This window comes from Tenrec ecaudatus, chromosome 1 (assembly GCF_050624435.1).
Source record: "Tenrec ecaudatus isolate mTenEca1 chromosome 1, mTenEca1.hap1, whole genome shotgun sequence".
NCBI classification, from domain to species: Eukaryota; Metazoa; Chordata; class Mammalia; order Afrosoricida; family Tenrecidae; genus Tenrec; species Tenrec ecaudatus.
In genome coordinates this window covers 15,366,586-15,438,031 of record NC_134530.1, presented here as the reverse complement: position 1 = coordinate 15,438,031, position 71,446 = coordinate 15,366,586, and the positions used below count along the sequence as shown (strand labels likewise).

General features: G+C 50.3%; 1 protein-coding gene and 1 pseudogene across 1 annotated transcript; both read right to left on the bottom strand.

Moving 5' to 3' along the window:
- Window positions 1-359: 359 nt before the first annotated feature.
- Window positions 360-6,675, bottom strand: LOC142445060 (calcium-independent mitochondrial carrier protein SCaMC-3L-like). The gene is made up of 7 exons (XM_075546600.1): window positions 6,562-6,675; window positions 5,106-5,261; window positions 4,642-4,794; window positions 4,372-4,476; window positions 1,991-2,158; window positions 1,746-1,893; window positions 360-532 (listed from the first exon to the last, which is right to left on the bottom strand). The coding sequence occupies exons 1-7, from the start codon at window positions 6,673-6,675 to the stop codon at window positions 360-362; spliced, it is 1,017 nt and encodes a 338-aa protein (XP_075402715.1).
- An 18,254-nt stretch (window positions 6,676-24,929) lies between these two features.
- On the bottom strand, window positions 24,930-52,968 carry LOC142444991 (mitochondrial carrier protein SCaMC-3L-like; annotated as a pseudogene).
- Between the last annotated feature and the right edge of the window lie 18,478 nt (window positions 52,969-71,446).

Below are 71,446 nucleotides of genomic sequence, written 5' to 3'. Positions count from 1 at the left end.
TGATATCTCTTTCAATTGACCTAATTACACAACCGCCACTTGGCACCCTTTCAACCAAAGTTCATATACTCCTGGGGAGATGGCAGTTCTCTCCAAAGCCCCTCACCTGCATGAAGTGGTTGGGTTGGTTCCTGGGCCCCTGCCAGTGCATGTCAGAGAACTGTCCACCAGTCTGCCAACAGCGGTTTCCACCACATGCTGGCCTTCTACTCCTGCTCCTGGAGTTTTCAGGCACCTCCATGGACACAATCATGTCCTCCCCATGAGAGCCTGTCAGGAGGAGCGGGTGTCACATCATGTACTGTTGAAGGGACTGTCCCCACCTAATCACCCCTATCTACCTGTGGTCTGGCTCTCACCTAAACTCCCAGGGTGCTTTTCATTGTTGTATAGACCGTGCAGCTGATGCCCACAGCCGGGATAACTTTTAATAGAGTGGGTGTTAGGCCTCGGAAGAGCCCCGGCCAGCCCTGCTCAGCCACGATGTCTCTGAAAATGGCCCACATGCTGGGCTTTGAGCCCTCCACAGTATCTATGAGGAATGAGGCCAAGTTATTACACATAGAATAAAGGAAGTGGGGGTGTTGGGGTACTGATAGGAAAATCCTGGAGTCTGGAATGTTAAAGAGGAAAGGAGCTAGTGTGGAGGCGGCAACAAAAGACTTCATTCAGGGTGTTTTCAGGCGCTCGTGTAGGGAAAGGGTTTCTGGACAATTCCCCTGAAAGAGGTGACTGTGGTGAGGATGCCTATGTTTGGCTAGGGCCTTGGGCATGTGTTCAGGGGGCTTGTGGAGAGAGGCTTTGTCAAGGTCAGGGAGTGAGCTCTGGTCTGTTTTGAGAGTTTCAGATGGGTTGGGGTGTGGTGATTAAGGTAGTTGGGGAATTAGATCTGAGGAGTTGTTTTGGGGACCCTGGTGAGGAGGAGCTGCTAAAGGTGAAGTGAGCCCAGGTGGCCCAGTGCGTTGAGTCTAGTCTACTCACCTCAAAGTCAGCAGTGTGTACCCACCAGTGCCTCTCTGGGAAAAAGACAAGGCTGTCTACTCCCATACTGGTTGAGGTACAGTCCCAGACACCCACAATGGCATTCCACCCCATCTTCTAGGGTTCCCGAGTCAGTGTCAAGTGATGAATGCTGAAGCTCTCTGCTCCCGTGAGGATGGACAACTTCAGAGACCTTAAGGAGTCATTCTGCTCTGTCCATTTGGGTCAATGTGAATCTCCGGATAGAATGTATGGTGCAGGTGTGTCATGAGTCTATTTGAGCAAGCTGGCCTCTTTGGGGGTGTGAGTCCTGTGTCCTGGGGTCCCTGCGTGGTCTATCCTTGGGACATTGGCTCAGCTTCTAATTGGAAGTTTGAAGTCCACCGATATATGCTAGGGAAGGAAGGCCTAGAGATGCCCTTCCGCAAACGGGGCCCTTGAAACACCCCCGGGTTTCCCAACTTCCCTCCGACACGGGAATGTGTAAGTTGGCCACCATCTCCTCAGCAAGTGTTGTGTCACAAGGTCAGGAGGAAAACATGCACGGGGTGGGGGCGGGGTCAAGGTGTGTGTCACCCAGGACTAGATCACCTTTGGGACTGAGGGAAAATGGCACAGGATGTTAAGATTTTTGGGGAAGTATGAGTTCTAGGCATTTTGATGGCAGCCTAAGAGTCAGGGCCAAGTAAGGAGAATGGGGGTGTGGGATGTGCTGAGGGCATTTGGTGGGGCCACAAAGTGGGTCTCATCAGGGGCAGGCAGACCTTTTGCTTGGAGCTTGGTCCTTAATAGCGCCAGGGGATAGCTAGCCATCTGGCCACACACTGTGGACACCGTTTGCATGTAGATATTGTAAGCCTGGCTTTGCTCTTCGTTATCCCCTCTGCTCTTTACCCGTATGTTGTTCATCATCTGCAAGGGGTAGGGGGCCAGAGAAGGCTCAGAATTGGCCCTATTCCTGGGCCACGTCAATGCCGCCTACAGCAACCTCACCCCCACCTCTGCCAACCTTATTGACAGCCAGGTCAGTGCAGGCATACGGGATGATGCCAAGCATGTTGGGCGCATAACCCCTATAGAACGCGGCCGGGCCTTCGCGGCGAAGAATCTGGCCGACGCAGTCACCTAGGCCATCGTACTGGCCTGTGCGTCCCAGCGTGAGGCGGGTCTTCAGCACCTGTGGAGGCAGGGAGGCCAGGGAGCTCCTGTCAGTAGTCTCATGGGGGACTCATGCCCTGTCCCTGTGCAAGGAGCCCTGTTGGCACAGCTCAACAACGGGGTGGGCCTCCAGGCCCTCAGAGGTCGGTAAGACTGTCCACGGTCGTTAAGTGGACACTGGTGAGGAGGGTCCTCAGAACCCCTATGGGCATCCCTGTTCTGGGGCCCGGAGAAGTGCAGTGAGTGGGACATATGGGGCTAAGTGCCCTGGAGCCAGCCCTGCCTCAAATCAAACACCCGCCCCAGGGAAACAGACACTCACTCTCCAGGTTTGTTAACCTCATCTGTCAGGTGCAATCCCCCAGGGTTTTATACACGAGTGTGGCAAGTAGATGGCCAGCCCTTGCTTCCTGGTTTATCCGGTACAAGAGTTGTGCCCAATTTTACTTTGTTTTCTACCCCCTTTCAGAACAAAATCATGACCCGCTGGCAATGCAACACTTTACTACTAAAGCCAATGTTACCACATAATGTGTAGGGATCTGTTTCTGCAGCCTCACTGGGTCTTCTCAGCACGCCTCCCTCCGTGCTCCCTACAGGCTCAAGCCCACCCACTCTGGGAAGCTTTGGTCTAGAAGCTCTGCTGAAACCATTCCCTTCCCGTGCCAGCCTTCCTGACTGAAGGGTGGTAACTGGGCCTCAGGTGTACTGTCTGGGATTGTATCCCCAGCCATATCTGGTCTCGTCAACTACACGCTGGACACCAGAAACACAAAACAATTGATGTTCACGCTCCCTGAACCACACCAGCTGTGTCCCCACATTCATATGAACACATGAGCAGAGGCAGGAAGACCGCAGGGTTTCAAACCAGGGAAGTTGTGCTTCAACATCGGATCCCCTCCTTGTCTTCAGGATTCCATCCTGTGTACAGACAGTGATCCCAGATGCTGGGCGATGCCAACAAGTACGTGGAATCAGGAGCCGAGCAAGGCCATTGAGCAGCCTGCCGGGTGCCAAGGACACAGCCTTGCTGGCTGGGAGGAAAGTTGACTGGAAGTACTTACCGATGAAGATCAAAGACTACAGCCGTCAGGATGGATGGCACCCCAACACAGAGGAAACCAACGACCTCAGAACTGGACCAAGAAACAACAGAGTGACGCAAAGAGCAAAGAGCAAAGCAGTCAAGGGTTTCCGTCTGCCTCAGATCTGCCACTAGCTCCCACTGGAGCCGCAATCAGGCACTCAAGGGACAGGCTGCCTTGGGCACTTGTGCAACACCCCTCTTGACAAGTGTCCAAGAGCCACAATGCCACAGGCAGGACTCAGCTGCAAGCCATGGTGACGTCATATGCACGTAACAGTTGGGCAATCAGTCTATGCCTAAGAAGGACGGTATTGGAAAGAACAGTATCTGGACGATGGGATCCCCGAAGGAGGAGCCCGGCTTAGGGCAATGCCAGCAGAGGCTTCTGAGATGTGAGGACAGCAAGACTTTGGCTGAGTGACCAGGAGACCCAGTGGTGATAAAAAAAGATGTCCTGGTTGCGAAAGGAGGAGGTCAGTAAAACACAAGGGCCAGCTTCCCAGAGATGGATTAACAGTATCCCCAAAGGGCACTGAGTGTCTCTGTCTGAGCAGTGTTCCCTGCTGTCATGCGAGTGCTTCCTGTGAGGTGCTGGGGACTCGGTTCTGACTCACAGGGACTCAGTGGAGCAGCAGGAACCAACCCAATCGTACATCATCTTAACTGTGCTTCTGATGTTTCTGCCGGGCTTGCAGCCACTGTATCCACCCATCTCCTTGTGGGTCCTGCTCACTGGACAGGAACATGGCCAAAGTCTGGGAGCCAAAGTCTCGCCATCCTTGCCTCTCAGAGCATTCTGGCAGATCTGGGAGTTCATTTGACATTCCGGGGACCCGACCACATCCCTCACCAGCACCATCGTTCAAGGGCATCGATGCTTCTTCAGTCTTTCTCAGTCAATGTCCAGCTGTCACGTGCATAGGAGGTGCCCAAGAATGCCATGGCCAGGTTACCTAGCATCACAGCCAATCTGACAGTAACCACCAACCAAATGGAGCCGGCAGATCATGTGGCGGGTCCTGGTGAGGGTCGAACACGGTGCTTTGTGCAGGATGCCTGGGGCACACGAGTCATTGCGCAGTAGGTAGGGGCTGCAGTCGCTTCATTGTGCGAGGCCGTCCACTGAGCAGGCTCTCACTTACCTCCAAGGGGTTGATGAGCGTCTGGGAAATGGCCACCGCCAGAGACCCCGCCAAGACATCCTCCTGGAAGATGGGGTTTGAGGACTCCCCAAAGTGAGCTTTACACTGCGGGCCCGAGCGAGGAGAGAGGAAGGTGAGCACAGCTCCGGGGCCTTCCAGCCTCAAGCCCACCTTGGAGAGGGCCTGAGGACTCGGACAGGAGACAGAGGGCTGGGAAGGCGGGCTCGGGTGATCCGGAGGGCGGGGCTGTAGACACCTATCACTTCCTACCTCTTCGAAGATGAGAAACTTGATCCCATACTCAGGGGCGATCTTGAGCACGTTTATACCATTGCCGCGCCACAGCGAGCGGAAGCCTCCCTCCTGGATCAGGCTCCGTAACCCCCCCAGCAGGTTCATAATGTGTTTTTTGGAAGAGTAAACCTGAGGGTGGAAAAGACCTGACCCTTGGACAAACCCCTCCCCGATGCCCTCTCCATTCTCAACCCAGCCCCACCTGCAGCTCCCAGCTCCTCGGATCTGGGTGCAACCAGCGCCATTGAAAAAATCAGGCTCCCCCCGTCACTCCAAGCTTCCCCCTCACCTCTGGGCTCCATTGCTCGCCATTGTCCCCATTCACCAAAACCACAATCTCCTTCCTGTATCCCCAACAATACCCAAGAGCCCCACCGTGAAACCGGGAAAGCCCAGTCCACTAATCCCCATTGGCTGCAGTGGAGGCCCCACGCCCACACCTGCATGTGCACTCGGGTCCGGTCCAGAGGGGCGGTGCTGGTGCGGGACACGGTTCCCGCGACGGCTCCAGAGAGCAGAATCTTCCACCAGGCCCCCTCCTTGTCCATCCTTGCGTCCCCCATGGGGACCATCAGGACTTCTCCAGTATCCAAAAGCTGTGGGCCAGATAGAGATCCCCACCCAATGTCATGGGCTCTCCTCTCCTTGCCCAGGTCGGAAGCTCATGCCAATCCATTCTGCTTGGTTCGGGACACTGGGCTCGCCTAGAGGGGCTTAGGAATTGAGGTATTCTACCCAAGAGATACTCGTGGCAACTCTTCACCAGCGTCTTAATTGCGGTAGGTAAGCAACCCACAGCTCACCCAATGGTCAGCAGTCCACATTAACCAGCAAGAGAAGACAGATGTGACAGACGCATTCTCCTGCGTGGAGTCTTTCAGGGCTGAGCAGACTGGAAGCCTACAGAGGACCAGGCCAAACCCAGCCAAACCCACTGTCATCGGGCCAACTCCGACCAACAGTCGCCCTACCCGCAGAGTAGAACTGCCCCGGCAAGTTCCCGAGAGGGTCGATCTTTTTTGAATGATAATTTAAAATTTTCTTGATTTGGGAGTTTTTTGAGATGGCCCACCTTTGTGTGATAGTCGGCCTTTTCTGTCTTGCCTCACATTCTCAACATGCTGTCAACCACCACACTTGTGAGAGGGGCCCTGATGGCCTCCCGGGGGTCATGCATTGGGTCTGCTAAGCAGGAAGTCAGCAGTGAGTAATCCCAGCCCTCCACACGCTCCACAGAAAGATGAGGCTTTCTACTCCCTTAAAGCGCTCCAGTCTCCGGACACCAAGGGGCACTTCTACCAAGTCCTGTGGGGTCACTGTGAGTCAGCAGGGATTTATGGCAGTGAGTTTCCGACATGAGTGCAGAGAGGTTTCTGAGCCCATCTCTTTTGAGCTCTAAGAGACCACATGAAGCATAAATGGATGAAAAAGGAGACAGGGAAAGAGAGAGAGAGAGAGAGAGAGAGAGAGAGACAGAGACAGAGAGAGAGAGAGAGAGAGAGAGAGAGAGAGAGAGAGAGAGAGAGAGAGAGAGAGAGAGACAGAGAGAGACAGAGAGAGAACTCTGAATTTGAACTCCTAACTGGGTTCCTTGGTGGTGTCACAGGTTATGTGTTGAACTGTTAACTGTAAGGTCAGTTGTTCCTCCTCACCAGCCCTTTTTTAAAGAGAAAGTTGAGGCTGCCTACTCTCTGAAAGCCCGCTAGCCTCAGAAACTCCCTCTGCCCCATAGGCTCATTCTGTGTTGGAGGAATGCCCTCGGCCTCCTAACTGTGAGAGAATAGGTCGGTGCCTGACTGGCAAAGCCCCCCTTTTGACACGGACCTAGGGAGCTAAAGGCAGGGCACAGGCTGCTTTCGCCCTCCCCCACAATGTGTGCTGAGTCCCCAGTCTTACCTGCTGGTAGGTGGCAGGCTTTTGCTTGTGGTCAGCCACCTGGCTGAACACAGGCCCGGGAAGGAGAGTTCTCCGGGGATTCCAGTCCTGCGAGGGTGATGGGGACAGGGGCATGATGCGAGGCGGTGGGGACGGACGCGGGGCTGGATGTTCGGGGAATAAAAATGTCGTGAATCTTTGCAATTGGGTGTTTGCCCAAGAGCAACGCTGTTGCTTCTTGTCAGGTAGAGTCGCCATTGTCGTCTCAAAGTAAGAGCCGTCTGCAGGGCCTTAAGTCCTCCCACAGCCAGTGAGGTCACAGAGGTCCTTGTGAGCCCCTGGTGTGTGGCAGGAAAGCCCACAGCCCCAGCTGAGAGCCACCCCACGGTGGCAAGTCCACCTGGCCCCAAGGGTGCTCACATCACTCTCCGGAAGGGCTGGTGGCTTGAAGCCTCACACTTTAGGTTCACAGCTGAATCCTTGCCCTCGTGCCCCATCGGGGCCCCTACCTGGCGCCCCAAACCTACTAATGTGTTACAGGGAAAACAAACCCATAAATAGGGTTGTCAGACTGGCCCGCTGCGCCCCCAGCGGTAGCGAGTAGAACTGTGCTTTAAAGGACTTTCTTGTAGGTCTCTGGGCAGAAGCAGATCTCCAGGCTTGTCTCCCTGCCCACTTTGGGGCTCGTCCCCCAACCTGGAGTCCGGCCCCACGCATGGCGTCCTCACTGGTTCCCGAGGAGGAAGTATGCCACAGGATTTTGTCCATGGGAACCGGTCAAAGCCTGGTTTATTCACTGAAAAGTGCCCGGTTTGAAAGTACAGAGAGGCGAGTTACAGAAGTGAAGGCTAGGCCACCCCGTTTCTGACAGCTTGAAGAGCTACATGGTGGTGAAGCGCACCTGCTGCTGATTTTTAGGCTAGCTGCTCCCCGCAGTTTTTCTGTCCGACAAGGACTGTCACAGCGACCTGACCGGGGGCAAGGTGGTTTGCAGATGGATGGAAGTGGCTGCTGGGATGGGGGGTTGGCGTAGTCACCAGCTCTTTCATCATCTTTCAGACATGGATCGCAAGGACTTTCTACCAAAGCCCCTCTTCCCGGTGGCTACAATGCCAGCGAGTTCACTGCTGGACCCGCCCAAGGATGTTGGCTCCTCCCTTTACTTCCTGTTTAGAGATGTAGAACAAGCAAATCAGTTCTGTGAGAAGCATACTCAGATTGTGAGGAGTTATCTCATTTATTTTGGACTTACTAACAAGAGGGACCAGTAGCTGGGAAAGGATGACATGTTAGGTGTAGGAAAGAAAGCAGTAAGAAAGTGACCCCAGCGAGAGGACTGGAAAATTGGATGCAAGAGTCAAGTGTCCCCAAACTGTGAGAATGCACAGGCCCGGCTCGGGCTTTCTTCTTTTGTACCCGAGTTTCCTATGGATTGGAACTCACTCCCAGAACTTGAAATCAACAAGCCATGGAAAACAAAAGCTGCTGCGTCCATGGCATAAAAGCTGACTGGGGAAGGCATCGTTTATATTTCGACTTATGCTTATTGTTTTTGTAAAATCTATGAGAAAAGCTCACAGAGCTGGGGATCACTTTCTTCCCAAGCATATTTTATTCCTTAACCCATTCGATGTGTTTCTAGTTGGCCTTAGGGAGATCATATAGCACTGTTGTGCAAAGATGAAGCCTATATACCCCACACTTGGAGGCCAGGATGGAAATATCCACAACGACCATGAGCTCCCTTGGGAGGAAGATGGCCCAGACACTAGAGAACACCGGCATGCTATCAGAAACTTGGCCTCACGGAAGGTTTCGGGCAGGTTTTTGGCCACGTACGCCAGGTATCCCAGGACACTGTAGAAGGGAAGGTGAGAATCCTGAGTGTGTGTCTATGTTTACAAAAGGACTTCACAAACAGAAGTGAGTTGAACTGAGCCCTCTGTACTGCTATGTGGACTGATTAGCTGTCATATCACATATATATAAATATTCAAAAGAATCCGTGTTTTGCTTCCCTATAGAACCCTCTCTAACACAATCAAGTCAAGGTTTGAGCCAGAACTGTGGAAACGGGCACAGTGAAGCCAACATCGAAGATGATTTGAATGAGGCTGTGTTGTGACAGTCAATGAGGTGTAAGTGGCAAAGGATGCAATGGAGGAGGGAGAGGAGCAGGACAAAACTGAGCCATCCAGGGACTCCTATAGCCAGATAAGAAGTGAGATTAGCTCAGTTTTGCTTTTTTTTTTTCTTCAGTTTATCTGCGTTTGATTACACAATTTCCTCACTGGGAACAAAATACAATCAAAGCAGCAAACATGCTTCCACTTCTGACAGATTCCTATGAATCCTGAGTAATAGCTTGTGCTACACACTGAGTGTGGCATCCATAAGAAGAGAGCGATTGATAATAGTTCACTTGGGTTGTAAGAATGAATCATATTACCTTAGACAGCACTACTATTGGATAACATGCATTGGATTCTGTTGAGAGATCCTGCCTCAAAAGGGCCCAAGTGATCCTAACTCATAATGACCCTAAACACCAAAGGAGAACAGCCCCAGATCTAGCAATTCAAAGAACTGCTTCTGGTGGAACCAGTGTAGGTTACTACGACGAACCATTAGGGGAGTAGGCAGAGCTTAACTGTTGCTTCACCAAAATTATAATGTATAGAAAGTACTTTTCAAATCCCCTGATGAATTTGATCATCATGGATGCACACAGACAGGTCTAAACAAAATGAAGATCTATCATTTTGATGAAAGTTAAATATAATACAATTTCTTTGCTGACATTAGGCCAAAGGAGCAAAGATGACTGAACCCTCTGCTGACTGACATATTGGATGGCCATAACTATTCTCCAGCTGTCTCATGTCACTACCCCATGGACAGCACACAAAGCCACTTTGGTAAGCATCCTGCCTCTGAGTAGGTCATTGCTTCATTTGTCTCTTTCCACCATCCAGGTAGATGGCATGGATAGACTACACTCCTCACCACCACGTGATCACCTCCAGCACCCATGACGCGAAAATCCCATTCCCTGTGACCTAGGCCATCCGAGATCTCATCCTTCATGGTCATTAACCTAATCATAAGACTATAGGTCTCTCAGGTGTATCAGACACCCCAATACTTCCCTTTACCTTAATCTCTACCCCAACCTGACATCATAAAAGACCACAAGGTAGTAAATAATATATGACTGGACACTGCCCCCAACTGCTCAAAACTTCTCTGCTCCTCAGAGTCCTGATTTCCGCCAAAGACAAGAGATCGATCCAGCCATCTTCTGTTGGCATGGCTGTTGCTCTGTGTTCTAACACTCCTATAACCTCTCCCTCTTTGTGCTGTGCACTATTCTTATAATAAATCTTTAATAAGACTTCTTAAACAACTGTGGGACAAGTAATGACGTGGGAGAAATATGATTATTTTCTCTCTTTGCTTTCCATTGACTTTCTGTGTCCTCTAGTTGCAACAACTCATCAATCCACAAGTTAATGTCCACATCAGAGTCAAAGCTGATGGACAAAGCTTAGAACACAAGCAGACATAAAATAACGACCCTGAGCTTCTTACTGTGCATTTTTTTTCCTGTTTGTATTTTGAATACTTTTTTCTCTGGTCCACAAGAGAGAAAAACAGGATAGGCAAAGAACTCCTTGAGAAGAAAAACGAAGCTGGTGGTCTTGCATTATCTCACCTCAAAATCTAGTATAAAGCCATTGTTGTCACCACAGCCAGGTATTCGTGCAGTGACAGGTACTTATTTGATAGGAAACTTGAATATAATGAATTAATGAGAATGGAGGAGGATATCTGGGGAAAGGTAGGTGAGAATGGTCACACTACTGGAGGGACATCATGCGTCAGCGACAATTGCTTGTACATGAAGTCGTTACTGGATAAATGAGTGTTTTGATGTGGATGTTCTCAACAAGGAAGAAGCATTTTTGAAAAGGACAAGAAAGATATATCTAGGCAACTTCTTCCACTGTTACCTGCAGTGATTTCACCAGGGAAGAGGGAGAGCAAGGCTCTGGAACGACCTTATGCTGGTCTGTATCCATCTATACTGAGGAGATAGAAGTTCTTCTAATGTGCTGAGGATGGTAGAATCAGAAAAGACAGTGTGGCAGTTAGTTAAAAATTTCCTTTGGGTTTTCTTGTAAATCCCCAAAAAGAGGATCCTGTGAGAGCCAAAAAGGTTGCTGACCATGCCCTAGATGATCCACAATAGCACTAAAGACCACTGACACCAAGCTCGCCCTCAACGTATGGCCCATGGTCTGTAGAATTGATCTTGTGACCAACACAGCAAATGGGAACCAATTATCCCATTTCCCATCAATTTTGCAAATGACAAAATTATCTAGAAAATTAAGGAACATAAAGAAGAACTAAGCAATACAATCAACTTGATCTCTTAGACACAAGAAGGACAACTTCACCCAACAAAACACATTATACCTTTTCTTTTTTTTAGTACACATGGAGACTACTCCAGATTCGGTCACATTTAATGCCATAAAGCATAGATAAGCATAGACTCAAAAATCAAAGGATGGGGAAAATATACCAAGCTATCAGTAATCACAAGTAAAATATAGTAGCACTATTAATCTCTGACAAAATAGACATCTAGATTAATGATATAATAAATGACAAATAGGGTCACTATTCAATTATGAAAGCCTTAACTGACCAAGAAACCATAACTTTCATGAACATAAAAGCACCAAATGAAAAAGCATAAAAACTTATCCATCAAATTCTTACAGAAATGAAGAGAAAAATAGATCAAATTATACCATCCTGGGAGACTTCAATACTTCACTTTCAACCAAAGACTGATCAACTCTAAAGAATACCAGCAAAAATACAGGGGAAACCGTCAATGTTGATCTCAGGTATATCGAGAAAAGCTCACCCACAGCAATTCCATTCACGATCTCTCTGGCATTTATTGTAGCTATTCCACAACAGGTCATATTTTAGGTCATGAAAGAAGCATCGGTAAATTAAAAATACATTGATGTACTACAAACCATCATGTCAATCGCAATGCCATAAATTTAGAAATCAACCAGAGAATGATTAACTCCAAACATTATAATACATGGAAATTGAAAATAAAATACAGGGAACTACTGAAAATGAATGATATATGCACATCAAACTATTTCATGCAAACAGTCAACAGAGGACCCCTAGATTGGGAAAAAGTACTGTGATAATACATTAGATAAAGGGATAATCCCCCAAATCTACTGAAAGCTACAACATCTTAAGTTAATGCCATTAATCACCGTCGACACAATTTGAAATATGAAGATACTACAAACAGTTTTCATCTTACAATGGTGTAAAGTCAGAATTATGTCAAGCACAATGGTACATTTGTTGCCATCGTCATTCTTAAAATATTTTCTTTCTACTTGAGCCCTTGGTATCTGCTCCTCGTTTGTTCCCCTCCCTAATGAACCCTTGATAATTTATAAATTGTTATTATTTTGCATGTCTGACACTGTCCGACGTCTCCATTCTGACACTTTTCTGTTGTCTGCCCCCCACGGAGGGGGTTACATGGAGATCCTTGTAGTCAGTTCTCCTCTCTATCCCACCTACCCTCCACCCTCCCAGTATCACCGCTCTCATCACTGATCCTGGGGGGGTCATCTGTCCTGAATTCCCTGTGTTTCCAGTTCCTATCTCTACCCGTGTGAATCCTCTGCTCCAGCCGGATTTTAAGGTAGAATCGGTATCATGGTACTGGGGAGGGGGGAAGCATTCAAAAACTAGAGGAAAGCTGTATGTTTCACCCTTGCCACACTGCACCCTGACTGGCTCATCTCCTTCCTGAATGGATGGATGGATGGATTATGATAAGAGTTGTTTGGCCCCCAATAAAAGATTAAAAATAATAGAAGACCATAAGACCTGCATAACTTATTGCCCTAGCACATGATAAATTTCCATTAAATAATTTTATTAATTATAAAAAATCAGATTAAGCATAGAATCATCACCTTCCAATAGTCCAATACATGGAAATAAGCCAAACGTTACTTAAAAACCACTGAGTGTTTGAGGAAATAAAGAGTAAAGTCAAAATATTCCTTGAAGCATATGAGAATGAAAATTGAGCATATAACAATATCTGAGACACTATTATGGGTTAAAAAAGCGACAGCCACTAAAATGTGTTGTAAAATTAAAGAGCCTTTATTTGGTTATAACCAGTCTGCCAGAATATCAAAGTGATTTTTTTTCAGTCCTGGGTATATATTTCAGTTCATCTTTAAATGCAAAAACCACTATATATCAATGAGTAATTGAATATTAGGAAACCCTCCCAGCTCACACTAGGTCAAATCCTTAAGTCTTCCATTAGCCCATATGTCTGATACCAGTCCCTACATTCCTCCTCAGCCTCATGCAGCACAGGCAATAGTGCAGAATACAAGAAGATCAGAGACAAGTGGATGGAAAGTCCTGTGGATCCAATGGTGCTGGATGCATCTCAAGGGCTCTGTCTGTCAAGTGTGGCTCCACGTGCCTTATCAACAGGAATGTGTAGCACAGAGAGTGTGGATCTGACCTCCAGTGAGCCACTTACCTCTGTGGCACCTCTTAATGAGGTCATCCAACTGTGACCTGATTGCCAGGCTAAATTGCACCCCTTATTTCTTACTAACCACCAGTTGACAGGAGATTATGTAACTACCACACCTATTGTCATGTCTAAAAAAGACTACAGAATATGCTTTGTGTTTCTTATTGAAAGATAAAAAATCTTGTTTTTATTTGATAGGTGTGTCTTCTAATGGGAAGCCATGGTAACCATCACATATCACCGATATTCTCCTGTGGTTTCAGATTATTAATAGTTTTACATATTTTCTTTCAAGGGAGTTCACACTGAGTGCTCTATTGGGGTGGGGACCTTTGGTTGAACTGCAGGCTGCTGCTGAGGTAGGTGATAATGCCCTCCTGTTCTTAAATGAAGGAGATTTCAGTGGAGCACCATGGGAGTCACAAGAAGCTTAGAGGGCTGGCTGACAAAAAAGAGGAGACAAGAAAAAAGCAGAGATTGCTGAAGGGTTAAAAGCCCAAAGGGCAGCGGTCCCCCACTCTGAGCCAACTCCAAAGAAAAGCATTGGACGCTCAGCCCCTGAAAGCTCTCTTCCTACTGCACTGGGGCCACAAGTGTCCTCCTTATGCCCACTGTGTCACTTTTGGTCACCAAACCCAAACTTGGGTGTACTGCTGTTGAGGGCAGTGGACCAGTAGTCTCCCGTCTTTACTGCAATCTAGAAATAAGCAGGATCACTGGGTTACCAACCCACTAGGCCGTGCTCTGGGGCTCAGCTCCAGGTCCCTGACAGCCGCCATCCCTTGTACACCAGAGCCCCAGAAGGAGGACAGGAACCAAGGCTTCCCCACTGTTTTGTCCTCAACCATGAGACGAGCAGAGTCCAGTGGTTGTGGCACATGCCCCAGGTGCAATGGTACGTGTTGGGCAGCTACCTGCTAGATGAGTGGCTCAAAACCACGCGTTGGGCCATGGGAGAAAGAGGAGGCTTTTTGTTCCCATACAAAATTGCAGTCTCAAAATCAGCAGGGCAATTCCACCCTGTCCTGCAGTGTTGCTGAGTCCTTGCTCCCTCACTACTGTGCAGACCTGAAGAACTTTTGACTCTCATGTAAGTAAGCCCCCTAGGGGCAGGAGAGAGACATCACAGAAAAGAGGGGTAAGCTCAACACTGATTGGGAGGAGAGACACTGCAGACATACCCAGTAGGACCTCTTGCTTCCAGGACAGGGGTTGAACTGTCCGAGGAGAGGGTCCCCTGATTGTCACGAATTTGATGACGGGACCCCGGACTCTCCCTTCCCTGTGCCGCGGGGTCACTCTGAGAGGATAATGCCTGATGCAACTCCTCCCACGCATGACCTAGGACCCACCCCCAAAGGCGACCCCTGGCTCGCGACCTTACTCCTGACTCCTCCCCTGCACGCCAAGCAGCAAGCGCCCCCCAGGAACCAAAGACTCCTCTCGTGGCGGTCACACAGCTAAGGTGTCCCCTCGGGTCCCTGGACACCCTCGCTGGGCGGCTGAGAAAAGCCTGGCCCACTGCACCCCAGCCTCCGCCACCGCGACCTCAGCGTCCTGGGCCCGCACTTTGGGGCCAGGCAGGGAGCTCCGGGGGCTCTAGACCCGCTTGCAGGCAGCCATGTCCGGGCAGCGTCCCCCCGGGCTGTATTCCCACGTGGCGCGGCAGGACCGGCCTGACGCTGAGGCAGAAGTCCAGCAGAAGGAGGGAATCCCGCGGGAGGAGGCCTGGCTCCACAAGGAAAGTCCAAGCTGAAGGGAGGCACCGCCCCCTCCCGCCGTCACCATAACGGACTGCGGAGCGCGACCAATGAGAGACGGCCCTCGCTCACGGCCACCAATCGCGAGCCTTCAAGGCCAACCGCCAATCAGAAAGCAGCGACGGTCAGAAGGCGGGAGCACGGGGGACCTGACATCTCTGAGAGCCAATGGGTTGCGAGCAGCCGTCGTTGGCGGGCAAACCGACCTGACCTGGGAGCATGGCGCCACATGAAGCGGGAGCTCTCGCTCTGGGACCAGAGCGAAGGGTCCGAGGGCTCACGGGTGCTGAGCCCAAGGCTATCGAAGGCCTCTGTGAACACACTTGGCGGGTGCTGGTGCGATCATCGCGACCCCCACCAATGGAGGGCGGCCTTGTGAAGGCCCGAGCTGGCTGTAACCAGTCCACGGAGAAGTCGTCTGAATGCGATTGGACTGAGACTGGATTGCCTTCCCCGTGACCAGAATCCTTTTCTAGACTTGACTTCTAAATGCAGCCAATGGCTGAGGTGAGCGCCTGCACCTGGATGCCTGACACCATTGGTAAGAAATGGCAATGGAAGTGATCCAGTGCTTGCTTTTGGTGGGAGCCAAGGAAAACCCGGCTACAGTGGGTGCGATCTCACAGAAGAGGGGGAACTGGATTGGTTGTAGGAGATGGGAAAGGGAGGCGACACGGTCCTTGGTTATGGGATATGGAAAATCAGGCTTGACTTTTTGGTTTACCACACTCGTGATCCAGCTAGGCAGGCCTGGCACTCGGTGGGCTTGAGGATCAGGTCTTTCCAGAATATGACGGTCACAGAGTAAAGGAAAACTAGAGCTGTCCTATGTCATCCTGGATTCCTCCCTCCGACATGCCTCCTTGGGTGAAAATACACTTCACCCGCTTTTCTCCCAAGTCGCATAGAATTCCATGCTGCGGTCTTCCCTGCCAAATTCAAAGACCGAGGGCTCAGGGAACTTCCAAGAAGTGTGGGATCCGAGTTTCTGATTCTTGTAAAGCCACCCGCCCCCCTTACTGTAAGGCCTGGAGGTCACAAATCTGATCCTAGCCTCCATCTTATCTGCGGAACCCTGGCAACGTCATGATGTTCTACTGCCTTCAAGATTCAGGGTACAGGTACCCTGGCATCCTTTCTAATCCTAGAGATTCCCCAGTACCTCATTCCTGTTTTGAAATTGGAAATCTCAGCTGCCAGCCTCGATTTGGGGATCCCTAGGGCATTCCTTTTAACATTTGGGGACCCAATTGCCCTACCACCAGCCCCCTCAAACCTAAGGATCCATGCTCCCCAATTAGACTCAGGAATCACAAGGACTCCTCCTTCTGGACCTGGGGATGCTTGTTCGTCTCTTAGAATCAGTGATTAAAATGTCCCCATTCTCTTTCCAGACTCCAGAATTCCAGGGCCCGGTTCCTTTTCTAAAAGCATGAAAACCAGGGTTTCCAGTAGATAGTAACTTACAAATGCCCTCTATGGGGTTACCCAGGCTATCCAACTTAATAGGAGCAGACAGCCTCCTCTTTCTCTCAAAGAGCATGTGAGGTGTGTGAACCAATGACTATGCTGTTAGGAGGCTAGCGTATACCTGACAGTGCCACTGGAAGTCACAGCTCCCCTCCCAGGCCCGGCATACCAGGCACACCCGGCCAAGCTCACCCTTTAGTTGCCAACTGATTCCCAATTCCCCATTTGCTCTTGAGTCCACAGCATGTCTTTTGATTCCTGGCAGGATCCAGACTGTAGTCCCGACCTGAACTCCAGCATTAGAGGCTCCAGCACCCTCCCGGCCTAGAGCTCCAGCACACTCTCTTTCCACAATTGTTCCACACAGATGAAACAGCAAGATTTGAGGACCAGGGGGACTCAGTCGACTCTGCCCTTTTGTCTCTTTCTGACCCTGTGCCTGTGGTTGAGCTCTGACTTAAACTCTGATGGTGGTCTTCCTTTGCTCTTATACCGAATAGCTGATTGCTCGTGCAGGAATGACCTTGAGTAAGGTGGGTTCAGGATTCTGTTTAGTCCATGCAACCTTGCTGTGTCAGGATTCACCAGATGAGTACTTTCATTGTGGAAACCGCCCTCGACAGTAATTAGGGGAACGAGGCCAAGTTATTGCCCACACCATTGTTGGAACGGAGGGGGATGTATTTTCGTGCCTGAAGTCAAAGCCACGGACCATGAAACTGGGCAGAAGTTCAGATTTGGGGGTATGTATGACTTGGAGGATGTCGGTGGAAAGCATACGAGGCCAAACTCAAGTATAGAGAATTGGGTGCAGTGGGCCGGCAATTGGATGATTTTAGTGGGTGTATAAGATGGGCAGCATAGAGGCCAGGCTGCCCTTCAGCTTGCATCTTCGTTCTTATTAAAGGGTGGCTGGCTGGCTGGCAATGGACTGTAGACAGTGTCACAATGCAGATGTTTGCCCCCAGGTTGCTGAGTTTGCGATGTTCGTCCTTGTGTTGCAGAAACTGTGCAGAATCAGTGAGAGGGGCAGGAGGAAGAGGAAGGTCAGAATGGGCTCAAGCCCTGGGCCACACCAGCCCTGCCAATCTTATGTATGGCCATGTCAGTGTATGCATGAGGCATAATTCCAAACACGTATGGTGTGTATCCATGATAGAATGATGGGATCACAGCCCCACAGCATCTGAAATGCACAGTCTCGCAGTGCCTGTTACTGGTACTAGAGGGAGAAGTGACTAAAGGTAAAGGACCCAGCATGTTAAGGAAGTAACCGTTATACAAGGAGTGGATCCCCTGTCAGCAGAGCATCTGCAATGGCCAGGCTCACAGTTCCTAGTCCTGGTCTGGATGGCCCAGCGTCAGCCAGGTCTTCAGGACCTGGGAAGCCATGGATCTCATCTCAGAGGAAGTCATGGGGTGATTGGAGTCCCTGACAACCATCTGTCTGTCACACTGTGGTACCTGGCATATTGCTGTAAGGCCAGAGCTTCTGGAAAAGCTTCCCCCTCTTTTGACCCCGCAGGGTCCCCCATTGTGGGCAGCTTTGAGTAGCGCACCCAGGCATGGGTGAGACCATGAAGCGAGGACAGGAGAGCTCTTTCCCAAAGTCAACCTATCTCATGCTCCGGCTGAAACACGTTCACAGCACAGTACAAACCAGAAGCTCTCAACTGAAAGAAGAGGGTAGCAGTGCAGGAGTGTGTCCGGATGGTATGGATCCTGGGTCACACACATGGCAAGAACTTTGCCAGTGCATGCCAGTGAAATGGCCACCAGGCTGCCCCTAGCGGCTGCCACCACATGCTGGGCTTCAACTCCTGCTCTGGGAATTTTCTGACACCTTCTTACACACACTGATGTCCTACACATGGGGACCTGTCATGTGGGGGGTGTCACATCATGTAGTGTGGAATGGACTGACCCCACCTAATCATCTCTGTCTACCTGTGGTCTGGCTGTCACCGAAATTTCCAGGGAACCCTTCATTGTATTATACACAGTGTAGCTGATGCCAATACCCGGGAAAACTTTTAATGTGGTGGTTTGGCCTCCAAAAAGCCCTGGCCAACCCTGCTCAGCGAGGATTTGACTGAAAACACTCCGCATGGTATGTTTTGAGCCCTTCACAGTATCTATGAGGAATGAGGTCAAGTTATTGCACATAGAGTAAAGGAAGTGGGGGTGTTGGGGTGCTGATAGGCAAAGACAGGTGCTGGAAGGTTTGCAGTGGAAATTAGGTAGTGTTGCGGCGGCAGCAAAGGACTTCATTCAGGGAGTTTTCAAGGGTCTGTGTAGGGGCTGTGTTTCCAGACAATTCCCCTCAAAGAGGTGACAGTGGTAAGGATGCCTATGTTTGGCTAGGGCCTTGGGCATGTGTTCAGTGGGCTTGTGGATAGAGTCTTTCTCAAGTTCAGGGAGTGAGCTCTGGTCTGTTTTGAGAGTTTCAGATGGGTTGGGTTGTGGTTATTAAGTTAGTTGGGGAATTAGAACTGAGGAGTTTTTTGGGGGACACTGGGTAGGAGGAGCTGCTAAAGGTGAAATGAGCCCAGATGGCCCATTGTGTTGAGTCTGGTCTGCTAACTTCAAAGCCAGCAGTGTGTACCCACCAGCACCTCTGAGGGAAAAAGACAAGGCTGTCTACTCCCATAATGGTTGAGGTAAAATCCTAGACACCCACAATTGCAGTTCCACCACATCTTCAAAAGTCCACTGATGAATGCTGAAGCTGTCTGCTCCCATGAGAATGGACAACTTCAGAGACCTTAAGGAGTCGTTCTGCTCTGTCTACTAGGGTCGATGTGAATCCCCAGGTGGACTATATGGTGCAGGTGTGTCCTGACAATTGTGGGGAGTAATTATGGGACCATTCGTTGGCTAAGTCTATTTGAGAATGCTGGCCTCTTTGGCGGTGTGAGTCCTGTGTCCTGGGGTCCCTGGGTTGTCTATACTTGGGACAATGGCTCAGCTGCTAATCGGAAGTTTGAAGTCCACCGAGAGATGCTAGGGAGTAAAGGCCTAGAAATGGACTTACTCTAACCGGGTCCTTGCAACGTCCTCATGTTGCCCACGTTACCTCCGACATGGGAATGTGTAAGTTGGCCATCAAGTCTTGAGCATGTGTTGTGTCACAAGGTCGGAGAAGTCGTGCATGGAGGGTTGTTTGTGTGTACCCCGGGCCTAGATCAAATTTGGGACTGAGTGAAAATGGGACAGAATGTTTAGATTTGTGGGTAAGTATGAGTTCATTTGGTTTGCGGCATAAGAAGCCAGGGCCAAGTAGAGAGAATTTGGGTGTGAGAGGGGATGAGAACATTTGGGGAGGCCACAAAGTGGGCCTCATCAGGGGTAGGCAGTCCTATCACTTGCATCTTTGTCCTTATTAATGTCAAGTAATGACTGGCCATCTGGCTGCACACTATGGAGACTGTTTTGGTACAGATGTTCTCAGTCTTGCTAGGCTCTTGGTTATCCATTGATCTCATTTTCCACATGTCGTTCATCATCTGCAAGGAGCAGGGGTCCAAAGAAGGCTCAGAATGGGCCCTACTCCAGGGCCACACCACATCCTCCTACAGCAAGCACACCCCCACCTCTGCCAACATTGTTACGGCCAGGTCTGTGCAGGCGTATGACCAAGTATGTTGGGCGCATGTCCTCAATAAAACGAGGCAAAGTCCTGGTGTTGAAGCATCTGGCAGACATAGTCGCCTACCCCTTGTAATGGCCTGTGCGAGCCATTGTCGGGCGAGTCTTCAGCACTTGGGAGGCCATTGTTCTCCTCTCAGAGGTTCTTAGGGGTGTTTTGAGCCCCTGTTATCCAACTGTCTGTCACACTGTAGTAGCTGGCATAATGCTGTGAGGGCAGAGCTTCTGCAAAAGCTTCCCCACTCTTTTGACCCCTCAGGGGCCCCTATGGTGGGCAGCTTTGAGGGGAGCATCCAGGCTTGTGTAAGACCAGGAAGAGAGGCCAGGTGATCTCTTTCCCAAATTCAGCCTATCTCATGGATCAGTTACCAGGCATCAAAGAACAAAAAATCATATCATTGACTGCACACCTCCATGATAGGATCGCTGAAGACTAATGGGTGCATAAGCAAATGTGGTGAAGAAAGCTGATGGTGCCCGGCTATCAAAAGAGATAGTGTCTGGGGTCTTAAAGGCTTGAAGGTAAACAAGCGGCCATCTAGCTCAGAAGCAAATAAGCCCACATGGAAGAAGCACACCAGCCAGTGCGATCACGAGGTGCCCAAGGGACCAGGTATAAGGCATCATGCAAAAAAAAAAAAGATATAAGTGTGTGTATGTATGTGTATATATGTGTATATGTATATATGTATGTATATATATGTATATATATATCATATTAAATGAAGGGGAAAGTGCAGAGTGGAGACCCAAGGCCCAAGTGTCGACCAATGGAGATCCCCTCATAGAGGGGTTTAGGAGAGGAGATGGGTTAATTAGGGTGTGAGGTAGTATCGATGAAGAACACAGCTTTCCCCCGGATCCTGGATGCTTCCTCCCCCCAACTACCATGATCCGAATTCTACCTTGCAGGGCTGGATAGGACAGAGGCTGTACACTGGTGCATATGAGGGTTGGAGGTACAGGGAATCCAGGGTGGATGATACCTTCAGGACCAAGGGTGTGAGGGACGATGCTGGGAGAGTGGAGGGTGAGTGGGTTGGAAAGGGGGAACTGATTATAAGGATCCACATGTGACCTCTTCCCTGGGAGAGGGACAGCAGAGAAGGGGGGAAGGGAGACTCCGGATAGGGCAAGATATGACAAAACAACGATGTATAAATTACCAAGGGCATATGAGGGAGGGGGGAATGGGGAGGGAGGAGGGGAAAAAAAAGAGGACCTGATGCAAGGGGCTTAAGTGGAGAGCAAATGCCTTGAGAATGATTGGGGCAGGGAATGTATGGATGTGCTTTATACAATTGATGTATGTATATGTATGGATTGTGGTAAGAGTTGTATGAGTCCCTAATAAAATGTAAAAGAAGAAAAGAGAAAAAAATGATTAGGGCAAAGACTGTACAGACGTGCTTTATACAAGTGATGTATGTATATATATGAACTGTGAAAAGAATTGTATGAGCCCCAATAAATTGTTAAAATTAAAAAAAAAAAAAGAAAACTGCCCGCATGGTATGTTTTGAGCCCTGCACAGTATCTATGAGGAATGAGGTCAAGTTATTGCACATAGAGTAAAGGAAGTGGGGATGTTGGGGTGGTGATAGGCAAAGACAGGTGCTGGAAGGTTTGCAGTGGAAATTAGGTAGTGTTGCGGCAGCAGCAAAGGACTTCATTCAGGGAGTTTTCAAGGGTCTGTGTAGGGACTGTGTTTCCAGACAATTCCCCACAAAGAGGTGACAGTGGTGAGGATGCCTATGTTTGACTACGGCCTTGGGCATGTGTTCAGGGGACATGTGGAGAGAGGCTTTGTCAAGTTCAGGGAGTGAGCTCTGGTCTGTTTTGAGAGTTTCAGATGGGTTGGGGTGTGGTTATTAAGGTAGTTGAGGAATTAGATCTGAGGAGTTGTTTTGGGAACACTGGGGAGGAGGAGCTGCTAAAGGTGAAGTGAGCCCAGGTGGCCCATTGCGTTGAGTCTGGTCTGCTAACCTCAAAGCCAGCAGTGTGTACCCACCAGCACCTCTGAGGGAAAAAGACAAGGCTGTCTACTCCCATAATGGTTGAGGTAAAGTCCCAGACACCCACAATGGCAGTTCCACCACATCTTCAAAGGTCCACTGATGAATGCTGAAGCTGTCTGCTCCCATGAGAATGGACAACTTCAGAGACCTTAAGGAGTCATTCTGCTCTGTCCACTAGGGTCGATGTGAATCCCCAGGTGGACTATATGGTGCAGGTGTGTCCTGACAATTGTGGGGAGTAATTATGGGACCATTCATTGGCTAAGTCTATTTGAGAATGCTGGCCTCTTTGGCGGTGTGAGTCCTGTGTCCTGGGGTCCCTGGGTTTTCTATACTAGGGACAACGGCTCAGCTACTAATCGGAAGTTTGAAGTCCACCGAGAGATGCTAGGGAGGAAAGGCCTAGAAATGGACTTACTCTAACCGGGTCCTTGCAACGTCCTTGTGTTGCCCAAGTTCCCTCCGACACGGGAATGTGTAAGTTGGCCATCAAGTCTTGAGCATGTGTTGTGTCACAAGGTCGGGGGAGTCGTGCATGGAGGGCAGGTTGTGTGTACCCCGGGCCTAGATCAAATTTGGGACTGAGTGAAAATGGGACAGAATGTTTAGATTTGTGGGTAAGTATGAGTTCATTTGGTTTGCGGCATCAGAAGCCAGGGCCAAGAAGAGAGAATTTGGGTGTGAGAGGGGATGAGAACATTTGGGGAGGCCACAAAGTGGGCCTCATCAGGGATAGGCAGTCCTATCACTTGCATCTTTGTCCTTATTAATGTCAGGTAATGACTGGCCATCTGGCTGCACACTATGGAGACTGTTTTGGTACAGATGTTCTCAGCCTTGCTAGGCTCTTGGTTATCCATTGATCTCATTTTCCACATGTCGTTCATCATCTGCAAGGAGCAGGGGTCCAAAGAAGGCTCAGAATGGGCCCTACTCCTGGGCCACACCACATCCTCCTACAGCAAGCACACCCCCACCTCTGCCAACATTGTTACGGCCAGGTCTGTGCAGGCATATGACCAAGTATGTTGGGCGCATGTCCTCAATAAAACGAGGCAAAGTCCTGGTGTTGAAGCATCTGGCAGACATAGTCGCCTACCCCTTGTAATGGCCTGTGCGAGCCATTGTCGGGCGAGTCTTCAGCACTTGGGAGGCCATTGTTCTCCTCTCAGAGGTTCTTAGGGGTGTTTTGAGCCCCTGTTATCCAACTGTCTGTCACACTGTAGTAGCTGGCATAATGCTGTGAGGGCAGAGCTTCTGCAAAAGCTTCCCCACTCTTTTGACCCCTCAGGGGCCCCTATGGTGGGCAGCTTTGAGGGGAGCATCCAGGCTTGTGTAAGACCAGGAAGAGAGGCCAGGTGATCTCTTTCGCAAATTCAGCCTATCTCATGGTCCAGCTGAAACCCATTCCGCAGCACAGTACAAACCAGAAGTCCTCCAATGATAGAAGGGGTTAACTGTCCGGGGAGGCTGTGGGGGGGCGGGGGGTGTAGGAGCTCCGGAATGTATGGATCCTGGGTCACACACATGGGAGGAACGCTTTCTGCCACTTCCCCCGAGTGATCTCACATGTGATACAATTACTTGCCACGATGGATCCAAGGAAGCCTTGTGACGCTGCGGGGAGGCGTTTCCACTACTAACTGCAAGGTTGACAGTTCAAACTCTTCTTGGAAAGAAAGCAAGACTTGTGGCTCCCAGAAAGATTCACAGACTCAGAAAACCTGTGAGTCCCAAGTCGACTCACCAACCCTGGATTTGGTTTAATAATGCCAACTGATGCTCTCACTGGACTCCCACCATGCCATTGATTCGATCCATCCGGACTCTTAGCTACTCCTCCAGGACACGGTATTTCTGAGAGTGTAACTCCTCCCAGGAATAGAAAGGATCGTCTTCCTGCCGGGGAGCAGCTCGTCACTTTGAACTGCTAAGTCTTAAGTTAGTAACGCATCATACCATAAAGGCTCCTCATGCTACCAGCTTCTCAAATGCAAGGGAACATCACGTAATCCATCGAGGAAGAGGGTGGCTCCTAAACCTCATGACTTTCTGAGTTCTAGGCAGAGGATGAGAGACACTGTGATAGGCATAGGTTTATCGTGCCAACGTGGCCAATGAACATGTGGGAATAATTAAAGGGGGGAGAGATAAACAGCTAGGAGAGTCTTGCCTTTCCTGTCTCTTGCTCTTTGCTGATCAGACCAATGTGTGGTTGCCTTAGCTGGTTCTCTGCCTCAACCTACAAGCTACACTCCTTATGAGTCACCTAACCTGTGGACTGTGGCACTGTAGTTTGAGGTTCCTTCAAGGCCTGCTTCACCATGCTACTGGAGTATACCTTCATTTCGCTGGGGACTGTCAAACCCTGTCATCTTGTTGACTGTTGGTGACCTGCCGTGCTGATTGGTGCTTTTGGTCAGAGAGCCTACTTCTTTGACTTACACCGGCAGCACTTGAACTTCTAGTATAGTAGCTGACTCTTAATCGTTAATTGCAGTGGGCCATTTGTACTGCCCTGTAGACTAATGATTTGTTTGTTTCATGCATTGTGTATTTCTGTATGTAAATCTTTATACAATCCTAAGAGTCCTGGATTTGTCTCTCTATAGAACCATGTCAATCAAAGAAACACAGATATTTGTTTGAGAAAGACGCCATGTCAGACTGGGTCCAAGAACCAGGAGAGCATCCAACATCCTGAATTGTGGAAGTCACTTTTGCCAGTGAAGTGCCTCCTGGTTGCCTTTTGTGACCACAGCCCAGGGATTCAAGGACTTGGGGCTCTGCACCTCCACAGCCTTGTCCTTTCCAGCCGACTCCATGAGAGGCAGACAGCTACGGAAAGAGGAAGTGATGTGGAGGTCAGAGCAGACCCCAGACCTCATAGTTGGCCAGGTCAAAGCCTGGGTAGGGAATGAAGCCCAGCCCATTGGGCAGATAAATTTTTGTAGTAACCTGGGGTTCCCCCAGCATCTGCTGCACGTAGTTCTGCAGCCTGTTGTACTGGACCGTGTCGTGCTGGGTCAGCAAGGTCTTCCGAAATTGAGAGAATCAGGAAAGTGTTCACCCCGAAAACACTGCCACTTCATGTAGACTCTCCCCTTGTAAACCAGGTACCCTTTCAACCATTCAATTGAAAACCACTTACCTTCGATGCTCCCACTGCCCCTGCAGCCTGTGAACACTTAAATATATGGGTGTGGGGATACCAAAGACAGCCGTCACCTTTACATTCCAACTGTGCTCTGCTGTGTCCCTGTACACATCCATTCCTGTGGGGTGGTCCAGGTCCCTCGCCAGGGCCCAGACCCAATCCTGGGATGCATATGGCAGTGAACTAAAAAGTAGGGGGAAAGAAACACATGGGTAGTTGTGAGCTGAGTAGTAGGCCACCCAAGGGGTAGGAGTTGTTCATACCTCCAGAGGAGGGGGAGAGAGGTACCAGAGTTCAACCTGATGTGTCAAGATGTGAATGAAATATACTGGTCTGCATCAAGGAACCAGGAGGTCTGTGGGGTCGCCCCCAATCCCGATTCCAACAACTTGGAATAACCTGACATCCATCCCCCATAGAATTCACGTCAGAGGACAGCACTGAAGCTACACTTCAGGGAGAGGCCAATTGGGGTCAGAGCACATAGGAGCAAAGCAAGAGGGAAGGAGAGAGTGTGGAAAGCATCCTCGTGCACCAAGTCCTTGGGAAGGTATTCGTGCTCAAAAGATTCCAATGCACAGAGAGGACCAGACAACCAGCCCCATCATGAGACATGTCATGCCTCACTGATCCATAGCGCTAAGGGGAACCACACTGGAAACACAGTGCTGGGATTGTGTCAGATGTGACCCCAACACCCGGGGGCACAACACTAATGGTGCACAACACAGCTGCCAGGGGAGCAAAGCAATGAGGGCCCACAAGAATATCAAAATAGGCGTTGGGGCTCAGGCCTTGGTACCCCATCCGAAAAGCCTACAAAACACACCAACGTTCAACAAACAGACCTGAAAGCATTTATAGACTTCTTTTTTGCGTGGTTGGTTCTTGTTTGTTTTGTTTTGCTCTACCTGGTTTTTAGGACTAAATATTGTCTCCCCATGTCTATCAAGATTAGAATGTCCGGATGAACAATCTGGAGAAAAGAGAGACCCACGGTTCCAGGGGTACTCAGTAGAGAGGACGGCAGGATAAAGACAGTGGGTGTGAACAGACCTAGGGAAAAGGGAGCAAGTGACCTGAAATCCATGGCATGGTGGGTGTATGATGCCTACTGGGACTTAATGAAGTGCAGTGCAAACCAGAGCAATTACTGAACCCTGAATGAAGGTCCTGCATGATAGTGGGACAAGAGGAACGTGAAAGGAAGTAGAGTTAAGAACTAGGACGCAAAGGGCATTTAGAAAGGCCTTAACACAGCATGTTCACATGTAAGTATACTATATGTAACGATAGGGAGAGAGATCTCTGCACATATATTTATATGTTAAGTGTTAAGCTACCAGGTGGACACTGGGTCTCTACTCAATTCCTCCCTTGACATGAGAACACGTTGTTCTAACAACCAGGCATTCCATGATGCTCACATTCCTGACAGGATGGCTGAAGTCAAAGTAGGTGCATAAGAAATGTGATGAAGAAAGCTGATGGTGCCTGTGTATCAAATCATCTAGCACGTGGGGTCTTAAAGGCTTGAAGAGAAGCAAGCGGCCATCTAGCTGAGAAGCATCAACATCCACAAGGAAGACACACACCACCCTGTTTGATCATGAAGTGTAGACAGTGACAGGTATCCGGCATCAAAGACTCAGAAAAAAATATCCCATCAATGTGCGTGAGGAGTTGGTGCCAACAGGGTGGCACTTGATCACTCTCTCTGGAAACCCTACCTCTCAATGACACACTCTAAAAAGAGTGCTGCTCAGGAGCAGCTATGGGGCCCCCACCATGCTGTTGGCCCAAGCTCCTCCTCACCTCCATTGTATCAATGATGCTTTCTTTTCTGGAATATAGGTTTGATTTCTGGCACTAGCCAGGTAGCCAGCCATTGAGCTCTCCGGTCCACACAGAATGTCCTACTGGCGCAGGATGGCCCATGTAACCTGTGGGTGGGTGGCACGTGTTTCAGGGCCTTGGCAGTGCCCCATCACCTCCAAGCCCCTAGCCCCCACTGCTACCTACCATGCCATGCCTGCTCACAGCTCCCTCCTGTTCATGAGCCATGAACTTGATCAACATGTGTGCCCTCTTGTTTTGCCCTTGAGGACGTTCATGTCATTGCCACAGCACAATGAGTGGACCGCACCTGCATTGACCATGCTCCACAGGTCCCCCAGGATATCCAGGTTGTTGGTTTTGCAGGAGAAGACCTGGGAAGGGACACAAGGGTGCTGGGAATATGTCGCACACAGGTAGGTTATTCCCCTGGTTGTTCCCCCATATTTTATCCAAACCTAAGATGCTGCTTGCTAACACATGGTCAATGGCTAGTCACATGGAGGTGAACTGCTTCAAGGTTTTCTGCCTGAGGGCTATGGCCATCTAGAGCATTCAGACTATATAGTCTGTCCCACCTGAGATGTGGCCCACTCCCTGATCAGTGGGACAGTGGATTGTTCCCCTGAAGGACAGCCCCAAAGCCAGGTGAAGCCAACTCCAGGAGGTACAAGATTTGGCTGCCTTCTGGTCCTTAGAGGCCGCCAATCTTGTCACATGGATACACTTAGTACCTGCTCTTACTGTGACGTGTACACCCCTTGCCTGTCCCTTCCTATTGCAAGTATGCCGAAGGTACAACCCCTCCCAGTTACAATGGAACCATGGGGGCTTGCATGTCCCCAAAGTGTATATAAGCCCTGACCTGAAATATATCCCCCCTCTCTGCACGGATCTAACTGCTGAGATCCTGGACGTCTGAGAGGTGAGCAATTGAATGCCTCATTTTGTCTGATGTCTCTTTCAATTGTCCCAATTACACAACCGCCACTTGGCACCCTTTCATCCAAAGTTCATATACTCCTGGGGAGATGGCAGTTCTCTCCAAAGCCCCTCACCTGCATGAAGTTGTTTGGTTGGTTCCAGGGGCTGTATCAGTGCATGTCAGGGAACTGGCCACCAGGCTGCCACCAGCGTTTCCCACCACATGCTGGCCTTCTACTCCTGCTCCTAGAATTTTTAGGCACCTCCATGGACACAATGATGTCCTCCCCAGGAGGGCCTGTCAGGAGGAGCGGGTGTCACATCATGTACTGTTGAAGGGACTGACCCCACCTAATCACCCCTATCTACCTGTGGTCTGGCTCCCACCTAAATTCCCAGTGTGCTTTTCATTGATGTATAGACCGTGTCGCTGATGCCCACAGCCGGGATAACTTTTAATAGAGTGGGTTTAGGCCTCAGAAGAGCCCCAGCCAGCCCTGCTCGGCCACGATGTGTCTGAAAACGGCTCCCATGCTGGGTTTTCAGCCCTCCACAATCTCTATGAGGAATTAGGCCAAGTTATTACACATAGAATAAAGGAAGTGGGGGTGTTGGGGTGCTGATAGGAAAAGCCAGGGGTCTGGAAGGTTTGCACAGGAAATGAGCTAGTGTGAAGGCGGCAGCAAAAAGACTTCATTCAGGGAGTTTTCAGGCGCCCGTGTAGGGAAAGGGTTTCTGGACAATTCCCCTGAAAGAGGTGACTGTGGTGAGGATGCCTATGTTTGGCTAGGGCCTTGGGCATGTATTCAGCGGACATGTGGAGAGAGGCTTTGTCAAGGTCAGGGAGTGAGCTCTGGTCTGTTTTGAAAGTTTCAGATGGGTTGGGGTGTGGTTATCAGGTAGTTGGGGAATTAGATCTGAGGAGTTGTTTTGGGGACACTGGTGAGGAGTAGCTGCTAACGGTGAAGTGAGCCCAGGTGGCCCAGTTCATTGAGTCTGGTCTACTCACCTGAAAGCCAGCAGTGTGTACCCACCAGCACCTCTGAGGGAAAAAGACAAGGCTGTCTACTCCCATAATGGTTGAGGTACAGTCCCAGACACCCACAATGTCAGTTGCATCCCATATTCTAGAGTTCCCGAGTCAGTGTCGAGTGGTAAATGCTGAAGCTTTCTGCTCCCATGAGTATGGACAACTTAACAGACCATAAGGAGTCATTCTGCTCTGTCCATTTGTGTCAGTGTGAATCCCTGTATAGAATGTATGGTGCAGGTCTGACCTGACAAGTGTGGGGAGTAATTATGCGACCATTCGTTTTCTAAGTGTATTTGAGCAAGCTGGCATCTTTGGGGGTGTGGGTCCTGTGTCCTGGGGTCCCTGGGTGGTTTATCCTTTGGACATTGGCTCAGCTGCTAATCAGAAGTTTAAAGCCCCCAAACATGTTTGGGAGTGAAGGCCTACAGATGGCCTTCCCCAAAAGGGCCCCTTGGAAAGCCCTCACGTTTCCCACGATCCCCCCTACACGGGAATGTGTAAGTTGGCCACCATCTGCTCAGCAAGTAGTGTGTCACAAGGTCAGGAGGAAAACAGGCACGGGGTGGGTGTGTGTGGGGGGGGGTCGGGGTGTGTGTCGGCCGGCACTAGATCACCTTTGGTACTGAGGGAAAATGGCACAGGATGTTAAGATTTTTGGGGAAGTATGAGTTCTAGGCATTTGGATGGCAGCCTAAGAGGTCAGGGCCAAGTAAGGAGAATGGGGGTGTGGGATGTGCTGAGGGCATTTGGTGGGGCCACAAAGTGGGTCTCATCAGGGGCAGGCAGACCTTTTGCTTGTAGCTTGGTCCGTACTAGCGTCAGGGGATAGCTGGCCATCTGGCCGCACACTGTGGACACTGTTTGCGTGTAGATGTTGTCAGCCTGGCTGTGCTCTACGTTATCCCCTCTGCTCTTTACCCGTATATTGTTCATCATCTGCAAGGGTCCCGGGGCCAGAGAAGGCTCAGAATTGGCCCTATTCCTGGGCCACGTCAATGCCGCCTACAGCAACCTCACACCCACCTCTGCCAACATTATTCACAGCCAGGTCAGTGCATGCGTACGGAAGGATGCCAAGCATGTTGGGCATATATCCCCTATAAACGCGGCTGGGCCTTCCCGTCGAAGCATCTGGCAGACGCAATCACCTAGCCCATGGTACTGGCCTGTGCGTCCCAGTGTCAGGCGGGTCTTCAGCACCTGTGGAGGCAGGTAGGCCAGGGAGCTTCTGTCAGTGGTCTCATGTGGGACTCATGACCTGTTCCTGTGCAAGGAGCCCTGTTGGCACATCTGAAAAATGGGGTGGGCCTCCAGGTCCTCAGAGGTCGGTGAGATTGTCCACAGTCGTCAAGGGGACACTGGTGAGGAGGGTCCTCAGAAGCCCTATGGGCACCCCTACTCTGGGGCCCGTATAAGTGCAGTGAGTGGGACATATGGAGCTAAGTGCCCTGGAGCCAGCCCTGCCTCATATCAAACACCCACCCCAGGGAAACAGACACTCCCCAGAGTTGTTAACCTCACCTGTCAGGAGGCAAACCCCCAGGGTTTTATACCCGAGTGTGGCAAGTAGATGGCCAGCGCTTGCTTCTTAGTCTATCCGAAACAATAGTTGTGCCCAAGATTACTTTGCCTTCTGGCCCTTTCAGAACAAAATCATGACCCGCTGTCAATGCAACACTTAAGTACTAAAGCCAATGATGCCACATAATGAGTAGGGATCTGCTTCTGCAACCTCACTGGGTCTTCTCAGCCCCCCTCCCTCCCTGCTCCCTCCAGGCTCAAGCCCACCCACACTGGGAAGCTTTGGTCTAGAAGCTCTGCTGAAACAATTCCAGTCCCATGCCAGCCTCCCTGACTGACGGGTGGTAACTGTGCCTCAGGTGCACTGTCTGGGAGTGTATCCCCAGCCATCCCTGGACTCGTCAAATACACACAGGGAGTGAAAACCTTCAAGGTCCCACGCTGGACACCAGAAACACAAAACAATTGATGTTCACACTCCTTGTACCAGACCAGCTGTGTCCCCACATTCATATGAACACATGAGCAGAGGCAGGAAGACCGCATGGTTTCAAACCAGGGAAGTTGTGCTTCAAGGTTGGATCCCCTCTCTGTCTTCACGATTCCATCCTGTGTGCAGACAGTGATCCCAGATGCTGGGCGATGCCAACAAGCATGTGGAATCAGGAGCCGAGCAAGGCCATTGAGCAGCCTGCCGGGTGCCAAGGACACAGCCTTGCTGGCTGGGAGGAAAGTAGTCTGGAAGTACTTACCGATGAAGATCAAAGACTACAGTCGTCAGGATGGATGGCACCCCAACACAGAGGAAACCAACGACCTCAGAACTGGACCAAGAAACAACAGAGTGACACAAAGAGCAAAGAGCAAAGCAGTCAAGGGTTTCCGTCTGGCTCAGATCTGCCACTAGCTCCCACTGGAGCCGCAATCAGGCACTCAAGGGACAGGCTGCCTTGGGCACTTGTGCAACACCCCTCTTGAGAAGTGTCCAAGAGCCACAATGCCACAGGCAGGACTCAGCTGGGAGCCATTGTGACGTCATATGCACGTAACAGTTGGGCAATCAGTCTATGCCTAAGAAGGACGGTATTGGCAAGAACAGTATCTGGACGATGGGATCCCCAAAGGAGGAGCCCAGCCTAGGGCCATGCCAGCAGAGGCTTCTCAGATGTGAGGACAGCAAGACTTTGGCTGAGTGACCATGAGACCCAGTGGTGATAAAAAAAGATGTCCTGGTTGCGAAAGGAGGAGGTCAGTAAAACACAAGGGCCAGCTTCCCAGAGATGGATTAACAGTATCCCCAAAGGGGACTGGGTGTGTCTGTCCGCGCAGTGTTCCCTGCTGTCATGCGAGTGGTTCCTGTGAGGTGCTGGGGACTCGGTTCTGACTCACAGGGACTCAGTGGAGCAGCAGGAACCAACCCCCATCATACGTCATCTTTACTGCGCTTCTGATGTTTCTGCCGGGGTTGCGGCCGCTTTGTCCACCAATCTCCTTGAGGCCCTGTTCTGGTTCGCAGCCCTCCATTTTGCCTAGCAAGAAGGCCTTCTCCAGGTACGTGAGCAAATTTGGAATCCAAAGTCACACCATCCTTGCCTCTAAGAGCATTCTGGCAAATCTGGGAGTTCATTTGACAGTCCGGGGAACCGAACATATCCCTCACCAGCACCATCGTTCAAGGGCATCGATGCTTCTTCAGTCTTTCTCAGTCAAAGTCCAGCTGTCATGTGCATAGGAGGTGCCCAAGAATGCCATGGCCAGGTTACCAAGCATCAGAACCAATCAGACAGCAACCACCAACCAAATGGAGCCGGCAGAGCATGTGGCAGATCCTGGTGAGGGTCGAACATGGTGCTTTGTGCAGGATGCCTGGGGCACAGGAGTCATTGCTCATTAGGTAGGGGCTGCAGTCGCTTCATTGCGTTAGGCCGCCCGCTGAGCAGGCTCTCACTTACCTCCAAGGGGTTGATGAGCGTCTGGGAAACGGCCACCGCCAGAGACCCCACCAAGACATCCTCCTGGAAGATGGGGTTTGAGGACTCCCCGAAGTGAGCTTTACACTGCGGGCCCGAGCGAGGAGAGAGGAAGGTGAGCACAGCTCCTGGGCCTTCCAGCCTCAAACCCATCTTTGTAGAGGGGTACAAGACAACAATGAGGGTGGGTCACTCTGAGTCGCATGTCATCTAACCTGCTACTGGTAAATTGCAGGTTAATTTTCCGGGTCCTGGGTGAATGGAAGAAGCGACCCTGCCAGCCGAAGTTTAGTTCCACACAGACAGGGGAACTCGGGAAGTGGCACTCAAAGTGGAGCACCATGAGTAGGCAGCTGCTTCCGGGAGTACCCCCCACAGCTGTGTGTCTCGGCGAGGCAGTCAAGCAACACCTGGCGTGGAGCCCATGGATGGGGGTCAGATAGGTCAACCTCTGACAGCGGTGGCTGTGGTAGTGGTGAAGCACTGCACCAGCTCAGCGCAGTTGGCTGAGATGTCCCAAGAACCAGATACAAGATCTCAGGGGCCTAAGCTCAGGACAGAAGTGGGGGAGGGTGTTATTGACCCAGGAGGTCCTCTCACTCAGCAGAATCCTTCCACTAGGCTGCCTGGACACCAGACCCACCGCGCTCAAAAGACCTCTCAGTAAGCGCTGCTTACCTGGGCATCATCTTGACTGGTTTCGGTGACATCTCAACTTTAAGCAAGCAGACCAACAGGCCTTTCTTCCACTGGGCTCTGAGAGGTCCCTAGAAGTGACCATGCATGGGTGGACAATAGCTTCCCCGTCCTGCCACAAACAGTCCAATTACACTGCACATTATAAGAAGCACACGATGATGGTGGTGGGCGATGGCCACTCAGACCTGGTTCAGATGGGGCACGGGTCCCTGCTTTGGCTATTCACCGTGGGTGATTCCACAGGCCTGCACAAAGCTGTCAAATGTCTGCAGCAAAACCCCAGAAGGTGTCTAGACCCAGGAACATACACCAACCACCCTGCCCCAGACAAGTAGCCTTCCTCTGGGCTATCTCATAACTTAGGAGGGCAGGCCAGCCAAAGAAGAGGAGACAAGAACAAAACAGAGATAGCTGAAGGTTTAAAAGCCCAAAGGGCCCGCACCCTGGGGCCAGGCAGGGAGCTCCCTGGGGCTCCGGACCCGCTTGCAGGCGGCCGTGTGCAGGCAGCGTCCCCCGTAGCTGGATTCCCACTGGCGAGGCAGGGCCGGCCTGACGCGGAGGCAGAAGTCCAGCAGGAGGAGCGGACTCCTGTGGAGGAGGCCTGGCTCCACAAGGAAAGGCCATGCTGAGGGGAGGCACCGCCCCCTCCTGCCGTCACCATAACTGATAGAGGAGCGCGACCAATGGGAGACGGCCCTTGCTCACTGGCCACCAATTTCGAGAATTCAATGTCAACCGCCAATCGGAAAGCAGCGACGGTCAGTAGGCAACGAGCACAGGGCACTGGACATCTCGGAGAGCCAACGGGTTGCGAGCAGCCATCGTTGGCTGGCAAACCGACGTGACCTGGGAGCATGGCGCCAAACGAAGCGGGAGCTCCCGGCTCGCTGGGAGGCTCTGGGACCAGAGCGAAGGCTTCGAGGGGTCAAGCATGCTGAGCCCAAGGCTTTCGAAGGCTTCTGTGAACAGACTTGGCGGGTGCTGGTGCTATGGTCGTGACCCCCACCAATGGAGGGCGGCCTTGTGAAGGCCCGAACTGGCTGCAATCAGTCCATGGCGAACTCGTCTGGATGCTATTGGACAGACTGGATTGCTTTCACTGTGACCTCAATCCTTTTCTAGACTTGACTTGTAAATGTAGCCAATGGCTGAGGTGAGCGGCTGAACCTGGATGCCTGACACCATTGGGAAGAAATGGCAAGGGAGGTGATCCAGTGCTTGCTTTCGGTGGGAGCCAAGGAAAACCAGGCTGCAATGGGCGTGATCTCACATAAGATGGGGAACTGGATAGGTGGTAGGAGATGGAAAAGGCAGGCGACGTGGTCCTTGGTTATGGGATATGGAAAATCAGGCTTGACTTTTTGGTTTACCACCCTCGTGATCCAGCTAGGCAGGCCTGGCACTCGGTGGGCTTGAGGTTCAAGGTCTTTCCAGAATATGACGGTCACAGAGTAAAGGAAAACTAGAGCTGTCCTATGTCATCCTGGATTCCTCCCTCTGACATGCCTCCTTGGGTGAAAACACACTTCACCCGCTTTTCTCCCAAGTAGCATAGAATTCCATGCTGCGGGCTTCCCTGCCGAATTCAAAGACCGAGGGCTCTGGGAACTTCCAAGAAGTGTGGAATCTGAGTTTCTGATTCTTGAAAAGCCATCCGCCCCCCTTACTGTAAGGCCTGGAGGTCACAAATCTGATCCTAGCCTCCATCTTATCTGCGGAACCCTGGCAACGTCATGATGTTCTACTGTCTTCAAGATACAGGGTACAGGTAACCTTGCATCCTTTCTAATCCTAGCGATCCCTAGTACCTCATTCCTCTTTTGGAATTGGAAATCTCAGCTGCCAGCTTTGATTTGGGGATTCCTGGGGCATTCCCTTTTACATTTGGGGATCCCAGGCCCCTCCCCCCTGGAAACCTGAGGATCCATGCTCCCTGATTAGACTCAGGAATCACAAGGTCTCCTCCTTCTGGACCTGGGGATGCTTGTTCGTCTCTTAGAATCAGTGACTAAAATGTCCCCATTCTCTTTCCAGACTCAAGAATTCCAGGGCCCAGGGCCCTTTCTAAAAGCATGAAAACCAGGGTTTCCAGTAGATAGTAACTTACAAATGCCCTCTATGGGGTTACCCAGGCTATCCAACTTAATAGGAGCAGACAGTCTCCTCTTTCTCTCAAAGCGCATGTGAGGTCTGTGAACCACTGACCATGCAGTTAGGAGGCCTGTGTTTACCTGACAGTGCCACTGGAAGTCACAGCTCCCCACCCAGGCCTGGCATCCCAGGCATACCCGGCCAAGCTCACCCTTTAGTTGCCAACTGATTCCCAATTCCCCATTTGCTCTAGAGTCCACAGCATGTCTTTTTATTCCTGGCAGGATCCAGACTGCAGTCCCGGCCTGTACTCCAGCGATAGAGGCTACAGCATCTTCCAGTCCTAGAGCTCCAGCACACTCTCTTTCCACAACTGTTCCACACAGATGAAGCAGCACGATTTGGGGCCAAGCAGGACTCACTGGACTCAGCCCTTTGGTCTCTTTCTGACCCTGTGCCTGTGGTTGAGCTCCGACCTAAACTCTGATGGTGGTCTTCCTTTGCTCTTATACCACATAGCTGATTCCTCGTGCAGGAATGACCATGAGTAAGGTGGGTTCAGGATTCTGTATAGTCCATGCCAGGCTTGCTGTGCCAGGATGTACCAGACGAGTTATTTCACAGTGGGATTCGCCCTCGATAGTAATTAGGGGAACGAGGCCAAGTTATTGCCCACACCATTGTTGGAATGGAGGGGGGTGTATTGACGTGCCTGAAGGCAAAGCCACAGATCATGAAACTGGGCAGAAGTTCAGATTTGGGGGTATGTATGACTTGGAGGATGTCGGTGGAAAGCATAGGAGGCCAGACTCAAGTATAGAGAATTGGGTGCAGTGGGCCGGCAATTGGAGGACTTTTAGTGGGTGTATAAGATGGGCAGCATAGAGGCCAGGCTGCCTCTCAGCTTACATCTTCGTTCTTATTAATGGGTAGCTGGCCATCTGGCAATGGACTGTGGACAGTGTCACAATGGAGATGTTTACCCCAAGGTAGCTGGGTATTCGATGTTCGTCCTTGTTGTGTTCCAGAAGCTGTGCAGAATCAGTGAGAGGGGCAGGAGAAAGAGGAAGGTTAGAATGGGCTCTAGCCCTTGGCCGCACTAGCCCTGCCAATCTTATGTATTGCCATGTCAGTGTATGCATGGGTCATAATTCCAAACACGCATGTTGTGTATCCTTGATAAAATGAGGGGATCACTTAGCCCCACAGCATCTGAAATGCAGTCTCGCAGTACCTGGTACTGGTACTGGAGGGAGAAGTGACTAAAGATAACGGACCCGGCATGTTAAGGAAGTAACCGTTGTACGAGGAATGGATCCCGTCAGCAGAGCATCTTTAATGGCCAGGCTCACAGGTCCTAGTCCTTGTCTGTATGGCCCAGCGTCAGCCGAGTCTTCATCTGTGGAGCCATGGATCTCATCTCAGAGGAAATCATGGGGTGATTTGAGCCCCTGACATCCATCTGTCTGTCACACTGTGGTAGCTGGCATATTGCTGTGAGGGCAGAGTTTCTGGAAAAACTTCCCCACTCTTTTGACGCCGCAGGTTCCCACAGGGTGGGCAGCTTTCCGTGGCGCACCTAGGCATGGGTGAGACCAGGAAGAGAGGACAGGAGATCTCTTTCCCAAAGTCAACCTATCTCATGCTCTGTCTGAAACTCGTATACAGCACAATTCAAACCAGAATCTCTCAACAGAAAATAGGGTTTAGCAGTGCAGGAGTGTGCCCGGATGGTATGGATCCAGGGTCACACACATGGCCAGAACTGTGCCAGTGCATGCCTGGGAACAGGCCACCGGGCTGTCACCAGCGGCTGCCACCATATGTTGGGCTTCCACTCCTGCTCTGGGAATTTTCTGACACCTTTTTCACACAATGATGTCCTCCACATGGGGGCCTGTAAGGTGGGGGCAGTTTCATATCATGTAGTGTTGAATGGACTGACCCCACGTAATCACCCCTATCTACCTGTAGTCTGGCTCTCACCTAAATTCCCAGGGTGCTCTTCATAGTTTTGTACACAGAGTAGCTAATCCCAACAGCCGTGCAGCCGTGACAACCTTTAATATGGTGGTGGTTAGGCCTCAGAAAGCCCTGGCCAGCACTGCTCAGCGAGGATGTGACGGAAAACTGCCCGCATGATGGGTTTTGAGCCTTCCACAGTATCTATGATGAATGAGGCCAAGCTATTACACATAGAATAAAGGAAGTCAGGGTGATGGGGGGTGATTGGGAAAGCCAGGCGTCTGGCAGGTTTGCAGAGGAAATGAGCTAGTGTGGAGGCGGCAGCAAAGGACTTCATTCGGGGAGTTTTCAAGGGCCTGTGTAGGGAAAGGATTTCTGGACAATTCCCCTCAAAGAGGTCACAGTGGTGAGGATGCCTATGATTGGCTAGGGCTTTGGGCATGTGTTTAGAGGGCACTGTGGAGAGAGGCTTTGTCAAGGTCAGAGAGTGAGCTCTGGTCTGTTTTGAGAGTTTCAGATGGGTTGGGGTGTGGTTATTAAGGTAGTTGGGGAATTAGATCTGAGGAGTTGTTTTGGGGACCCTGGTGAGGAGGAGCTGCTAAAGGTGAAGTGAGCCCAGGTGGCCCAGTGCATTGCGTCTGGTCTGCCAACCTCAAAGCCAGCAGTGTGTACCCACCAGCGCCTCTGAGAGAAAAAGACAAGGCTGTCTACTCCCATAATGGTTGAGGTAAAGTCCCAGACACCCACAATGGCAGTTCCACCCCATCTTCTAGGGTCTCCGAGTCAGTGTCGAGTGATGAATGCTGAAGCTGTCTGCTCCCATGAGGATGGACAACTTCAAAGACCTTAAGGAGCCGTCCTGCTCTGTCCAATAAGGTCGATGTGAATCCCCAGTTGGACTATATGGTGCAGGTCTGACCTGACAAGTGTGGGGAGTAATTATGGGACCATTCGTTGGCTAAGTCTATTTGAGCAAGCTGGCCTCTTTGGGGGTGTGAGTCCTGTGTCCTGGCGTCCCTGGGTGGGCTGCACTTGGGACATTGGTCAGCTGCTAATCAGAAGTTTGAAGCCCACCGCGAGATGCTAGGGAGGAAAGGCCTAGAAATGGACTTACTCTAACCGGGCCCTTGCAACGTCCTCGTGTTGCCCACGTTCCCTCCGACACGGGAATGTGTGAGTTGGCCATCAACTCTTGAGCATGTGGTATGGCACAAGGTCGGGGGAATCGTGCATGGGGGGCGGGGTGTGTGTACGCTGGGACTAGATCACATTTTGGACTGAGGGAAAATGGGACAGGATGTTTAGATTTGTGGATAAGTATGAGTTCTAGGCATTTGGTTTGCGGCATAAGTTGCCAGGGCCAAGTAGGAATAATTTGGGGATGAGAAGGGATGAGAACTTTTGGGGAGGCCACAAAGTGGGTCTCATCAGGGGAAGGCAGACTTATTGCTTGCATCTTTGTTCTTATTAATGTCAGGAAATAACTGGCCATCGGGCTGCACACTATGGAGACTGTTTGGGTACAGATGTTCTCAGCCTAGCTAGGCTCTTGGTCATCCATTCTTCTCATTTGCCACATGTTGTTCATCATCTGCAAGGAGCAGGGGTCCAGAGTAGGCTCAGAATGGGCCCTAGTCCTGGGGCACACCACATCCTCCTAAAGCAAGCTCACCCCCACCTCTGCCAACCTTTTTTACGGCCAGGTCTGTGCATGCACACGGGAGGATGCCAAGTATGTTGGGAGCATATCCTTAATTAAACGAGGCCAAGCCGTGGTGTCGAAGCATTTGGCAGATGCAGTCGCCTAGACCCTGGTAATGGCCTGTGCGACCCTGTGTCAGGCGAGTCTTCAGCACCTGGGCGGCCATGGATCTCCCCTCAAAAGTACTCTTGGGGGTGGTTGGAGCCCCTGACATCCACCTGTCTGTCACACTGTAGTAGCTGGCATAAGGCTGTGAGGGCAGAGCTTCTGCAAAAGCTTCCCCACTCTTTTGACCCCGCAAGGGCCCTCTTGATGGGCACTTTCTGTGGAGCATCCAAGGTTGGGTGAGACCAGGAAGAGAGGCCAGGTGATCTCTTTCCCAAAGTCAGCCTATCTCATGGTCCGGCTGAAACCCATTCAGCAGCACTGTACAAACCAGAAGCCCTCCACTGATAGAAGGGGTTAGCTGTCCTGGGGGGGCGTGGCTCCGGAAGGTATGGATCCTGGGTCACACACATGGGAGGAACGCTTTCTGCCACTGCCCCCAAGTGATCTCGCATGTGATACAATCACCTGCCACGATGCATCCAAGGAAGCCAGGTGACGCTGTGGGTGAGGAGTTCCCACTACTAACTGCAAGGTTGACAGTTCAAACTCATCTTGGGAAGAAAGCAAGACTTGTGGCTCCCAGAAAGATTCACAGTCTCAGAAAACCTGTGAGTCCCAAGTCGACTCACCAGCCCTGGATTTGGTTTAATAACGCCAACTGATGCTCTCACTGAACTCCCACCATGCCATGGATTCGATTCATCTGGACTCACAGCTACTCCTCCAGGACACATTATTGCTGAGAGTGTAACTCCTCCCAGGAATAGAAAGGATTGTGTTTCGGCCAGGGATCGGCTCATCATTTGAACTGCTAAGTCTTAAGTTAGTAACGCATCATACCATAAAGGCTCCTCATGCTACCAGCTTCTCAAATGCAAGGGAACATCACGTAATCCATCGAGGAAGAGGGTGGATCCAAAACCTCATGACTTTCTGAGATCTAGGCAGAAGAGGAGAGACACTGTGATAGGCGTACATTTATCGTGCCAACGTGGCAAATGAACGTGGGATTAATTAAAACGGGGAGAGATAAATGGCTACCCGAGCCTTGCCTTTCCGGTCTCTTGCTCTTTGCTGATCAGACCAATGTGTGGTTGCCATAGCTGGTTTTCTGCCTCATCCTGCAAGCTACACTCCTTATGATTCACCTAACCTATGGACTGTGTCACTGTACTTTGAGGTTCCTTCAAGGCCTGCGTCACCATGCTACTGGAGTATACATTCATTTCACTGGGGACTGTCAAACCCTGTCATCTTGTTGACTGTTGGTGACCTGCCGTGCTGATTGGTGCTTTTGGCCAGAGAGCCTGCTTCTTTGACATACACCGGCAGCGCTTGAACTTCCAGTATAGTAGCTGACTCTTAAGCGTTAATTGCATTGGGCCATTTGTACTGCCCTATAGACTAATGAGCTTTTTGTTTCATGCATTGTGTATTTCTGTATATCAATCTTTACAAAATCCTAAGTGTCCTGGTTTTGTCTCTCTAGAGAACCATGTCAATCAAAGACACACAGATACTTGTTTGAGAAAGATGCCATGTCAGGCTGGGTTCACGAACCAGGAGAGCATCCAACATCCTGAATTCAGGAAGTCAGTGTTTGCCAGTGAAGTGCCTCCCGGTTGCCTTTTGTGACCACAGCCCAGAGAGACAAGGACTTGGAGCTCTGCTCCTCCACAGCCTTGTCCTTTCCAGCCGACTCCATGAGAGGCAGACAGCTACGGAAAGAGGAAGTGATGTGGAGGTCAGAGCAGACCCCAGACCTCATAGTTGGCCAGGTCAAAGCCTGGGTAGGGAATGAAGCCCAGCCCATTGAGCAGATAACGTTTGTAGAAACCTGGGGCTTCCCCAGCATCTGCTGCACATAGTTCTGTAGCCTGTTGTACTGGACCGTGTCGTGCTGGGTCAGCAAGATCTTGCGAAATTGAGAGAACCGGGAAAGTGTTCACCCCGAAAACACTGCCACTTCATGTAGACTCTCCCCTTGTAAACCAGGTACCCTTACAACCATTCAATTGAAAACCACTTACCTTTGATGCTCCCACTGCCCCTGCAGCCTGTGAACACTGAAATGGCTATGGGTGTGGGGATACCAAAGGCATCCGTCACCTTAACATTCCAACTGTGCTCTTCTGTGTCCCTGTACACATCCATTCCTCTGGGGAGGTCCAGGTCCCACTCCAGGGCCCAGTCCCAATCCAGGGATGCATATAGCAGCCACCTAAAAAGTAGGGGAAACGAAACACATGGGTAGTTGGGTAGCAGAGCACTAGGCCACCCAAGGGGAGTGTGTTGTTCATACCTCCACAGGAGAGGGAGAAGGTTACCAGAGTTCAACCTGGTGTGTGAAGATGTGAATGAAATATACTGGTCTGAAGCAAGGAACCAGAAGGTCTGTGGCGTCGCCTCCAATCCCGATTCCAACAACTTGGAATAACCTAACACCCAACCCCCATAAAATTTACTTCAGTTTATAACACTGAAGCTACAGTTCAGGGAGAGGCCATTGTGGTTCAAAGCACATAGGAGCAAAGTAACAGAGAAGGAGAGAGTGTAGAAAGCATCCTCGTGCACCAAGTCCTGGGGAAGGTATTCCTACTAATAGCATCCAATCCACAGAGAGGACCAGACAACCAGCCCCATCATGAGACATGTCATGCCTCACTGATCCATAGCACTAAGGGGTACCACACTGGAAACACAGTGCTGGGATTGTGTCAGATGTGACCCCAACACGCGGGGGCACAACGCTAATGGTGCACAACACAGCTGCCAGGGGAGCAAAGCAATGAGGGCCCAGAAGAATATCAAAATAGACGTAGGGGCGCAGGCCTTTGTACCCCATCAGACAAGACTACAAAACACACCAAAGTTCAACAAACAGACCTGGAAGCATTTATAGACTTCTTTTTTGCGTGGTTGGTTCTTGTTTGTTTTGTTTTGCTCTACCTGGTTTTTAGGACTACATATTGTCTCCCCATGTCTATCAAGATTAGTTGGTCCGGATGAACAATCTGGAGAAAAGAGAGACCCACTGTTCCAGGGGTACTCAGTAGAGAGGACGGCAGGATAAAGGCAGTGGGTGTGAACAGACCTATGGAAAAGGGAACCAGTGATCTGAAATCAATAGCACGGAGGGTGTATGATGCCTACTGGGACTTAATGAAGGCAGTGTAAACCAGAGCAATTACTGAACCCTGAATGAAGGTCCTGCATGATAGTGGGACAAGAGGAAAGTGAAAGGAAGTAGAGTTAAGAACTAGGACTCAAAGGGCATTTAGAAAGGCCTTAATACAGCATGTTCACATGTGAGTATACTATATGTAACGATAGGGAGAGAGATGTCTGCAGATATATTTATATGTTAAGTGTTAAGCTACCATGTGGACACTGGGTCTCTACTCAATTCCTCCCTTGACACGAGAACACGTTGTTCTAACAACCAGGCATTCCATGATGCTCACATTCCTGACAGGATGGCTGAAGTCAAAGTAGGTGCATAGGAAATGTGATGAAGAAAGCTGATGATGCCTGTGTATCAAATGATCTAGCACGTGGGGTCTTAAAGGCTTGAAGAGAAGCCAGCGACCATCTAGCTGAGAAGCATCAACGTCCACAAGGCAGACACACACCACCCTGTTTGATCATGAAGTGTAGACAGTGACAGGTATCAGGCATCAAAGACTCAGAAAAAATTATCCCATCAATGTGCATGAGAAGTGTGCAGTGGAGACCCAAAGCCCATCTGTACATGATTGGGTATCCCTTAAAAGAAGGCTTACAAGGACGAGTCAACCAGTCAGAGTGCAGTATACCACTGATGAAACATGTAACTTTCCCCTAGTTCTTGATGGCTTCCCCCCTTCTCCTCTCCCCCCACTATCATGACCACAATTCTACCTCACAAGTCTGGCTAGACCAGAGCATGTACATCGGTAGAGGTGAGATCTGGAAACACAGAGAATGCAGGACACATAATGAGCGTAATCATACCAGTAGGGAAAAGGTTAGCTGGGAGGAGGAAAGTGGATCTGATCACAATGATCTACCTATGACAAACTCCCAGGTGCATAGAAAATACCAAAGTGGATGAAGGGAAAACCCAGTCAATGCAAGAGGCAAAATAAAAATCATAAATTTTCCAGAGTTTATGCAGGAGGAAAGGAAAAAGAAATGAGGAGAGATACCAAGGGCTCAGGTAGAAAGAAAATGTTTTGCATATAATAGCATTCAATATACAAATATGCTTGAACCAATGTATGGATTGTAATAAAAGATGTATGAGCCCCTATAAATTGACGAAGAAGAAGACGGAAAAGAAAAGAAAGACAGAAAACACAGCTGCTGTGGGTTAGATTGGCCCCTAAGAAACAGGGAGAACTGGATTGGCAGGAACCTACACATTGGCATGTGACATGTGCAATCGTCACAAGATACAGCAAGGCATACCTTTGGGTTTAACGCCCTCAGGGTCTGGCTGGACAGGCCCTACCCCTGGTGGGCGTGAGGTTCAGGTTCTCCTAGGTAATGGTGGTCCCCGAGAAAAGGAAACTTTGAGCTCTCCAATCAGGCCCTTGCTTCCCCCCTTCCTCATGACTCCTGAGGTGCTGCTGGCAGTTTTGAACTAAGTTTGCGTGTAAGCCGGCCAACATGAGAGATGGCGTGTAAGCCGGCCAACAAACATTGTATCAAGCGGTCTCGGCCAGCTCTGCCCTCTCAGCCAGCATGGGTATCTGTTTGATAAGATCAGGTCAGGTCCCCCTACGGACCGCCTGGGGGCCTATGGGCATGGTGGCACCTGTGAGGTGGACCTGTCTGCATGCTGCTGTGCCGTTGAAAAAACCTGCTCTCGCTCATCAGGGTTAAGAGTAGACGTAACGACGATATAAAGATCATCCATGTTAAGTCATACGTTTGTGTGAGGTTTGAAAGTCTTTAAAACAAGTAGTGGGGTCCTTAGAAAATGTCCGTAAGCATTTTTCTATTTGCGAAAGATCCATCATGGAGAAGAGCGCTTGAACTGGGATAGGGTCTTCCACCCCAAACAACAGGGGAGTGAAGGGGGTCCGGAGGAGGAGACAGATGTTTGGGGAGCTCTGAAGGCTGAGAAGGTGGTGGGGTTGGTTCCAGACTCATAGGAGATGGTAGGGACTAGGGTGGAGGATCGGGAAGTGTGAAGAACAAAACATCCAAGCTATCAGAAGGATGGAAAGTGTGTGCGGTGGTGGGAGGTTCCGGAGTTTGGAAGAGTCCACCAGAGGGGATTGAGAAAGGAGGACGTTGGCCGGTTTGGCAGGAGGCACAGAAAGGGGGACGAGAGCAGAGGAAAAGATGGCATGAACGTACAGAATCTCAGACCATTCTGAGGTTTCATGACCGGAGTTGTGAACGTCGCGGAGAATATGGGAATGGAAAGTCCCATTTTCTGGCCAACGCGATCCTTGTTGAATTCGTATTGTGGCCCTACTTGGTTACGGAAATGGATCAGACCTTTAGGGCAGTTATCCGGAGCCAGTCCTAATTCAGTGAGATTGACCGGGAGGCAACCCACAAGACAGTCCCTGGGAGGATTGGACAAAGCATGTCCCATGATGTGTCAAACTGCAGGGGGTCTGGACAGAGAAGGGCGGCTCCTCATTCCCCTCTGTCCCCCACAGCCAGGAAGTGGCCTGGTAAGGCTGAGAGGCGTCCCTGTCAGAGGTAGGGAGCCAGGAGGAGAATCCTGGACGCTTTGGAACAGGAAGTATCCTTGATGCAGGCCTGCGGCATACTCGGCGGACAGGGATGAGCAGCCCCAGGACCTCAGAGAGGCCCAGGTCGATGGCTGCATAGGGGAAGACCCCCAGCACTTTGGTCAGTTAACTGCGGTAGAAGGCCCAGGACCACAGTTCCCTAGGATCTTCTGGTAGCAGTCCTGCAGTCCCATGTACTGGCCCATCCGGCACAGGGTCAACTTCGTTTTCAGCACCTGGAGAGTACCGGGACCATTCTAAGACAAGAGACATCATGAGAAGCTGCCACCTATGTGGCAGTGGGGACTTCAGGCTAGACTGTGGTCAGCAGAGTTTCCAATCTAAGAAGAGGATTGAATGCCTGCTAACCTATTCTCGCAAGCCTGCCAATGAGATAGCTATGGAGCACAGAGGCCAAGACATGGGAACAGGCAAGGCTTGTTCTGTGGCTTCTGGGATCCAAGGAGTTGGTGCCAACAGGGTGGCACTTGATCACTCTCTCTGGAAACCCTACCTCCCATTGCCACACTCCAAAAGGAGTGCTGCCTCAGGAGCAGCTAATGGGGCTCCCCCTGCTGTTGGCCCAAGCTCCTCCTCACCTCCATTGGATCAATGATGCTTTCTTTTCTGGAATATAGGTTTGATTTCTGGCACTAGCCATGCAGCCAGCCATTGAGCTCTCCTGTCCACACAGAATGTCTTACTGGCACAGGATGGCCCATGTAACCTGTGGGTGGGAGGCACAGGTGTCAGGGCCTTAGCAGTGCCCCTTCACCTCCAAGAGCCCAGCCCCCACTGCTACCTACCATGCCATGCCTGCTCACAGCTCCCTCCTGTTCATGGGCCATGAACTTGATCAACTTGTGTGCCCTCTAGTTTCTCCCTTGAGGACCTTCATGTCATTGCCACAGCACAATGAGTGGACCGCACCTGCATTGACCATGCTCCACAGGTCCCCCAGGATATCCAGGTTGTTGGTTTTGTAGGAGTAGACCTGGGCAGGGACACAAGGGTGCTGGGAATGTGTCGCATACAGGTAGGTTATTCCCCAGGTTGTTCCCCCATATTTTATCCAAACCTAAGATGCTGCTTGCTAACACATGGTCAATGGCTAGTCACTTGGAGGTGAACTGCTTCAAGGTTTCCTGCCTGAGGGCTATGGCCATCTAGAGCATTCAGACTATATAGTCTGTCCCACCTGAGATGTGGCCCACTCCCTGATCAGTGGGACAGTGGATTGTTCCCCTGAAGGACAGCCCCAAAGCCAGGTGAAGCCAACTCCAGGAGGTACAAGATTTGGCTGCCTTCTGGTCCTTAGAGGCCGCCAATCTTGTCACATGGATACTCTTAGTACCTGCTCTTACTGTGGCGTGTACACCCCTTGCCTGTCCCTTCCTATTGCAAGTATGCCGAAGGTACAACCCCTCCCATTTACAATGGAACCAGGTGGGCTTGCATGTCCCCAAAGTGTATATAAGCCCTGACCTAAAATATATCCCCCCTCCCTGCACGGATCTGACAGCTGAGATCCTGGACATCTGAGAGGTGAGCAATTGAATGGCTCATTTTGTCTGATATCTCTTTCAATTGACCTAATTACACAACCGCCACTTGGCACCCTTTCATCCAAAGTTCATATACTCCTGGGGAGATGGCAGTTCTCTCCAAAGCCCCTCACCTGCATGAAGTGGTTGGGTTGGTTCCTGGGCCTCTGCCAGTGCATGTCAGAGAACTGTCCACCAGTCTGCCAACAGCAGTTTCCACCACATGCTGGCCTTCTACTCCTGCTCCTGGAGTTTTCAGGCACCTCCATGGACACAATCATGTCCTCCCCAGGAGAGCCTGTCAGGAGGAGCGGGTGTCACATCATGTACTGTTGAAGGGACTGACCCCACCTAATCACCCCTATCTACCTGTGGTCTGGCTCTCACCTAAACTCCCAGGGTGCTTTTCATTGTTGTATAGACCGTGCAGCTGATGGCCACAGCCGGGATAACTTTTAATAGAGTGGGTGTTAGGCCTCGGAAGAGCCCCGGCCAGCCCTGCTCAGCCACGATGTCTCTGAAAATGGCCCACATGCTGGGCTTTGAGCCCTCCACAGTATCTATGAGGAATGAGGCCAAGTTATTACACATAGAATAAAGGAAGTGGGGGTGTTGGGGTACTGATAGGAAAAGCCTGGAGTCTGGAATGTTACAGAGGAAATGAGCTAGTGTGGAGGCGGCAACAAAAGACTTCATTCAGGGTGTTTTCAGGCGCTCGTGTAGGGAAAGGGTTTCTGGACAATTCCCCTGAAAGAGGTGACTGTGGTGAGGATGCCTATTTTTGGCTAGGGCCTTGGGCATGTGTTCAGGGGGCTTGTGGAGAGAGGCTTTGTCAAGGTCAGGGAGTGAGCTCTGGTCTGTTTTGAGAGTTTCAGATGGGTTGGGTTGTGGTGATTAAGGTAGTTGTGGAATTAGATCTGAGGAGTTGTTTTGGGGCACTGAGGAGGAGCTGCTAAAGGTGAAGTGAGCCCAGGTGGCCCAGTGCGTTGAGTCTAGTCTACTCACCTCAAAGTCAGCAGTGTGTACCCACCAGCGCCTCTCTGGGAAAAAGACAAGGCTGTCTACTCCCATAATGGTTGAGGTACAGTCCCAGACACCCACAATGGCATTCCACCCCATCTTCTAGGGTTGCCGAGTCAGTGTCAAGTGATGAATGCTGAAGCTCTCTGCTCCCATGAGGATGGACACCTTCAGAGACCTTAAGGAGTCATTCTGCTCTGTCCATTTGGGTCAATGTGAATCTCCGGATAGAATGTATGGTGCAGGTGTGTCATGAGTCTATTTGAGCAAGCTGGCCTCTTTGGGGGTGTGAGTCCTGTGTCCTGGGGTCCCTGCGTGGTCTATCCTTGGGACATTGGCTCAGCTTCTAATTGGAAGTTTGAAGTCCACCGATATATGCTAGGGAAGGAAGGCCTAGAGATGCCCTTCCCCAAACGGGGCCCTTGAAACAGCCCCGGGTTTCCCAACTTCCCTCCGACACAGGAATGTGTAAGTTGGCCACCATCTCCTCAGCAAGTGTTGTATCACAAGGTCAGGAGGAAAACATGCACGGAGTGGGGGCGGGGTCGAGGTGTGTGTCACCCAGGACTAGATCACCTTTGGGACTGAGGGTAAATGGCACAGGATGTTAAGATTTTTGGGGAAGTATGAGTTCTAGGCATTTGGATGGCAGCCTAAGAGGTCAGGGCCAAGTAAGGAGAATGGGGGTGTGGGATGTGCTGAGGGCATTTGGTGGGGCCACAAAGTGGGTCTCATCAGGGGCAGGCAGACCTTTTGCTTGGAGCTTGGTCCTTAATAGCGTCAGGGGATAGCTAGCCATCTGGCCACACACTGTGGACACCGTCTGTGTGTAGATGTTGTAAGCCTGGCTGTGTTCTTCGTTATCCCCTCTGCTCTTTACCCGTATGTTGTTCATCATCTGCAAGGGGTAGGGGGCCAGAGAAGGCTCAGAATTGGCCCTAGTCCTGGGCCACGTCAATGCCGCCTACAGCAACCTCACCCCCACCTCTGCCAACCTTATTGACAGCCAGGTCAGTGCAGGCATACGGGATGATGCCAAGCATGTTGGGCGCATAACCCCTATAGAACGCGGCCGGGCCTTCGTGGCGAAGAATCTGGCCGACGCAGTCACCTAGGCCATCGTACTGGCCTGTGCGTCCCAGCGTGAGGCGGGTCTTCAGCACCTGTGGAGGCAGGGAGGCCAGGGAGCTCCTGTCAGTAGTCTCATGGGGGACTCATGCCCTGTCCCTGTGCAAGGAGCCCTGTTGGCAAAGCTCAACAACGGGGTGGGCCTCCAGGCCCTCAGAGGTCGGTGAGACTGTCCACGGTCGTCAAGGGGACACTGGTGAGGAGGGTCCTCAGAACCCCTCTGGGCATCCCTGTTCTGGGGCCCGGAGAAGTGCAGTGAGTGGGACATATGGGGCTAAGTGCCCTGGAGCCAGCCCTGCCTCAAATCAAACACCCGCCCCAGGGAAACAGACACTCACTCTCCAGGTTTGTTAAACTCATCTGTCAGGAGGCAACCCCCCAGGGTTTTATACACGAGTGTGGCAAGTAGATGGCCAGCCCTTGCTTCCTGGTTTATCCGGTACAAGAGTTGTGCCCAATTTTACTTTGCTTTCTACCCCCTTTCAGAACAAAATCATGACCCGCTGGCAATGCAACACTTTACTACTAAAGCCAATGGTACCACATAATGTGTAGGGATCTGTTTCTGCAGCCTCACTGGGTCTTCTCAGCACGCCTCCCTCCGTGCTCCCTCCAGGCTCAAGCCCACCCACTCTGGGAAGCTTTGGTCTAGAAGCTCTGCTGAAACCATTCCCGTCCCGTGCCAGCCTTCCTGACTGAAGGGTGGTAACTGTGCCTCAGGTGTACTGTCTGGGATTGTATCCCCAGCCATATCTGGTCTCGTCAACTACACACTGGACACCAGAAACACAAAACAATTGATGTTCACGCTCCGTGAACCACACCAGCTGGGTCCCCACATTCATATGAACACATGAGCAGAGGCAGGAAGACCGCAGGGTTTCAAACCAGGGAAGTTGTGCTTCAACGTCGGATCCCCTCCCTGTCTTCAGGATTCCATCCTGTGTGCAGACAGTGATCCCAGATGCTGGGCGATGCCAACAAGTACGTGGAATCAGGAGCCGAGCAAGGCCATTGAGCAGCCTGCCGGGTGCCAAGGACACAGCCTTGCTGGCTGGGAGGAAAGTTGACTGGAAGTACTTACCGATGAAGATCAAAGACTACAGCCGTCAGGATGGATGGCACCCCAACACAGAGGAAACCAACGACCTCAGAACTGGACCAAGAAACAACAGAGTGACGCAAAGAGCAAAGAGCAAAGCAGTCAAGGGTTTCCGTCTGGCTCAGATCTGCCACTAGCTCCCACTGGAGCCGCAATCAGGCACTCAAGGGACAGGCTGCCTTGGGCACTTGTGCAACACCCCTCTTGAGAAGTGTCCAAGAGCCACAATGCCACAGGCAGGACTCAGCTGGAAGCCATGGTGACGTCATATGCACGTAACAGTTGGGCAATCAGTCTATGCCTAAGAAAGACGGTATTGGCAAGAACAGTATCTGGACGATGGGATCCCCGAAGGAGGAGCCCGGCTTAGGGCAATGCCAGCAGAGGCTTCTGAGATGTGAGGACAGCAAGACTTTGGCTGAGTGACCAGGAGACCCAGTGGTGATAAAAAAAGATGTCCTGGTTGCGAAAGGAGGAGGTCAGTAAAACACAAGGGCCAGCTTCCCAGAGATGGATTAACAGTATCCCCAAAGGGCACTGAGTGTCTCTGTCCGAGCAGTGTTCCCTGCTGTCATGCGAGTGCTTCCTGTGAGGTGCTGCGGACTCGGTTCTGACTCACAGGGACTCAGTGGAGCAGCAGGAACCAACCCAATCGTACATCATCTTAACTGTGCTTCTGATGTTTCTGCCGGGCTTGCAGCCACTGTATCCACCCATCTCCTTGTGGGTCCTGCTCACTGGACAGGAACATGGCCAAAGTCTGGGAGCCAAAGTCTCGCCATCCTTGCCTCTCAGAGCATTCTGGCAGATCTGGGAGTTCATTTGACAGTCCGGGGAACCGACCACATCCCTCACCAGCACCATCGTTCAAGGGCATCGATGCTTCTTCAGTCTTTCTCAGTCAAAGTCCAGCTGTCACGTGCATAGGAGGTGCCCAAGAATGCCATGGCCAGGTTACCTAGCATCACAGCCAATCTGACAGTAACCACCAACCAAATGGAGCCGGCAGATCATGTGGCGGGTCCTGGTGAGGGTCGAACACGGTGCTTTGTGCAGGATGCCTGGGGCACACGAGTCATTGCGCAGTAGGTAGGGGCTGCAGTCGCTTCATTGTGCGAGGCCGTCCACTGAGCAGGCTCTCACTTACCTCCAAGGGGTTGATGAGCGTCTGGGAAACGGCCACCGCCAGAGACCCCGCCAAGACATCCTCCTGGAAGATGGGGTTAGAGGACTCCCCGAAGTGAGCTTTACACTGCGGGCCCGAGCGAGGAGAGAGGAAGGTGAGCACAGCTCCGGGGCCTTCCAGCCTCAAGCCCACCTTGGAGAGGGCCTGAGGACTCGGACAGGAGACAGAGGGCTGGGAAGGCGGGCTCGTGTGATCCGGAGGGCGGGGCTGTAGACACCCATCACTTCCTACCTCTTCGAAGACCAGAAACTTGATCCCATACTCAGGGGCGATCTTGAGCACGTTTATACCATTGCCGCGCCACAGCGAGTGGAAGCCTCCCTCCTGTATCAGGCTCCGTAACCCCCCCAGCAGGTTCATAAGGTGTTTTTTGGAAGAGTAAACCTGAGGGTGGAAAAGACCTGACCCTTGGACAAACCCCTCCCCGATGCCCTCTCCATTCTCAACCCAGCCCCACCTGCAGCTCCCAGCTCCTCGGATCTGGGTGCAGCCAGCGCCAATGAAAAAATCAGGCTGCCCCCATCACTCCAAGCTTCCCCGTCACCTCTGAGCGCCATTGCTCGCCCTTGTCCCCATCCACCAAAACCACAATCTCCTTCCTGTATCCCCAACAATACCCTAGAGCCCCACCCTGAAACCGGGAAAGCCCCGCCCACTAATGCCCATTGGCTGGATTGGAGGCCCCACGCCCACACCTGCATGTGCACTCGGGTCCGGTCCAGAGGGGCGGTGCTGGTGCGGGACACGGTTCCCGCGACGGCTCCAGAGAGCAGAATCTTCCACCAGGCCCCCTCCTTGTCCATCCTTGCGTCCCCAATGGGGACCATCAGGACTTCTCCATTATCCAACAGCTGTGGGCCAGATAGAGATCCCCACCCAATGTCATGGGCTCTCCTCTCCTTGCCCAGGTTGGAAGCCCATGCCAATCCATTCTGCTTGGTTCGGGACACTGGGCTCGCCTAGAGGGGCTTAGGAATTGAGGTATTCTATCCAAGAGATACTCGTGGCAACTCTTAACCAGCGTCTTAATTGCGGTAGGTAAGCAACCCACTGCTCGCCCAATGGTCAGCAGTCCACATCAACCATCAAGAGAAGACAGATGTGACAGACGCATTCTCCTGCGTGGAGTCTTTCAGGGCTGAGCAGACTGGAAGCCTACAGAGGACCAGGCCAAACCCAGCCAAACCCACTGTCATCGGGCCAACTCCGACCAACAGTTGCCCTACCCGCAAAGTAGAACTGGCCCGGCAAGTTCCCGAGTGGGTCGATCTTTTTTGAATGATAATTTAAAATTTTCTTGATTTGGGAGTTTTTTGAGATGGCCCACCTTTGTGTGATAGTCGGCCTTTTCTGTCTTGCCTCACATTCTCAACATGCTGTCAACCACCACACTTGTGAGAGGGGCCCTGATGGCCTCCCGGGGGTCATGCATTTGGTCTGCTAACCAGGAAGTCAGCAGTGACTAATCCCAGCCCTCCACACGCTCCACAGAAAGATGAGGCTTTCTACTCCCTTAAAGCGCTCCAGTCTCCGGACACCAAGGGGCACTTCTACCAAGTCCTGTGGGGTCACTGTGAGTCAGCAGGGATTTATGGCAGTGAGTTTCCGACATGAGTGCAGAGAGGTTTCTGAGCCCATCTCTTTTGAGCTCTAAGAGACCACATGAAGCATAAATGGATGAAAAAGGAGACAGGGAGAGAGAGAGAGACAGAGAGAGACAGAGGACAGAGAGAGAGAACTCTGAATTTGAACTCCTAACTGGGTTCCTTGGTGGTGTCACAGGTTATGTGTTGAACTGTTAACAGTAAGGTCAGTTGTTCCTCCTCACCAGCCCTTTTTTAAAGAGAAAGTTGAGGCTGCCTGCTCTCTGAAAGCCCGCTAGCCTCAGAAACACCCTCTGCCCCATAGGCTCATTCTGTGTTGGAGGAATGCCCTCGGCCTCCTAACTGTGAGAGAATAGGTCGGTGCCTGACTGGCAAAGCCCCCCTTTTGACACGGACTTAGGGAGCTAAAGGCAGGGCACAGGCTGCTTTCGCCCTCCCCCACAATGTGTGCTGACTCCCCAGTCTTACCTGCTGGTAGGTGGCAGGCTTTTGTTTGTGGTCAGCTACCTGGCTGAACACAGGCCCGGGAAGGAGAGTGTTCGGGGGATTCCAGTCCTGGGAGGGTAATGGGGGCGGGGGCATGATGCGAGGCGGTGGGGACGGACGCGGGGCTGGATGTTCGGGGAATAAAAATGTCGTGAATCTTTGCAATTGGGTGTTTGCCCAAGAGCAACGCTGTTGCTTCTTGTCAGGTAGAGTCGCCATTGTCGTCTCAAAGTAAGAGCTGTCTGCAGGGCCTTAAGTCCTCCTGGAGCCAGTGAGGTCACAGAGGTCCTTGTGAGCCCCTGGTGTGTGGCAGGAAAGCCCACAGCCCCAGCTGAGAGCCACCCCGCGGTGGCAAGCCCACCAGGCCCCAAGGGTGCTCACATCGCTCTCCGGAAGGGCTGGTGGCTTGAAGCCTCACACTTTAGGTTCACAGCTGAACCCTTGCCCACGTGCCCCATCGGGGCCCCTACCTGGCGCCCCAAACCTACTAATGTGTTACAGGGAAAACAAACCCATAAATAGGGTTGTCAGACTGGCCCGCTGCGCCCCCAGCGGTAGCGAGTAGAACTGTGCTTTAAAGGACTTTCTTGTAGGTGTCTGGGCAGAAGCAGATATCCAGGCTTGTCTCCCTGCCCACTTTGGGGCTCGTCCTCCAACCTGGAGTCCGGCCCCACGCATGGCGTCCTCACTGGTTCCCGAGGAGGAAGTATGCCACAGGATTTTGTCCATGGGAACCGGTCAAAGCCTGGTTTATTCACTGAAAAGTGCCCGGTTTGAAGGTACCGAGAGGCGAGTTACAGAAGTGAAGGCTAGGCCACCCCGTTTCTGACAGCTTGAAGAGCTACATGGTGGTGAAGCGCACCTGCTGCTGATTTTTAGGCTAGCTGCTCCCCGCAGTTTTTCTGTCCGACAAGGACTATCACAGCGACCTGACCGGGGGCAAGGTGGTTTGCAGATGGATGGAAGTGGCTGCTGGGATGGGGGGTTGGCGTAGTCACCAGCTCTTTCATCATCTTTCAGACATGGATCGCAAGGACTTTCTACCAAAGCCCCTCTTCCCGGTGGCCTCAATGCCAGCGAGTTCACTGCTGGACCCGCCCAAGGATGTTGGCTCCTCCATTTACTTCCTGTTTAGAGATGTAGAACAAGCAAATCAGTTCTGTGAGAAGCATACTCAGATTGTGAGGAGTTATCTCATTTATTTTGGACTTACTAACAAGAGGGACCAGTAGCTGGGAAAGGATGACATGTTAGGTGTAGGAAAGAAAGCAGTAAGAAAGTGACCCCAGCGAGAGGACTGGAAAACTGGATGCAAGAGTCCAGTGTCCACAAACTGTGAGAATGCACAGGCCCGGCTCGGGCCTTCTTCTTTTGTACCCGAGGTTCCTATGGATTGGAACTCACTCCCAGAACTTGAAATCAACAAGCCATGGAAAACAAAAGCTGATGCGTTCATGGCATAAAAGCTGACTGGGGAAGGCATCGTTTATATTTCGACTTATGCTTATTGTTTTTGTAAAATCTATGAGAAAAGCTCACAGAGCTGTGGATCACTTTCTTCCCAAGCATATTTTATTCCTTAACCCATTCGATGTATTTCTAGTTGGCCTTAGGGAGATCATATAGCACTGTTGTGCAAAGATGAAGCCTACATGCCCCACACTTGGAGGCCAAGATGGAAATATCCACAACGACCATGAGCTCCCTTGGGAGGAAGATGGCCCAGACACTAGAGAACACCGGCATGCTATCAGGAACTTGGCCTCACGGAAGGTGTCGGGCAGGTTTTTGGCCAGGTACGCCAGGTATCCCAGGACACTGTAGAAGGGAAAGTGAGAATCCTGAGTGTGTGTCTATGTTTACAAAAGGACTTCACAAACAGAAGTGAGTTGGACTGAGCCCTCTGTACTGCTATGTGGACTGATTAGCTGTCATATCACATATATATAAATATTCAAAAGAATCCATGTTTTGCTTCCCTAGAGAACCCTCTCTAACACAATCAAGTCAAGGTTTGAGCCAGAACTGTAAAAACGGGCACAGTGAAGACAACATCGAAGGTGATTTGAATGAAGCTGTGTTGTGACAGTCAATGAGGTGTAAGTGGCAAAGGATGCAATGGAGGAGGGAGAGGAGCAGGACAAAACTGAGCCATCCAGAGACTCCAATAGCCAGATAAGAAGTGAGATTAGCTCAGTTTTGCATTTTTTTTTTTTTTCAGTTTATCTGCGTTTGATTATACATTCTCCTCACTGGGAACAAAATACAATCAAAGCAGCAAATATGCTTCCATTTCTGACAGATTCCTATGAATCCTGGGTAATAGCTTGTGCTACACACCGAGTGTGACATCCATAAGAAGAGAGCCATCGATAATAGTTCACTTGGGTTGTAAGAATGAATCATATTACCGTAGACAGCACTACTATTGGATAACATGCATTGGATTCTGTTGAGAGATCCAGCCTCAAAAGGGCCCAAGAGATCCTAAGTCATAATGACCCTAAACACCAAAGGAGAACAGCCCCAGAGCTAGCAATTCAAAGAACTGCTTCTGGTGGAACCAGTGTAGGTTACTACGACGAACCATTTGAGTAGTAGGCAGAGCTTAACTGTTGCTTCACCTCAATTATAATGTATAGAAAGTACTTTTCAAATCCCCTGATGAATTTGATCATCATGGATGCACACAGACAGGTCTAAACAAAATGAAGATCTATCATTTTGATGAAAGTTAAATATAATACAATTTCTTTGCTGACATTAGGCCAAAGGAGCAAAGCTGACTGAACCCTCTGCTGACTGACATATTGGATGGCCATAACTATTCTTCAGCTGTCCCATGTCACTACCCCCTGGACAGCACACAAAGCCACTTTGGTAAGCATCCTGCCTCTGAGTAGGTCATTGCTTCATTTGTCTCTTTCCACCATCCAGGTAGATGGCATGGATAGACTACACTCCTCACCACCACGTGATCACCTCCATCACCCATGACGTGAAAATCCCATTCCCTGTGACCTAGGCCATCTGAGATCTTATCCTTCATGATCATTAACCTAATCATAAGACTATAGGTCTCTCAGGTGTATCAGACACCCCAATACTTCCCTTTACCTTAATCTCTACCCCACCCTGACATCATAAAAGACCACAAGGTAGTAAATAATATATGACTGGAAACTGCCCCCAACTGCTCAAAACTTCTCTGCTCCTCAGAGTCCTGATTTCCGCCAAAGACAAGAGATCGATCCAGCCATCTTCTGTTGGCATGGCTGTTACTCTGTGTTCTAACACTCCTATAACCTCTCCCTCTTTGTGCTGTGCACTATTCTTATAATAAATCTTTAATAAGACTTCTTAAACAACTGTGGGACAAGTAATGACGAGGGAGAAATATGATTATTTTCTCTCTTTGCTTTCCATTGACTTTCTGTATCCTCTAGTGGCAACATCTCATCAATCCACAAGTTAATGTCCACATCAGAGTCAAAGCTGATGGACAAAGCTTAGAACAGAAGCAGACATAAAATAACGACCCTGAGCTTCTTACTGTGCATTATTTTTCCTGTTTGTATTTTGAATACTTTTTTCTCTGGTCCACAAGAGAGAAAAACAGGATAGGCAAAGAACTCCTTGAGAAGAAAAACGAAGCTGGTGGTCTTGCAGTATCTCACCTCAAAACCTACTATAAAGCCATTGTTGTCACCACAGCCAGGTATTCTTGCAGTGACAGGTACTTATTCGATAGGAAACTTGAATATAATGAATTAATGAGAATGGAGGAGGATATCTGGGGAAAGGTAGGTGAGAATGGTCACACCACTGGAGGGACATCATGCATCAGCGACAATTGCTTGTACATGAAGTCGTTACTGGATAAATGAGTGTTTTGATGTGGATGTTCTCAACAAGGAAGAAACATTTTTGAAAAGGACAAGAAAGATATATCTAGGCAACTTCTTCCACTGTTACCTGCAGTGATTTCACCAGGGAAGAGGGAGAGCAAGGCTCTGGAACGACCTCATGCTGGTCTGTATCCATCTATACTGAGGAGATAGAAGTTCTTCTAATGTGCTGAGGATGGTAGAATCAGAAAAGACAGTGTGGCAGTTAGTTAAAAATTTCCTTTGGGTTTTCTTGTAAGTCCCCAAAAAGAGGATCCTGTGAGAGCCAAAAAGGTTGCTGACCATGCCCTAGATGATCCACAATAGCACTAAAGACCACTGACACCAAGCTCGCCCTCAACGTATGGCCCATGGTCTGTAGAATTGATCTTGTGACCAACACAGCAAATGGGAACCAATTATCCCATTTCCCATCAATTTTGCAAATGACAAAATTATCTAGAAAGTTAAGGAACATAAAGAAGAACTAAGCAATACAATCAACTTGATCTCTTAGACACAAGAAGGACAACTTCACCCAACAAAACACATTATACCTTTTCTTTTTTTTAGTACACATGAAGCCTACTCCAGATTTGGTCACATTTAATGCCATAAAGCATAGATAAGCATAGACTCAAAAATCAAAGGATGGGGAAAACATACCAAGCTATCAGTAATCACAAGTAAAATATAGTAGCACTATTAATCTCTGACAAAATAGACATCTAGATTAATGATATAATAAATGACAAATAGGGTCACTATTCAATTATGAAAGCCTTAACTGACCAAGAAACCATAACTTTCATGAACATAAAAGCACCAAATGAAAAAGCATAAAAACATATTCATCAAATTCTTACAGAAATGAAGAGAAAAATAGATCAAATTATACCATCCTGGGAGACTTCAATACTTCACTTTCAACCAAAGACTGATCAACTCTAAAGAATACCAGCCAAAATACAGGGGAAACCGACAAAGTTGATCTCAGGTATATCGAGAAAAGCTCACCCACAGCAATTCCATTCACTATCTCTCTGGCATTTATGGTAGCTATTCCACAACAGGTCATATTTTAGGTCATGAAAGAAGCATCGGTAAATTAAAAAAAACATTGATGTACTACAAACCATCATGTCAATCGCAATGCCATAAATTTAGAAATCAACCAGAGAATGATTAACTCCAAACCTTAGAATACATGGAAATTGAAAATAAAATACTGGGAACTACTGAAAATGAATGATTTATGCACATCAAACTATTTCATGCAAACAGTCAACAGAGGACCCCTAGATTGGGAAAAAGTACTCAGTGATAATACATTAGATAAAGGGATAATCCCCCAAATCTACAGAAAGTTACAACATCTTAAGTTAATGCCATTAATCACCGTCGACACAATTTGAAATATGAAGATACTACAAACAGTTTTCAGCTTACAATGGTGTAAAGTCAGAATTATGTCAAGCACAATGGTACATTTGTTGCCATCGTCATTCTTAAAATATTTTCTTTCTACTTGAGCCCTTGGTATCTGCTCCTCGTTTGTTCCCCTCCCTAATGAACCCTTGATAATTTATAAATTGTTATTATTTTGTCATGTCTGACACTGTCCGACGTCTCCATTCAGACACTTTTCTGTTGTCTGCCCCCCACGGAGGGGGTTACATGGAGATCCTTGTAGTCAGTTCTCCTTTCTATCCCACCTACCCTCCACCCTCCCAGTATCACCGCTCTCATCACTGGTCCTGGGGGGTCATCTGTCCTGAATTCCCTGTGTTTCCAGTTCCTATCTCTACCCATGTGCATCCTCTGCTCTAGCCGGATTTTAAGGTAGAATCTGTATCATGGTACTGGGGAGGGGGGAAGCATTCAAAACTAGAGGAAAGCTGTATGTTTCACCCTTGCCACACTGCACCCTGACTGGCTCATCTCCTTCCTGAATGGATGGATGGATGGATTATGATAAGAGTTGTTTGACCCCCAATAAAATGATTAAAAATAATAGAAGACCATAAAACCTGCATAACTTATTGCCCTAGCACATGATAAATTTCCATTAAATAATTTTATTAATTATAAAAAATCAGATTAAGTATAGAATCATCACCTTCCAATAGTCCAATACATATAAATAAGCCAAACGTTACTTAAAAACCACTGAGTGTTTGAGGAAATAAAGAGTAAAGTCAAAATATTCCTTGAAGCATATGAGAATGAAAATTGAGCATATAAAAATATCTGAGACACTATTATGGGTTAAAAAAGCGACAGCCACTAAAATGTGTTATAAATTTAAAGAGCCTTTATTTGGTTATAACCAGTCTGCCAGAATATCAAAGTGATTTTTTTCAGTCCTGGGTATATATTTCAGTTCATCTTTAAATGCAAAAACCACTTTATATCAATGAGTAATTGAATATTAGGAAACCCTCCCAGCCCACACTAGGTCAAATCCTTAAGTCTTCCATTAGCCCATATGTCTGATACCAGTCCCTAAATTCCTCCTCAGCCTCATGCAGCACAGGCAATAGTGCAGAATACAAGAAGATCAGAGACAAGTGGGTGGAAAGTCCTGTGGATCCAATGGTGCTGGATGCATCTCAAGGGCTCTGTCTGTCAAAAGTGTGGCTCCACGTGCCTTATCAACAGGAATGTGTAGCGCAGAGAGTGTGGATCTGACCTCCAGTGAGCCACTTACATCTGTGGCACCTCTTAATGAGGGCATCCAACTGTGACCTGATTGCCAGGCTAAATTGCACCCCTTATTTCTTACTAACCACCAGTTGACAGGAGATTATGTAACTACCACAACTATTGTCATGTCTAAAAAAGACTACAGAATATGCTTTGTGTTTCTTATTGAAAGATAAAAAATCCTGTTTTTATTTGATAGGTGTGTCTTCTAATGGGAAGCCATGGTAACCATCACACATCACCGATATTCTCCTGTGGTTTCAGATTATTAATAGTTTTACATATTTTCTTTCAAGGGAGTTCACACTGAGTGCTCTATTGGGGTGGGGACCTTTGGTTGAACTGCAGGCTGCTGCTAGGTAGGTGATAACGCCCTCCTGTTCTTAAATGAAGGAGATTTCAGTGGAGCACCATGGGAGTCACAAGAAGCTTAGAGGGCAGGCTGACAAAAAAGAGGAGACAAGAACAAAGCAGAGATTGCTGAAGGGTTAAAAGCCCAAAGGGCAGCGGTCCCCCACTCTGAGCCAACTCCAAAGAAAAGCACTGGACGCTCAGCCCCTGAGAGCTCTCTTCCTACTGCACTGTGTCCACAAGTGACCTCCTTATGCCCACTGTGTCGCTTTTGGCCACCAAACCCAAACTTGGGTGTACTGCTGTTGAGGGCAGTGGACCAGTAGTCTCCCGTCTTTACTGCAATCTAGAAATAAGCAGGATCACTGGGTTACCATCCCACTAGGCCGTGCTCTGGGGCTCAGCTCCAGGTCCCTGACAGCCGCCATCCCTTGTACACCAGAGACCCAGAAGGAGGACAGGAACCATGGCTTCCCCACTGTTTTGTCCTCAACCATGAGACGAGCAGAGTCCAGTGGTTGTGGCACATGCCCCAGGTGCAGTGGTACGTGTTGGGCAGCTACCTGCTAGATGAGTGGCTCAAAACCACGCGTTGGGCCATGGGAGAAAGAGGAGGCTTTTTGTTCCCATACAGAATTGCAGTCTCAAAATCAGCAGGGCAATTCCACCCTGTCCTGCAGTGTCGCTGAGTCCTTGCTCCCTCACTACTGTGCAGACCTGAAGAACTTTTGACTCTCATGTAAGTAAGCCCCATAGGGGCAGGAGAGAGACATCACAGAAAAGAGGGGTAAGCTCAACACTGATTGGGGAGAGAGACCCTGCAGACATACCCAGTAGGACCTCTTGCTTCCAGGACAGGGGTTAAACTGTCCGAGGAGAGGGTCCCCTGATTGTCACGAATTTGATGACGGGACCCCGGACTCTCCCTTCCCTGTGCCGCGGGGTCACTCTGAGAGGATAATGCCTGATGCAACTCCTCCCACGCATGACCTAGGACCCCACCCCCAAAGGCGACCCCTGGCTCGCGACCTTACTCCTGACTCCTCCCCTGCACGCCAAGCAGCAAGCGCCCCCCAGGAACCAAAGACTCCTCTCGTGGCGGTCACACAGCTAAGGTGTCCCCTCGGGTCCCTGGACACCCTCGCTGGGCGGCTGAGAAAAGCCTGGCCCACTGCACCCCAGCCTCCGCCACCGCGACCTCAGCGTCCTGGGCCCGCACTTTGGGGCCAGGCAGGGAGCTCCGGGGGCTCTGGGCCCGCTTGCAGGCGGCCATGTCCGGCAGCGTCCCCCGGGGCTGTATTCCCACGTGGCGCGGCAGGACCGGCCTGACGCTGAGGCAGAAGTCCAGCAGAAGGAGGGAATCCCGCGGGAGGAGGCCTGGCTCCACAAGGAAAGTCCAAGCTGAAGGGAGGCACCGCCCCCTCCCGCCGTCACCATAACGGACTGCGGAGCGCGACCAATGGAAGACGGCCCTCGCTCACGGCCACCAATCGCGAGCCTTCTAGGCCAACCGCCAATCAGAAAGCAGCGACGGTCAGAGGCGGGAGCACGGGGGACTGGACTTCTCTGAGAGCCAATGGGTTGCGAGCAGCCGTCGTTGGCGGGCAAACCGACCTGACCTGGGAGCATGGCGCCACATGAAGCGGGAGCTCGCGCTCTGGGACCAGAGCGAAGGCTTCGAGGGCTCACGGGTGCTGAGCCCAAGGCTTTCGAAGGCCTCTGTGAACACACTTGGCGGGTGCTGGTGCGATGGTCGCGACCCCCACCAATGGAGGGCGGCCTTGTGAAGGCCTGAACTGGCTGTAACCAGTCCACGGAGAAGTCGTCTGGATGTGATTGCACTGAGACTGGATTGCTTTCCCCGTGACCAGAATCCTTTTCTAGACTTGACTTCTAAATGCAGCCAATGGCTGAGGTGAGCTAGCGGCTGCACCTGGATGCCTGACACCATTGGTAAGAAATGGCAATGGAAGTGATCCAGTGCTTGCTTTTGGTGGGAGCCAAGGAAAACGCAGCTACAGTGGGTGTGATCTCACAGAAGAGGGGAAACTGGATCGGTTGTAGGAGATGGGAAAGGGAGGCGACACGGTCCTTGGTTATGGGATATGGAAATTCAGGCTTGACTTTTTGGTTTACCACCCTCGTGATCCAGGTAGGCAGGCCTGCCACTCGGTGGGCTTGAGGATCAGGTCTTTCCAGAACATGACGGTCACAGAGTAAAGGAAAACTAGAGCTGTCCTATGTCATCCTGGATTCCTCCCTCCGACATGCCTCCTTGGGTGAAAATACACTTCACCCGCTTTTCTCCCAAGTCGCATAGAATTCCATGCTCCGGGCTTCCCTGCCAAATTCAAAGACCGAGGGCTCAGGGAACTTCCAAGAAGTGTGGGATCCGAGTTTCTGATTCCTGTAAAGCCACCCGCCCCCCTTACTGTAAGGCCTGGAAGTCACAAATCTGATCCTAGCCTCCATCTTATCTGCGGAACCCTGGCAACGTCATGATGTTCTACTGCCTTCAAGATTCAGGGTACAGGTACCCTGGCATCCTTTCTAATCCTAGAGATTCCCCAGTACCTCATTCCTGTTTTGGAATTGGAAATCTCAGCTGCCAGCCTCGATTTGGGGAATGCTAGGGCATTCCCTTTAACATTTGGGGACCGCAGGGGCCTACCACCAGCCCCCTCAAACCTAAGGATCCATGCTCCCCAATTAGACCCAGGAATCACAAGGACTCCTCCTTCTGGACCTGGGGATGCTTGTTGGTCTCTTAGAATCAGTGATTAAAATGTCCCCATTCTCTTTCCAGACTCAAGAATTCCAGGGTCCGGGTCCCTTTCTAAAAGCATGAAAACCAGGGTTTCCAGTAGATAGTAACTTACAAATGCCCTCTATGGGGTTACCCAGGCTATCCAACTTAATAGGAGCAGACAGCCTCCTCTTTCTCTCAAAGAGCACGTGAGGTCTGTGAACCACTGACCATGCAGTTAGGAGGCCAGCGTTTACCTGACAGTGCCACTGGAAGTCACAGCTCCCCTCCTAGGCCCGGCATCCCAGGCACACCCGGCCAAGCTCACCCTTTAGTTGCCAACTGATTCCCAATTCCCCATTTGCTCTTGAGTCCACAGCATGTCTTTTGATTCCTGGCAGGATCCAGACTGCAGTCCCGACCTGAACTCCAGCGTTAGAGGCTCCAGCATCTTCCAGGCCTAAAGCTCCAGCACACTCTCTTTCCACAACTGTTCCACACAGATGAAACAGCAAGATTTGAGGACGAGGGGGACTCAGTCGACTCCGCCCTTTTGTCTCTTTCTGACCCTGTGCCTGTGGTTGAGCTCTGACTTAAACTCTGATGGTGGTCTTCCTTTGCTCTTGTACCGAATAGCTGATTGCTCGTGCAGGAATGACCTTGAGTAAGGTGGGTTCAGGATTCTGTTTAGTCCATGCCAAGCTTGCTGTGCCAGGATTCACCAGATGAGTACTTTCATTGTGGAAACCGCCCTCGACAGTAATTAGGGGAACGAGGCCAAGTTATTGCCCACACCATTGTTGGAACGGAGGGGGATGTATTTTCATGCCTGAAGTCAAAGCCACGGACCACGAAACTGGGCAGAAGTTCAGATTTGGGGGTATGTATGACTTGGAGGATGTCGGTGGAAAGCATACGAGGCCAAACTCAAGTATAGAGAATTGGGTGCAGTGGGCCGGCAATTGGAGGATTTTAGTGGGTGTATAAGATGGGCAGCATAGAGGCCAGGCTGCCCTTCAGCTTGCATCTTCGTTCTTATTAATGGGTGGCTGGCTGTCTGGCAATGGACTGTGGACAGTGTCACAATGCAGATGTTTGCCCCCAGGTTGCTGAGTATGCGATGTTCGTCCTTGTGTTGCAGAAACTGTGCAGAATCAGTGAGAGGGGCAGGAGGAAGAGGAAGGTCAGAATGGGCTCTAGCCCTAGGCCACACCAGCCCTGCCAATCTTATGTATGGCCATGTCAGTGTATGCATGAGGCATAATTCCAAACACGTATGGTGTGTATCCATGATAGAATGAGGGGATCACAGCCCCACAGCATCTGAAATGCACAGTCTCACGTGCCTGTTACTGGTACTGGAGGGATAAGTGACTAAAGGTAACGGACCCAGCATGTTAAGGAAGTAACCGTTATACAAGGAGTGGATCCCCTGTCAGCAGAGCATCTGCAATGGCCAGGCTCACAGGTCCTAGTCCTGGTCTGGATGGCCCAGCGTCAGCCAGGTCTTCAGGACCTGGGAAGCCATGGATCTCATCTCAGAGGAAATCATGGGGTGATTGGAGTCCCTGACAACCATCTGTCTGTCACACTGTGGTACCTGGCATATTGCTGTAAGGCCAGAGCTTCTGGAAAAGCTTCCCCCTCTTTTGACCCCGCAGGGTCCCCCATTGTGGGCAGCTTTGAGTAGCGCACCCAGGTATGGGTGAGACCATGAAGCGAGGACAGGAGAGCTCTTTCCCAAAGTCAACCTATCTCATGCTCCGGCTGAAACACATTCACAGCACAGTACAAACCAGAAGCTCTCAACTGAAAGAAGAGGGTAGCAGTGCAGGAGTGTGTCCGGATGGTATGGATCCTGGGTCACACACATGGCAAGAACTTTGCCAGTGCATGCCAGTGAAATGGCCACCAGGCTGCCCCCAGCGGCTGCCACCACATGCTGGGCTTCCACTCCTGCTCTGGGAATTTTCTGACACCTTATTACACACACTGATGTCCTACACATGGGGACCTGTCATGTGGGGGGGTGTCACATTATGTAGTGTGGAATGGACTGACCCCACCTAATCATCCCTGTCTACCTGTGGTCTGGCTGTCACCCAAATTTCCAGGGAACCCTTCATTGTATTATACACAGTGTAGCTGATGCCAATACCCGGGAAAGCTTTTAATGTGGTGGTTTGGCCTCAAAAAAGCCCTGGCCAACCCTGCTCAGCGATGATTTGACTGAAAACACTCCGCATGGTATGTTTTGAGCCCTTCACAGTATCTATGAGGAATGAGGTCAAGTTATTGCACATAGAGTAAAGGAAGTGGGGGTGTTGGGGTGCTGATAGGCAAAGACAGGTGCTGGAAGGTTTGCAGTGGAAATTAGGTAGTGTTGCGGCGGCAGCAAAGGACTTCATTCAGGGAGTTTTCAAGGGTCTGTGTAGGGGCTGTGTTTCCAGACAATTCCCCTCAAAGAGGTGACAGTGGTAAGGATGCCTATGTTTGGCTAGGGCCTGGGCATGTGTTCAGTGGGCTTGTGGATAGAGGCTTTGTCAAGTTCAGGGAGTGAGCTCTGGTCTGTTTTGAGAGTTTCAGATGGGTTGGGTTGTGGTTATTAAGTTAGTTGGGGAATTAGAACTGAGGAGTTTTTTGGGGGACACTGGTGAGGAGGAGCTGCTAAAGGTGAAGTGAGCCCAGGTGGCCCATTGTGTTGAGTCTGGTCTGCTAACTTCAAAGCCAGCAGTGTGTACCCACCAGCACCTCTGAGGGAAAAAGACAAGGCTGTCTACTCCCATAATGGTTGAGGTAAAATCCCAGACACCCACAATTGCAGTTCCACCACATCTTCAAAAGTCCACTGATGAATGCTGAAGCTGTCTGCTCCCATGAGAATGGACAACTTCAGAGACCTTAAGGAGTCGTTCTGCTCTGTCTACTAGGGTCGATGTGAATCCCCAGGTGGACTATATGGTGCAGGTGTGTCCTGACAATTGTGGGGAGTAATTATGGGACCATTCGTTGGCTAAGTGTATTTGAGAATGCTGGCCTCTTTGGCGGTGTGAGTCCTGTGTCCTGGGGTCCCTGAGTTGTCTATACTTGGGACAATGGCTCAGCTGCTAATCGGAAGTTTGAAGTCCACCGAGATATGCTAGGGAGGAAAGGCCTAGAAATGGACTTACTCTAACCGGGTCCTTGCAACGTCCTCATGTTGCCCACGTTCCCTCCGACATGGGAATGTGTAAGTTGGCCATCAAGTCTTGAGCATGTGTTGTGTCACAAGGTCGGGGAAGTCGTGCATGGAGGCCTGTTTGTGTGTACCCCGGGCCTAGATCAAATTTGGGACAGAGTGAAAATGGGACAGAATGTTTAGATTTGTGGGTAAGTATGAGTTCATTTGGTTTGCGGCATAAGAAGCCAGGGCCAAGTAGAGAGAATTTGGGTGTGAGAGGGGATGAGAACATTTGGGGAGGCCACAAAGTGTGCCTCATCAGGGGTAGGCAGTCCTATCACTTGCATCTTTGTCCTTATTAATGTCAGGTAATAACTGGCCATCTGGGTGCACACTATGGAGACTGTTTTGGTACAGATGTTCTCAGCCTTGCTAGGCTCTTGGTTATCCATTCATCTCATTTTCCACATGTCGTTCACCATCTGCAAGGAGCAGGGGTCCAAAGAAGGCTCAGAATGGGCCTTACTCCTGGGCCACACCACATCCTCCTACAGCATACACACCCCCACCTCGGCCAACATTGTTACGGCCAGGTCTGTGCAGGCGTATGACCAAGTATGTTGGGCGCATGTCCTCAATAAAACGAGGCAAAGTCCTGGTGTTGAAGCATCTGGCAGACGTAGTCGCCTGGCCCCTTGTAATGGCCTGTGGGAGCCAGTGTCGGGCGAGTCTTCAGCACCTGGGAGGCCATTGTTCTCCTCTCAGAGGTACTCTTAGGGGTGTTTTGAGCCCCTGTTATCCAACTGTCTGTCACACTGTAGTAGCTGGCATAATGCTGTGAGGGCACAGCTTCTGCAACAGGTTCCCCAGACTTTTGACCCCTCAGGGGCCCCTATGGTGGGCAGCTTGGAGGGGAGCATCCAGGCTTGGGTGAGACCAGGAAGAGAGGCCAGGTGATCTCTTTCCCAAACTCAGCCTATCTCATGGTCTGGCTGAAACCCATTCAGCATCACAGTAGAAACCAGAAGCCCTCCACTGATAGAAAGGGTTAGCTGCCCGGGGAGGCCGTGGGGGTGGGGGGGTGTAGGAGCTCCGAAATGTATGGATCCTGGGTCACACACATGGGAGGAACGCTTTCTGCCACTGCCCCCGAGTGATCTCGCATGTGATACAATTACTTGCCACGATTCATCCAAGGAAGCCTTGTGACGCTGCGGGGAGGCGTTTCCACTACTAACTGCAAGGTTGACAGTTCAAACTCTTCTTGGAAAGAAAGCAAGACTTGTGGCTCCTAGAAAGATTCACAGACTCAGAAAACCTGTGAGCCCCAAGTCGATTCACCAACCCTGGATTTGGTTTAATAATGCCAACTGATGCTCTCACTGGACTCCCACCATGCCATTGATTCGATCCATCCGGACTCTTAGCTACTCCTCCAGGACATGGTATTTCTGAGAGTGTAACTCCTCCCAGGAATAGAAAGCATCGTCTTTCTGCCGGGGAGCAGCTCGTCACTTTGAACTGCTAAGTCTTAAGTTAGTAACGCATCAAACCATAAAGGCTCCTCATGCTACCAGCTTCTCAAATGCAAGGGAACATCACGTAATCCATCGCGGAAGAGAGTGGCTCCTAAACCTCATGACTTTCTGAGTTCTAGGCAGAGGACGAGAGACACTGTGATAGGCATAGGTTTATCGTGCCAACGTGGCCAATGAACATGTGGGATTAATTAAATGGGGGAGAGATAAACAGCTAGGAGAGTCTTGCCTTTCCTGTCTCTTGCTCTTTGCTGATCAGACCAATGTGTGGTTGCCTTAGCTGGTTCTCTGCCTCAACCTACAAGCTACACTCCTTATGAGTCACCTAACCTGTGGACTGTGGCACTGTAGTTTGAGGTTCCTTCAAGTCCTACTTCACCATGCTACTGGAGTATACATTCATTTTGCTGGGGACTGTCAAACCCTGTCATCTTGTTGACTGTTGGTGACCTGCCGTGCTGATTGGTGCTTTTGGCCAGAGAGCCTGCTTCTTTGACTTACACCGGCAGCGCTTGAACTTCCAGTATAGTAGCTTACTCTTAAGCATTAATTGCAGTGGGCCATTTGTACTGCCATGTAGACTAATGAGTTGTTTGTTTCATGCATTGTGTATTTCTGTATGTCAATCTTTATAAAATCCTAAGTGTCCTGGTTTTGTCTCTCTATAGAACCATGTCAATCAAAGAAACACAGATACTTGTTTGAGAAAGACGCCATGTCAGACTGGGTCCAGGAACCAGCAGAGCATCCAACATCCTGAATTGTGGAAGTCAGTGTTCGCCAGTGAAGTGCCTCCCCGTTGCCTTTTGTGACCACAGGCCAGGGAGACAAGGACTCGTGGCTCTGCTCCTCCACAGCCTTGTACTTTCCAGCTGACTCCATGAGAGGCAGACAGCTATGGAAAGAGGAAGTGATGTGGAGGTTAGAGCAGACCCCAGACCTCATAGTTGGCCAGGTCAAAGCCTGGGTAGGGAATGAAGCCCAGCCCATTGAGCAGATAACGTTTTGTAGTAACCTGGGGTTCCCCCAGCATCTGCTGCACGTAGTTCTGCAGCCTGTTGTACTGGACCGTGTCGTGCTGGGTCAGCTACGTCTTCCGAAATTGAGAGAATCAGGAAAGTGTTCACCCCGAAAACACTGCCACTTCATGTAGACTCTCCCCTTGTAAACCAGGTATCCTTGCAACCATTCAATTGAAAACCACTTACCTTCGATGCTCCCACTACACCTGCAGCCTGTGAACACTTAAATGTATGGGTGTGGGGATACCAAAGACAGCCGTCACCTTTACATTCCAACAGTGCTCTGCTGTGTCCCTGTACACATCCATTCCTGTGGGGTGGTCCAGGTCCCACGCCAGGGCCCAGACCCAATCCTGGGATGCATATGGCAGTGAACTAAAAAGTAGGGGGAAAGAAACACATGGGTAGTTGGGAGCAGAGTAGTAGGCCACCCAAGGGGTCGGAGTTGTTCATACCTCCACAGGAGAGGGAGAGAGGTACCAGAGTTCAACCTGATGTGTCAAGATGTGAATGAAATATACTGGTCTGAAGCAAGGAACCAGGAGGTCTGTGCGGTCGCCCCCAATCCCGATTCCAACAACTTGGAATAACCTGACACTCATCCCCCATAGAATTCACGTCAGAGGACAGCACTGAAGTTACACTTCAGGGAGAGCCCAATTGGGGTCAGAGCACATAGGAGCAAAGCAAGAGGGAAGGAGAGAGTGTGGAAAGCATCCTCGTGCACCAAGTCCTGGGGAAGGTATTCCTGCTCAAAACATCCAATGCACAGAGAGGACCAGACAACCAGCCCCATCATGAGACATGTCATGCCTCACTGATCCATAGCACTAAGGGGGACCACACTGGAAACACAGTGCTGGGATTGTGTCAGAAGTGACCTAAACACGCGGGGGCACAACACTAATGGTGCACAACACAGCTGCCAGGAGAGCAAAGCAATGAGGGCCCAGAAGAATATCAAAATAGACGTTGGGGCTCAGGCCTTTGTACCCCATCAGACAAGACTACAAAACACACTAAAGTTCAACAAACAGACCTGGAAGCATTTATAGACTTCTTTTTGCGTGGTTGGTTCTTGTTTGTTTTGTTTTGCTCTACCTGGTTTTTAGGACTACATATTGTCTCCCCATCAAGATTAGTTGGTCCGGATGAACAATCTGGAGAGAAGAGGGACCCACGGTTCCAGGGGTACTCCGATGAGAGGACAGCAGTATGAAGGCAGTGGGTGTGAACAGACCTAGGGAAAAGGGAGCAAGTGATCTGAAATCAATGGCACGGAGGGTGTATGATGCCTGCTGGGACTTAATGAAGGGCAGTGCAAACCAGAGCAATTACTGAACCCTGAATGAAGGTCCTGCATGATAGTGGGACAAGAGGAACGTGAAAGGAAGTAGAGTTTAGCACTAGGACGCAAAGGGCATTTCGAAAGGCCTTAACACAGCATGTTCACATGTGAGTATACTATATGTAACGATAGGGAGAGAGATGTCTGCAGATATATTTATATGTTAAGTGTTAAGCTACCAGGTGGACACTGGGTCTCTACTCAATTCCTCCCTTGACACGAGAACACGTTGTTCTAACAACCAGGCATTCCATGATGCTCACATTCCTGACAGGATGGCTGAAGTCAAAGTAGGTGCATCAGAAATGTGATGAAGAAAGCTGATGGTGCCTGTGTATCAAATGATCTAGCACGTGGGGTCTTAAAGGCTTGAAGAGAAGCAAGCGACCATCTAGCTGAGAAGCATCAACGTCCACAAGGCAGACACACACCACCCTGTTTGATCATGAAGTGTAGACAGTGACAGGTATCAGGCATCAAAGACTCAGAAAAAAATATCCCATCAATGTGCATGAGGAGAGGTGTGGAGTGGAGACCCAAAGCCCATCTGTACATGATTGGGTATCCCTTTAAAGAAGGTTTACAAGGACAGGTCAAGCCAGTCAGAGTGCAGTATACCACTGATGAAACATGTAACTTTCCTCTATATCTTGATGGCTTCCTCCTTTTCCCTCTCCCCCCACTATCATGACCACAATTCTACCTCACAAGTCTGGCTAGACCAGAGCATGTACATCGATAGCGGTGAGATCTGGAAATACAGAGAATGCAGGACAGATAAACCCCTCCTGACCAATAATGAGAGTAATCATACCAGTAGGGAAAAGGTTAGCTGGGAGGAGGAAAGTGGATCTGATCACAATGATCTACCTATGACAAACTCCCAGGTGCATAGAGAATACCAAAGTGGATGAAGGGAAAACCCAGTCAATGCAAGAGGCAAAAAAAAATCATAAATTTTCCAGAGTTTATGCAGGAGGAAAGGAAAAAGAAATGAGGAGAGATACCAAGGGCTCAAGTAGAAAGAAAATGTTTTGCATATAATAGCATTCAATATGCAAATATGCTTGAACCAATAGATGGATTGTAATAAAAGCTGTATGAGCCCCTATAAATTGACGAAGAAAAAGAAGGAGAAGAAAAGAAAGAAAGACAGAAAACACAGCTGCTGTGGGTTAGATTGGCCGCTAAGAGACAGGGAGAACTGGATTGGCAGGAACCTACACATTGGCATGTGACATGTGCAATCGTCACAAGATACAGCAAGGCATAACTTTGGGTTTAACGCCCTCAGGGTCTGGCTGGACAGGCCCTACCCCTGGTGGGCGTGAGGTTCAGGTTCTTCTAGGTAATGGTGGTCCCAGAGAAAAGGAAACTTTGAGCTCTCCAATCAGGCCCTTGCTTCCCCCCTTCCTCATGACTCCTGAGGTGCTGCTGGCAGTTTTGAACTAAGTTTGGGGTGAGTAACCCACTACGTTACCAAGGCACCTCGTGGCTCACATATTTCCAAATGCAAGGAGACATCATGTAATCAATCCATCTAGGTAGAGGGTGGGTCCTAAACCTAAAGACTGAGTTTAGGGGAGATGAGGAGAGGCACAGACACACTTGTTAGAGGAAGGTGCCAAGCCCAGCCTGGGGCCAACAACTGGGCAAGCACCCAACATCCTAAATTGAGGAAGACAGTGGTGGCCCTTCAAGTGCCAAGCCCTGCCCCCTTCTGTGGTTACAGCACCACACGATAAAGCCCTTTGGGCTCTGCTTCTCCACAGCCGTGTCCTCCCCCGCCCACCCCAGGAGGGGCAAACACAGGAGG

What these genes read in the sequence shown, in the direction of transcription:
- LOC142445060 (XM_075546600.1), bottom strand. Translation starts at nt 6,675, where the DNA reads ATGCCCCTGTCCCCATCACCCTCGCAGGACTGGAATCCCCGGAGAACT. An exon ending in GGACCCGAGTGCACATGCAG is followed by an intron (nt 4,795 to 5,105) that starts GTGTGGGCGTGG and finishes TTCCACCCTCAG; the next exon opens with GTTTACTCTTCCAAAAAACA. An exon ending in GACCAAGCTCCAAGCAAAAG is followed by an intron (nt 533 to 1,745) that starts GTCTGCCTGCCC and finishes CATTCCTCATAG; the next exon opens with ATACTGTGGAGGGCTCAAAG.